Source organism: Lampris incognitus, chromosome 3, assembly GCF_029633865.1.
Source record: "Lampris incognitus isolate fLamInc1 chromosome 3, fLamInc1.hap2, whole genome shotgun sequence".
Lineage (NCBI taxonomy): Eukaryota > Metazoa > Chordata > Actinopteri > Lampriformes > Lampridae > Lampris > Lampris incognitus.
In genome coordinates, this window is record NC_079213.1 from 9329121 (window position 1) to 9397885 (window position 68765).

Here is a 68765-nt window from a genome sequence, read left to right on the forward strand (position 1 = left end):
ATGCCACGAAAGAGCACCACAGATGCGATGTTTGTTTGAGAATGTTGATTGAGAAGTATAGAGAAGGCCAGAAAGAGTTGCATTGTGTCTTTGTAGATTTAGAGAAAGCTTATGACAGAGTGCCGAGAGAGGAGGTTTGGTATTGTATGAGGAAGTCAGGAGTTGCAGAGAAGTATGTAGGAGTGGTGCAGGATACGTATGAGGGAAGTGTGACAATGGTGAGGTGTGCGGTTGGAATGACAGATGGGTTCAAGGTGGAGGTGGGATTACATCAAGGATCGGCTCTTAGCCCTTTCTTGTTTGCAATGGTGATGGACAGGTTGACGGACAAGATCAGGCAGGAGGTTCCATGGACGATGATGTTCGCGGATGACATGTGATCTGTAGCGAGAGTAGGGTGCAGGTTGAGGAGAGCCTGGAGAGGTGGAGGTATGCACTGGAGAGAAGAGGAATGAAAGTCAGTAGGAGCAAGACGGAATACCTATGCGTGAATGAGAGAGAGGACAGTGGAATGGTCAGGATGCAAGGAGTGGAGGTGACAAAGGCATTTGAGTTTAAACACTTGGGGTCAACTGTCCAAAGTAACGGGGAGTACAGTAGAGAGGTGAAAAAGAGAGTGCAGGCAGGTTAGAGTGGGTGGAGAAGTGTGTCAGGAGTGATTTGCGACAGAAGGGTATCAGCAAGAGTTAAAGGGAAAGTTTACAAGATGGTTGTGAGACCAGCTATGTTATATGGTTTGGAGACAGTGGCACTGACGAAAAGACAGGAGGCGGAGCTGGAGGTGGCAGAGTTGAAGATGCTAAGATTTTCACTGGGAGTAACGAAGAAGGACAGGATTAGGAACGATTATATTAGAGGGACCGCTCAGGTTGGACGGTTTGGAGACAAAGCAAGAGAGGCAAGATTGAGATGGCTTGGACATGTGTGGAGGAGAGATGCTGAGTATATTGGGAGAAGGATGCTGAATATGGAGCTGCCAGGGAAGAGGAGAAGAGGAAGGCCAAAGAGGAGGTTTATGGATGTGGTGAGGGAAGACATGCAGGTGGCTGGTGTGACAGAGGAAGACGCAGAAGACAGGAAGAAATGGAAACGGATGATCCGCTGTGGCGACCCCTAACGGGAGCAGCCGAAAGTAGTAGTAGTAGTTAGTTCTTTATCGGGTTACAAAATTAATTGGACCAAATCAGCGTTATTGCCCCTGAACGAGGCCATGCGTTCGGCTGTACTTCCCCCGCTTGTTCCGATTGTAAGCCACTTCAAATATTTAGGGATTGACATCTTTCCGTCTCTGACAGTCACAACAAAATCTAACTTCGACTTGACCTTTAAGAAGGTCTCTGAGGTCATGATTAGATGGGCTTCAATGCCCAATTCCATTCATGCTAGGGTTTCCATCGTCAAGATGAATATATTGCCGCGGGTTAATTTTGTTAGCTCTATGCTCCCTCTTCTGCCCCCTCCTCGGTACTGGGATAAACTCCATTCAGCGATTACCAAATTCGTCTGGAAGACCAAGCCTCCTCGTCTCAAACGCACGACCATGAATCGTAACAGATCAGATGGTGGCGTTGCGCTCCCTAACTTAAAGTTTTACTGTTGGGCCTACACCTTGCGTTCACTTACGACCTGGCTCGATCCTGGTGCAGAGGTCGCGTGGAAATCTTTGGAAGAAAACTTGGTTCACCCCATACGACTAGCAGATTTACTGTTTTCTAATATTTCTACTGCCCAGTGTAGGAAACGATTTGGCCCCATCATATCACACCTGGTTGCGGTCTGGAGATCTGTGGAGTCGGCATGTAAGATCACCGCTAAGTGGAACGTTTGCTCGCCTATATTTTACAACCAAGGTCTCCTAGTTGATCGTCGTCCTATCCCGCATAATAGCTGGTCCAGTAGGGGTGTATACTCTCTTGGTAATCTGTGTGATGACCGTGGTCTGCGTTCTTTTGAGGATCTCAGGAATCAATATGATTTACCGGCCTGGTCTTTTTTTTCTATCTTCAGTTGAGGGCTTCCATGAAGGCTCACGGGGTGCCGTGGCTCTTTTCTCTCCCAGTGCATCCACTTTATAGAATAATTAGTGAAAAGGTTAGTACTAGGGGTTTAGTTTCTGTGTTGTATGGCTTTATCCTGGAAAGAACATACAAACCCCTTGCGCTGGACACAATTTGGAGAACAGATGTGCCCGATCATGATACTGAGTTCTGTTGGGAGACGGTGTGGTCTAGTATTCTCTTAGCGTCTAGGAATCCAGATCATCAGCAGATACACTATAATTTTATACATCGGACATATCGCACCCCACGACAGAGGTTTTGTATGAAACTTGCTGATAGCCCAAACTGTACATTTTGTTCGCTGAATGTGGTTGGAACCTTCTTTCATATGGTCTGGGAATGTCCAAGGGTGAAAGGGTTTTGGGAAATGGTTGCTGATAAATTGTCCCAATTTTTGTCGAATACTGTACCCGCTGAGCCTGCGGTATTACTTCTAAATGACTTCTCTGCACTACATGTACCACTAATCAAGCAGCGCATATTGCTTGCGGGACTCACAGCAGCCAAGAAGATGGTTGCTATGCATTGGAAAGCTCCAGATGATTTGTCATCTCGTCATTGGTCCCTCTTATATCTGGACATTGTACGTATATTTGGAGCTCTCGACAGCAAGGATCCATGGAGCAAGGGCTGGAACTATAGACATGTGGAATTCTGTGGCCGCTGAGTTGAAGAACTGTATTGACTGAACACTGACCGAGTACTGTATGCTGTTTCTATTTTGCAATTTTTTCTGTAGAATTTTTTTTCTTTTCCCTTTTTTTTCTCGTTTGTGGGTGGGTTTTTGTTTGCATTATTGTTCATTTGTGTGTCTTGTTTAAAAAATGATAAAATAAAAAATATTTAATCACAAAAAATAACAAATCATCTAGATAAAGCATTAAAGAAAAACTAACAATGGATATAGCTCCTGGGGAACATCTTACCTCACACAGAATGACTGTGAGGCCTGTCTGTCAGCAGTAAACCAACCGAAATGCATCAGATTTATATATAAAAACACTCCATATAAACTCAGCAGTCAGATAGAAGTCCCAATCATCCCATGTCCTCTCCAACCAAACATCTCACCCGACTCTTGACTAGAAATGAGTAAAAGACTCGAGAAGTTACCTACACTAATTTGAGTGGTTATAGCACAAGAAAAACCCAGTGTTGACAATGAGAAAAACTTGTGCGAATGCTCAAAATCCATCTAAAAAACACAACATAGTCACTAATAGCATTAAACAATGGTTAAAATGATGAAACAATAAATGAGAGATATATTCCTTACACAAACGTGTAGATTGGTTACAAATTAACTAACTAAGCATTAACACAAGGAAAGAAAAATAAACCAATAACTCCAAATAAAGGAAAGGATCTTGGGGAACTACTCTATTACGTGAAGTGACATTTGCTAAACATTTTCATCATCATCAGAATCATATGGTGGAACCCAGGGATCAGGAACATTTTGACCTTGTACAGCATTAAGTACAGTCTTAATACAATATTTATGGATCATACCAATCATACAAGTAGTGATGAAAACAATGACCAAAAACAGAAGAATACACACAATCAGTTTGTGAATGACACCCCCACAGATACCAAGGTGCCAAACACCCTTTACCCCTTGTTCAGTATCATGTTCCAATTCAGATACTTTGGCATCGTTGTTAGTAATATATGCACAGCATTCAGTGAAGATCACTTTACATACACCACCCTGTGAGGCTAACAGAAGACCCAACACCATCCTATTTCCAGTTGCTACGCGTCCAACATCTTCTAAGCGTCTCGCTGTGGCCGTGATGGCAGCTGTAGAGATGAAATCTCTATCACGTGTATCTCTCCTGTACAAAAAGACATGGAAGTCATATTTACGTCTGGCAATTTGGCTATGGTGGGTGTGAAAGGTGTTGAATGAGGATGTAACGGGGGGTTACCATATTGTTATCTTGCAGAGAATCAAATACCCATATTTGGGTTATTATTGGGTTATTATTGCAAAACAACACATCATTCCCCCGAGACTAAATCCAATTCTCTTAAAAGGATGCTAGGGCCTGCTTTCAGGTACTGGCCTCATCGTTATAAAGTACCTCGATGGTGCCCTATTGTTATCAGGCTCCATTATATAAAGAATGCCCTTAGAGGCAGGTAGCAAGGTGATATGTATAATGAAACTCCTACCTTTGCTGTGAAGATTATGTTAAATGGTATGGACATTAAGGGGGGGATCCTAATAATAGATATATTAGGAACGTACTTATTAATTATACATGTCATGCATTTTTTTTTTGTGTTCTCAATTTAAAACATCGACTGGAATGTAGTACGTACCTTTAATGATAAGTTTTGTGTCACCCACAAAGTTAAAGATGTATATTTCAAAATAATTCATCTTGTTTATCCAACCAATCAGACACTTAAAAAATACAAACGCGACATTGATGTAAAATGTGTGTTTTTTGGAGCTCCTCATACACGTGCACATTTTTCCTTTGGATTTTACCTTCATGGCTGTTATATGTACATTGACTGCACATTCAAGACATCGTGGACAACAGACTACCATATAATACAATGCACCAGCAGTTTAAATACGGATTTCAATAAACTGTTATCAATATATTTAAACCAATTCATGAGATGTTGCTATTCTGTAGCAGTTTATTAATGCATTCAATATAAGATAAATATTTGGAGCCACTTTTCCATCTCACACAGGACGCTGAGCTGAAAGAGGCGACAGATCGCCACCAAGAGTGTGTTTGCCCACATGAAGAAAGCGTGATTTTAAAATGAAATTCTCTGGAAATGACGACTTTTTTGATCGTCCATGGTTGTCAAACAATTCAAGCAACTGGTAAACGACTGTTGATCTGAATCCAATTCTTTTAAAAGGTTTTAGAAACCGAATATTGGAGCGTGTTGCAGTCACTGGCAGTGTATAGATGAGGTTTCCCATGTCTCGAAACGGAAGGCAAACGTCTGCTCCACTCTAACTGGGTTTATTATGAGGTGCCAAGGGTCTCCTTCATGATCGATATTGTTTATAAGTGATTGTTTGACTTGAGAAGGTGATTTTTGGTCTTTTATCGGAGAGAGAAAACACAAGTGTGGCAGCGCTCCGGCAGCGCAGACGCCAGACTGGGGCAGTTGAGTCTCTCTGGTTCTCACAGTGTGTTTATATCCCTGCCTGCGCTCCTTCCCCTCTATCAGCCTACTGGCTCTGTTGAGTTCGCGTCTCCGAACAGTAGAAGAAGAAGAAGACTAAAGACTAAATGGCAGAAGTCGCTCCCGCACCGGCAGCCGCCGCCGCCGCTCCGGCGAAAGCGGCAAAGAAGAGAGCCCCCCGCCCCAAGAAGAGTGGCCCCAGCGTCGCGGAGCTCATCGTCAAGGCCGTGTCGGCGTCCAAGGAGAGAAGCGGCGTGTCTTTGGCAGCGCTGAAGAAGACTCTGGCTGCCGGCGGCTACGACGTGGAGAAGAACAAGGCCCGCGTCAAAGTGGCCGTCAAGAGCCTGGTAACCAAGGGCGCTCTGGTGCAGGTCAAAGGAACCGGCGCCTCGGGCTCCTTCAAAATCAATAAGAAAGCGGAAGACGCCAAGAAACCCGCCAAGAAAGCGGTAAAAGCAAAGAAAGCTGTGGCCAAGAAACCCGCAGCCGCCAAGAAGGCGGCAGCTAAGAAACCCGCAGCCGCCAAGAAGTCCCCGAAGAAGGCCAAGAAACCTGCGGCGGCCAAGAAGCCCAAGAGCCCTAAGAAGGCCGCCAAAAGCCCCAAGAAGGCGGTCAAAAAGCCCGCCACCCCCAAGAAGACCGCAGCTAAGAAGGCTGCTAAGCCCAAGGCGGTCAAGCCGAAGGCGGCCAAGCCAAAGAAGGCGGCCGCCAAGAAGAAGTAGATGGACACGTCGTCTTGAAACACCTCCAAAGGCTCTTTTAAGAGCCAACCACAATCACAATGAAAGAGCATTTCGCAACAACCCAACCTCACCTATAAACGTCTTGATGCATGCTCTACAATACATCATCCAGCTAAGAACATTACACAAACTTAAACCGATTTATCTCGGATACAATGTTTATCGACAGTTTACCTACAAGCGATAATATGACAAATGGATTGTTACGACTTCATCGTTCGTCACACACTTTATTACTCTGAAATGACACAAAACACCTCAGTTCTCCAGTGGTTGGTTAGACCAGACACAGCATTTGACTAGAAGACAGCTTTGTTTTTTTTTTTTGGGGGGGGGGCATGACAGTATAGTCACAAGTTTGTTAATTCTATATCCTATAGCTGTAGTTGATTTAGTGACGTCATTGTTGGTGTTGTAACTGCTGCAGACTGACCTGCCCTGTTTAAAATACATAATGACATTTTTACAGTAAGTTTTAAAGTAACAAAACCATTAAGCTGTACAACGATATTTTCAGAGGAATGATGTCACTTGTTTCTTTTGTTTGTTTGTTTTTTCTATTATTTATTTATTTTCTTTCTTTTTGTATGAGTTGTTTTCTCGTTTTCATAATCCCTAGTAGATTTGTTTTGTAATTATGTATTCAGTCATTTCTCACTACAATTTTGTGGAATACATGTCTGCTATATTTGTACCATTTCAATATTTTGCAATAAAGTTTATTAAAAAAAAGACTGGCATGCCATAATGCAACAGGCAGTGACAGATTGACAAATAAGCAATCAATAATAGATCAAGAATCTGCTAATGATTGGCTATTGTAAATGGCTTGGGTTAAAAGCGCCCATTAAATGAGAATATAAAAACAGTTTAACACAATTTTTCATAAAATCGTTCCTTAAACGTTGAAAAATAGAAGATTATTGAACCGGTATAGCCGTTACTTATGGATGAGTCACCCGCCTGTTTTTTTATACATAAAAAATAGCTCCTGCTTGCTGAACGTGATACCTTTTTTCTTTTTCTCATAACCACCTTAAATTTTTTGTTTACTTTAAAACAATATCTACTACTAGTATATATATATATATGGTTTTTTTTTTTTACTAAAAAATTAGTTGTATTAGCTCAGCTCTATGAGGCCTACAGGCCATAAATAGCAAATAGAAGTTCAAAACTTGTAATGTTCACAAGAACTTAAGTTTATATTGATCTAAAAAAACATTAGGTGATAATATATGTGTTATTATGGATTTATAATCAGCTATAATGGAGCGGTCATTTTGGAACAGGAACACAAAATTAATATGAAAGGCGCAACAGGAAGCCTACTCTAGTCCAAGGAGTCACGCGACACGGCGCATGCGCAGTCAGCTGACTGTATTTGACCAATCTTACACGAGGACCAGCACAGTAAAACTTGCATCAATTGTGTAGAAATACAGCGCCTGAGCAAAGCCGCCACCATCACTCTTGTAGAATTACGAGTATAGCGTCATGCCTGAACCCGCCAAGTCAGCGCCCAAAAAGGGCTCCAAGAAAGCCGTGACCAAAGCCGCCGGCAAGGGAGGTAAGAAGCGAAGAAAGACCAGGAAGGAGAGCTACGCCATCTACGTGTACAAGGTCCTGAAGCAGGTGCACCCCGATACCGGCATCTCCTCCAAGGCCATGGGCATCATGAACTCTTTCGTTAACGACATCTTCGAGCGCATCGCCGGTGAGGCTTCTCGCCTGGCGCATTACAACAAGCGCTCCACCATCACCTCAAGGGAGATCCAGACCGCCGTCCGCCTGCTGCTCCCCGGGGAGCTGGCCAAGCACGCCGTGTCTGAGGGCACCAAGGCCGTCACCAAGTACACCAGCTCCAAGTAGTCTGCCCATTGGCCCAAACAAACGGCTCTTTTAAGAGCCACGCACAACCTCATCAGAAAGCTGTTCTGTTACCAGTGGTACTTTATCATGTGCTGTGACGTCCAACACCGGAACAGTTTAATTCTCACACAGCTATAGAAATAAAAGTTGGCTGGGCTTGATTTGTTAGCTGTTCGTGGATACAAGGGAAATTGGGTAGTCCGATCCCTCTAGTGATCTATGAAGCCTCCACATTCTCATTTCCCTCATGCATGCATCAAAGGGAAATCCGATCAGTTACGAATTCGAGTCTGGTCTTTTTTAGAGTCGCATCTAAAAATACTTACATTTTTTGCAAGTTTATTGGGTGATGGTTTAATTACTCAATGTGTATTTATTTTTTGATAATTGTAAGTAAACCTTTGAAGTCTTCCAACAGATCTATGGACATGTGTACAAATGTTCCTCCATTGTCACCAGTCAACCTGAGCTTTGTTAAAGGATCAGTTTAAAGTTTTTTTTTACTCATATTTTTCTTCAAAATCTTTAAAACCTTGTTTTCTTACCAGTCTTATTAAATTTAGGGTAAATGTGTGTGCCTATTTGATTTTTCACTGCCAGTCATTGGCGAGACAATCGGTTATAATAAACATACTGATCAATCCATATTCTAAACGATAACCTACATATTCATATAATCTACTAGATAATCTATATTTTAGCATTTTATTCATCGACCAATAATTTAATAATCTATACATATATTAATGTGAGATGGTTTTCATTTTTCATTTGCTTCTGTTTCAGACTTGGTTGGGTTATGAGAAGCTGACGTGAGGAGGCGCCCTTTAGTTTGAATGTTCCGCGGGTTTTTCAAAGCGACTCTGCTCCAATAAGGATCTGTCAGAGAGCACGTGTTCCTGGCCAAGACCAATCAGCGTGTGGCTGGACTCCGGCTCTGGCTATATAACCACGGCGTTTGCGGCGTGCCAGTAAGTCTTTAGTAAGGAGAAGTGAGACTTTGGTCTACTATGGCTAGAACAAAGCAGACCGCCCGTAAATCCACCGGTGGCAAAGCCCCCAGGAAGCAGCTCGCTACCAAGGCCGCCCGTAAAAGCGCCCCGGCTACCGGCGGTGTGAAGAAGCCTCACCGCTACAGGCCCGGTACCGTCGCTCTCCGAGAGATCCGTCGCTACCAGAAATCCACGGAGCTGCTGATACGTAAGCTGCCCTTCCAGCGGCTGGTGAGGGAAATTGCTCAGGATTTCAAAACTGACCTGCGCTTCCAGAGCTCCGCTGTCATGGCTCTTCAGGAGTCCAGCGAGGCTTACCTGGTCGGTCTGTTCGAGGACACCAACCTGTGCGCCATACACGCCAAGAGGGTCACCATCATGCCCAAGGACATTCAGTTGGCTCGCCGCATCCGCGGAGAGCGTGCTTAAGCCCCGTCACCTGACAACCCACAACGGCTCTTTTAAGAGCCACACACATGTCACTGAAGAGCGTTTGTTCACAACCTTGGGGGGCGCTGACTTCAACTTAAGACAATTGTTCTATATAAATGTTGCAGCTACTTTCTGTGTTTTCTAACCATTTAAGCCTGGATAATGTAAATGTGTCATCACATTTAAGATACAAACCACAGATGGGCAGAGGTGTAAAAACCAGGTGCTTCATCAACAGGGACGTACATGAAGAGACGTAACATCATACGAGACCATTGTCTCAACCTCCTCCATGAAATGGTGTCCCTCACCTCATCCACAAACTCCAGTGTTCTGAATGTGATGTTCATTACTGCCTACCAACCGTTTAAGAATAGATGCCAGATACTTAGAGATGTTATGGGTCACTGAGTTAATCATACTAACAATAGACCCCAATGGCACATCCTGTTTATTTATCTTAGGTAAACCATCAGGAACACTCACTTTGTCATTTCACTTCATGCACTTGTGTACATGAAATGAAACGAAATGCCCTTTTCCCCAGCCCACAGCAGTACAACACAAACACAAAAACACATCCAAAAACTACCAGAACACACTTATCCAAGCCAATAAAACTAAATAATAAACTAAATAGTTGTCGCTTCCCCTGGGTATAATCTATGGTACACATTTCTGTCAGTAGCATTGCCCTGTTCTAACACCTTCAGACGATCTTATCACTTTTTTTCTTGCAACCACTGCCTGGATCTCGTTTCAGGGGCTCATGAGTATTTATGTCTCCAAGTAACGTCATAAAAGTCTCTCAATAAATGTTGTGTCCAGATGAACTGAGTCGCCTTACTAACAGCTCACAATCACTTTCCATGCCTAACATTACTAATGTCTTCCAAAACAAAAGCGGTGGTGGTGTGAGCAAATAGTCATAGGCCAAGCAGAATTCAGCTTTGGACGTGACTTTCACTAATTTATCTGGATCAAATACTACCCTACTTTTGATATAAGCACTCTGGTTGAAATCGTTGCTGGGTTTTGAAAGAGGTGGTAGGAGGAAAATGTCTGATTTTACTTCTTTGGCCTGATGCGCTGACTTTGCCATCTCCATATCAGCAGCCTGCTGTGTTTCGGTCTTCTGTGGGTGAAGCGGATTATTTGCCACTTGGTAAAGAAGAAGAAAGTGTTTTTTATTATTATTATTTTTACAAGAACGTAGGGAGGGAAAGAAGGAAATGTTAAGGAAAGGAAGCATTTATTTAAAGAGCAATTCTACAATAAGTTTTTATTTCAGTTTAATGAATGTATCTGTCGATGTAATTTGAAATACAATGGGGCCGTTCACATCGTCACCAGCGTCTTGATTTCCTGAAGGGGGAGGGGCTACACCGGACCAACCCACGAGGCTCTCCGCCTCTATCACGTCCGCAGATGAGGTTTAAGTATACGGACCCTTACAGCGACGTGTTTAGTTTGTCGTATTCATCGGTGAGCAGTCCAGTGTAAAGATGAGTGGCCGTGGTAAAGGAGGTAAAGGTCTGGGTAAAGGAGGCGCCAAGCGCCACCGCAAAGTCCTTCGTGATAACATCCAGGGCATCACCAAGCCCGCCATCCGCCGCCTGGCTCGCCGCGGCGGAGTGAAGCGTATTTCGGGTCTGATCTACGAGGAGACCCGCGGTGTCCTGAAGGTGTTTTTGGAGAACGTGATTCGTGATGCCGTCACCTACACCGAACACGCCAAGAGAAAGACCGTCACCGCCATGGACGTGGTGTACGCCTTGAAGAGACAGGGACGCACCCTGTACGGCTTCGGCGGTTAAACTGAGAAACCAAACCCACACAAAGGCTCTTTTAAGAGCCGCCCACGTTCTCGAGAGACTTCCTTACGATTGTAAATGTAATATTTATGTTTGTGATATATCAATTTTAAGGCGGCACCGTGGTTATGGCAATATGCCACAACTGGCTATATAAACATGGAAGCGTTATTTGTATTTTACTTTTTAAAGGTGATATTTTTCTCAAACCAATAAGCTTTTTGACTGAAAACAGTTGAATTCTGCTTTGACTGACTGATCATACTATTGATTTTGTTTTGGAAGACGTTAGTGATGTTAGGCATGGAAAGTGACGGTAAGTTAAGGCTGAATCAGTTCATCTGGACACATTCGAGAGAAATTTACTACTTAAAGATTATTGGGATCATCAAACCTTCCATTTTAAAAAAATCTCAATAAATCCTTTTAATCACCTGTCATGTACATCTTGAATGTGATGACATCTTTACGTTATTCGGACACTTGAAAGTAGTTATTTTTTTCGATAAGTGGTTGCAACATTTAAATAGAATAGCTTGAGAGAAGTTGGTTCAAGTCAGCGTTTTTCCCAGATTCTCTTCTAGTTGAATGAGAACAATCACCAGTTTGTGATCTGCTGTGAAATGGTAGCAACATGGCATGGAAACAGGAGCACTGCTTTCTATCAGATTAGTGTGGCTCTTAAAAGAGCCTTTGTTGTGTTGGGCTGAAGGCTGTATGTGGATCTACTTCTTGGCGGGCTTGTCGGTCTTCTTGGGCAGCAGGACCGCCTGGATGTTGGGCAGCACGCCGCCCTGAGCGATGGTCACTCCGCCCAGCAGCTTGTTGAGCTCCTCGTCGTTGCGGACGGCCAGCTGCAGGTGACGGGGGATGATGCGGGTCTTCTTGTTGTCCCGGGCCGCGTTTCCAGCCAGCTCCAGAATCTCAGCGGTCAGATACTCCAACACAGCCGCCAGATAGACCGGGGCTCCGGCACCGACACGCTCGGCATAGTTGCCCTTGCGGAGGAGTCTGTGAACACGGCCCACAGGAAACTGGAGCCCGGCACGGGAGGATCGGGTCTTGGCCTTGGCCCTCGCCTTTCCACCGGTCTTTCCTCTGCCGCTCATGTTTGATTCTCTTCGTTCAGTTAAACGCTGAAAGCTAAAGTCGCGACCAGTCAGCAGGCGGTATTTATACACGGAGCTACGCGAAGATAAAACACGGTCCAATCAGAGAAGAGTATTTAACTGATGAAATTGGCGCGAGGTCTTCGCCAATGAGCTATAGAGAATCTGTTAAACGAGCGCTTAACGTTTAGACCAATCAGAGCTGGTGGTGTTAAAACGTCACTCTAACAGATTCGGCCTCTCGACCGTCTTGGTATTTGTGCTTATATTATAAAATGTTCTCTTAATATACACTGTAAATTTACTCTGGCAAAAGTGCTTTGTTTTTGTTTAACATTATCATCATTATTGTTAATACTACAGTTCATTTTCTTTATTTACTTTTGTAATGACCATGTAAAGGTGTAAGGTTGTTTATAGTTGACTGGTCTGATGATATATATATATATACACACACACACAACGTTCCTGTATCGTTTGTATTCTTGCTAACAAAAATAAAAATATCTTGGTATTTGTGGCATCTTTATAATATGCATGTTCTGTCTTCACAGCCTCGTTCAGATCAACACAGAAGCTGTGCACTTCTTCGAGACTGGCACCATGGATGCACACCAGTCGGTGGGCTGTGTCACCCTCTGGATGATGGCATTTCTCTCCATCTTCGGGAGCTCCTCCTTTACCTTTTTCAGCATAGGGAGAGAGGTGGGCGCCGTGCTGTGTGTGCAGCATATGGCTGAGCATTGTCTTTCAGCTGTATACTCACAGGTTGTCTTTAATGTCCCATGCTCACCACATGCCTGTAGGCGTCTTCTGTTGCGCACCGTTTCATCCATTGGGAGAAGAATGCTGAATATGAAGCTGCCAGTGAAGAGGAAGGCCAAAATGGCTTATGGATGTGATGAAAGAGGACATGCAGGTGGAAGAAGAATGCAGAGGACAGGAAGAGATGGAAACGGATGATCCGCTATGGCGACCCCTAACGGGAAGCAGCCGAAAGTGCTACTTAACGTCACACCACACGATAAAGTATCACCGATAACATAACAGCTCTCTGGTGAGGTTGTGTGTGGCTCTTAAAAGAGCCGTTTGTTTGGGCCAATGGGCAGATTACTTGGAGCTGGTGTACTTGGTGACGGCCTTGGTGCCCTCAGACACGGCGTGCTTGGCCAGCTCCCCGGGGAGCAGCAGGCGGACGGCGGTCTGGATCTCCCTTGAGGTGATGGTGGAGCGCTTGTTGTAATGCGCCAGGCGAGAAGCCTCACCGGCGATGCGCTCGAAGATGTCGTTGACGAAAGAGTTCATGATGCCCATGGCCTTGGAGGAGATGCCGGTATCGGGGTGCACCTGCTTCAGGACCTTGTACACGTAGATGGCGTAGCTCTCCTTCCTGGTCTTTCTTCGCTTCTTTCCTCCCTTGCCGGCGGCTTTGGTCACGGCTTTCTTGGAGCCCTTTTTGGGCGCTGACTTGGCGGGTTCAGGCATGACGCTACACTCGTAATTCTACAAGAGTAATAATGGTGGCGGCTATGCTCAGACGCTGTATTTGTACACAATTGATGCAAGTTTTACTGTGCTGGTCCTCGTGTAAGATTGGTCAAATACTGTCAGCTGACTGCGCATGCTCCGTGTCGCGTGACTCCTTGGACTAGAGTAGTCTTCCTGTTGTTCCTTGCACATTAATTTTGTGTTCCCGGTCCAAAATGACCGCTCCATTATAGCGGATTACAAATCCATAATAACACATACATTATCACCTAATTTCTTTTAGATCAATATAAACTTAAGTTCTTGTGAGCATTACAAGTTTTGAACTTCTATTTGCTATTTATGGCCTGTAGGCCTCATTGACCTGAGCTAATACAACTAATGTTTTAGTAAAAAAAAAAACAGCGTATGGATTATTTCAACTATAACAAATAATTGTGTTTTTTCTTGCTTCCAGTCTGGATTTACCTCAATCTATCCACATCACAAACACGTTGTAGACCAACACATCCAAGATGTTGAAGAACATCACCATGGGCCAACGTCATCCTCTCACAAGAGTAAGTGCCAGTAACCTGCAAAAGTGCAACAACCAGTAAATAAAATGAGTACATACAAGTGATACTTAATGTCTGCATAGTAACGTGAAAATTTGCATCAAAGCATTGTTCCGGGGAGTTCTCTGGGCGAAAACAACGCGAGCCAGCGGGACAAAAGCGCGTGCTGAGAGCCACCATCTCTTTACAAATGCTGCTGCTCTGAGAGTGTCATGCTTAGTGGCTAGTCGTGTTGCTAAGGCTACTTAGTGGCTAGTCGTGTTGCTAAGGCTACTTAGTGGCTAGTCGTGTTGCTAAGGCTACTTAGTGGCTAGTCGTGTTGCTAAGGCTACTTAGTGGCTATTCGTGTTGCTAAGGCTACTTAGTGGCTAGTCGTGTTGCTAAGGCTACTTAGTGGCTAGTCGTGTTGCTAAGGCTACTTAGTGGCTATTCGTGTTGCTAAGGCTACTTAGTGGCTAGTCGTGTTGCTAAGGCTACTTAGTGGCTAGTAGTGTTGCTAAGGCTACTTAGTGGCTAGTCGTGTTGCTAAGGCTAAGAAGACTTTCACTGTCGGCGAAGAATTGATTCTGCCTGCTGCCAAGGACACGTGCCATGAACAGTTGGGGGAAGCTGCAGCTAACAAGGTGGCAAATGTTCCTCTTTCAGCTGCCACAGTTTCAAGGAGAATTGATGAAATTGGTGAGTTGCAATGTTGTTATATGTATGTTATGTTAATGCGAGGAAAATATATGCTGTGTGTTTAATATCCAAACGTTACTTAAAATGTTATGATACTGGACTTCCGGTAAGATGGCGACTTGAATAGCAGCACAACTTTCTGCCTCTCGCAAGTTGGCTAAAATAAATCCCCTAAAACACTAAACTCGACGCAAAAAAAGGAGAAATGAGAAGAGGAGGTAATTCGAATAAAGGTAGCCGTACACTCCAAAAGGGTAGCGCACCAGATACACAGGGAGCGAAGAAACAGTCGGAGCAAGGTAATAGCAAACACGAGGTTGAAGAAGCTACAATGGCGGCGGACACAGCTGAGACATTGCGTGCTGGATTAGCAGCCATCGCTAAAGAGATAAAAGAATTCAAACAAGAGCTACGAGGTGACTTTGCCAGACTCAAAGATGAGGTGAAAAGGGAAGTGAAGGAAGAGATTGCTTGCTTCCGAGAAGAAATGACACAGAAGTTTGCAGAGAGCAACGGCGAAATACAGGCGCAGAAAGCGCACATGAGTGAAGCCCAGAAGCGCATAGCCGAGCTAGAGGAATGGCAGGCGGACTCGACAGAACTGCTGATGGACATGTCGACCCAAACGCGCCAGATGCAAGAAAAAATAATGGACCTGGAAGGGAGGTCAAGGAGGATCAATATTTGAATCTTTGGTGTGCCAGAGGAAACGGAGGGAGGCTCCATTACCCAGTACGTGGAACAACTCTTGAATACTCAACTTGACTTAGAAGAAGGGACCAATCTCCAGATACAAAGAGCTCACAGAGACCTCGCTCAGAAACCCCCTCCGACAGCTCCCCCCAGGTCAATAGTGGTGAACTTTCAACAGTTTGATATAAAAGAAATGATTCTCAAGAAAGCATGGGAAAAGAATAAGATAGAGATAGGGGACAAACGTATTTACTTGATCACGATTACGCAGCTGAAGTGGTCCGGAAAAGAAAATCATATTTGGGCATTAAGAAAGTGCTCAAGGGTAAAGGAATTCGTTTCCAGACACCCCTCGCCAAAATAAGGATCCACTGGAACAACGGAACGAAGACCTACGACAATGCCAGGGAAGCTGCGATGGACATGAAGACGAGAGGCTGCGACATCGAGATACCAGACGATGACACGGCAACCACGGCCACAGAGCAGGTGGAGGCGACTGGGATGCGAGCAGGGTGGCAACGAGTCCAAGGCGCGAAAGGAGGACGTGAAGCTGCACAACGAGCGAAAGAGAAGCTCCGGGCCTATCGGAGAAAGTAGGATTGGTATCGTTCTGACTGAGTTGAGCTCCATTACAAAAGGCTTTTTCATCACATGCCACTGAGAGAGGTAGGCTATACGGTTGCCAAACGTTGGACATGCCTAGACAAGGCTGTAGGCTTATCCCATGTGATGGGCAAAATGTCAAGTCTAGAGTGGGGCCCTTTCTGAAAAGGATTTCCCCTTCACCTACCAACGGGGACTCGGGGTGGTTAGGTCCCTTTAGTTGGAAGTTATTTTTGTTGTTGATTAACGTGTTTTATATTTGTAGTTTTTTTGTTTGGAGCTCTGTGGGAATATATGGAAAAAGTGTATCAAGATGTCTAGATGGTTCACACTACTAAAATAATGTCGCTGAATGTTAACGGTCTAAATATGTTAAAGAAAAGGGAAAAGGTTATGATTAAGCTAAAAAAGGAGGATGTACAAATCATATTCCTACAAGAGACCCATTTAACACAGATAGAGCATGGGAAACTTAAGAAATATGGGTACATACATTCATATTATAGCTCCTACAAGGAAGGGCGCAGGAGAGGTGTTGCAATTTTAATATCAAACAAAACTCAATTCGATTATGATAGGGAGATGGGAGACAAGGAGGGGAGATATATTATAGTGAAGGGGAGGTTAGAGAACAAACCAGTGACATTGGTAAATATATACGCCCCTGCTGAAAGTGATAAAATATTTTTTAAATCTTTGTTTGATGAGATAGCAAACGAGTCAGAGGGGGGGTCTTAATTTGTGGGGGAGATTTGAATGTCGTTTTGAATCACAAAATGGATACGACCAGTATCAAAAGTACTAAAACACAGGTCACTCGATTTGTAAATATATCACTGGAAGAGATGGGGATGGATGATGTGTGGAGACAATTGCACCCTCAGGAAAAAGACTATACACATTACTCAGCTGTACATAAAGTTCATTCAAGGATAGACTATTTCCTTGTGAGCAAAGACGATATTTACAGAGTAAAGGAGTGTAGGATTGGAGGGGCGGATATCTCAGATCACAATCCAGTATATTTAGAAATTAATTTGAATTGTAGAAAGCGAAATCCGGTTTGGCGGTTTAATGTGGGTCTACTGAACAGTGAGCAGAGTAAGATTATGTTAAAGACGGATATTCGGACATATCTAGAAGACAACAGCAATGGGGAAGTAGACCCAACAATATTTTGGGATGCCATGAAGGCGGTCATCAGGGGAAAGTTAATAGCGCATTCAGCATTGATCAAAAAGGCAAGATCAATTATATCCAGAAAGAATACGGACAGGTTAAGAGAAATGGAGAGGGAATACCAGACTGCGGGAAATCCTGTGGTGTTGGAGCAAATCAAATCGGCTAAGTCAGACATTAATAAAGAACTGTTAGATGAAGTTGAGAAAAAAAGCTTGTTTCTCAAACAAATATATTATGAAACAGGCCCGCGCGCAACTAAACTGTTGGCAAAACGTATTCGCAAACAGCAAGCAGTTGGCCATATACATAAGATCAGAGACCCCCATTCAATGAGTTAACGAATATACCAGAAAGCATAGAGGACATATTTTTGGGATATTATAAAGAGCTATATTCACAACCCACACCTGCACCCGAAGCGGAAATTAATACCTTTTTGAATTCATTAGATTTACCCTCAATTGGACGGCTCCAAAATGACAAATTAACAGCTGACATCAAGATGGAAGAGGTGATAGATGCAATAAATTCTTTGAAAAACAATAGAAGCCCGGGCAGCGATGGATACCCTGCAGAATGGTACAAAGTGTTTAGGGAAGAGCTGGCACCGATACTTCGGAGATCCTTCAATTGGACACTTCACAATAATAAGATACCACCATCATGGTCAGAGGCAATAATCACAGTCATTCCAAAACCGGGAAAGGATAAAGAATATTGTGGGAACTACAGACCTATTTCACTATTAAATGTAGATTATAAAATATATACGACAATTATCTCCAAAAGGTTAAACTCATTCATAGGTGATTTGATAGATGAAGCTCAAACAGGATTCATGAGAGAAAGACAAACGCATGATAATATCAGAAGGACATTGCATATTGTAGATCAAGCGAGTAAGAGAAAACAAGCTACACTATTAGTAAGTTTAGATGCAGAAAAAACATTCGATCGGGTGTCTTGGAATTTTTTGTATGCAGTATTGGAACGACTAGGGTTCAGCAATAAGTCAATACAGTGCATTAAAACATTATATCAACAACCTAATGCTCGGATTAAAATAAACGGGAGTTTAACGAACAAGTTCAGTTTGCAGAGGTCGACAAGACAAGGATGCTGTTTGTCTCCGACACTGTTCGCGTTATTCATTGAGCCTTTAGCGGAGGCCATTCGCCAAAATGAAGGAATTAATGGAGTGACAGTGAATGGCACTGTCCACAAGGTGGGGCTATTTGCTGATGATGTCATAGCCTATCTTGAGCAACCACATACATCACTCCCTCAACTAATGAAGCTACTAGAACTATATGGTCATTTATCTGGATATAAAATTAACATCTCAAAACCACAGGTGCTAGTTCTCAATTATACTCCAACCACATAATTCAAGGGAAAATTTGACTTTAATTGGAATCTAAACAAAATCAAATATTTGGGAATTTACATTACCAAGGAATTGTCTAAATTACATAAAGCAAATTACGGCAAGATCAACGATGTGATGCAAAAGGATATTGATAGATGGTCCACTCTGCCACTTGACTTCAGCTCAAGAATTGAGACAGTTAGAATGAATATTCTACCAAGGCTTCTTTACCTATTCCAATCGTTGCCTGTAGAGGTGACTCAAGCTCAATTTGATAGGTGGGATAGGACAATATCTAGATTTATTTGGGGAGGGAAGAAGCCCAGAGTAAGGTATGAAACTCTCCAACTCTCAAAGGAAAAGGGAGGTATGGGTTTACCAAATCTAAAAGAATATTTCAAAGCTGCCCAGCTGAGATATGCTGTTGACTGGTGTAGGCAAGATTACATGGCCAAGTGGAAAGTCATGGAAAGGGTATATGGTGGGTACCCTATCCAGAATATTTTAGGGGATAAAGAAGTATACAAGAAAACAAAAACCCACATTGATTCAGTCACATTATTTACACTGGAGTTATGGTTTAAATTGATTAAAATCAACAAATTACAAGATGAGATACAGTTATTGAGATGGGTAGCATATGATAGAGACTTTACTCCAGCGAGGCATGACACAGTTTTTAAACTGTGGGTTAACTGGGGAATCACAGCATGGTGCACTCTAGAGGAAAAAGAGGAGATGGAGAGTTTTCAGGGTATGAAAGACAAGTTTGATTTGGAGAATCATGACTTCTTTAGATATTTACAATTAAGGGATTATTACAACAAACATATCAGGGGAGGACCCTCCATGGAGGTGAACAGTGTGATTCAAATTATAATCAACGCATATAAAGGGAGAAAATCTAGGACTATATCTGTACTATATCAAGCTCTCACAACTAATAAACACTCAACTACATATATAAAAGAAAAATGGGAATTAGAATTTGGCACAGAAATTACAGAGGAGGACTGGCAGAATATGTGGAAAGTTCATCAATCCTCCACTAGTTCGCGGATATGGAGGAAATTCTCCTGGAAAAATCTGATACGTTTTTTTATTACACCAAGAATCAAAAATAGATACTCCAGCACCACCAAACTGTCATGATGGAGGAAATGTGGAACAGAGGATGTAGACCACTCGCATATATTTTGGAAATGTAATAAGCTAGCGATGTTTTGGGAGATGGTTCATGATGTAATACAAAAGGTACTTGGATATGACTTCCCTAAGTGCTATATGACCCTCTATCTCTGTAATTTTAAAAACGACGATATAGGGCCAAGTGATAGATGTTTGGTTAAGATACTGCTGATTGCGGCTAAGAAGGCAATCACAAGAAAATGGTGCCAGGTGGACGCCCCCACACAAGGACAATGGATGGAAATAGTGGAGGACATTCATACGATGGAAAAACTGACTCATCGATTGAGACTTACAGTACCTCGGATGGAAGACCAGTGGAAGAAATGGACATGGTTTAAGGAGCAAACACGCGACAACATAATTCATGACAACACTTAAGACTGGAAGGTTAGACCCACAGGAAGCTCTTGTAGCTCATTTTGTTGTGTGTTTTTTTGTTTGTTTGTTTTGAGTTGCCCTGTTGGGCTTGTGTGCAAGTAAATGTAGATAATTCAATGTTTACTTCTGAATACGGATGCCATGTTTGTATTGACCTAAAAACTTCAATAAAAACTAAAATGATAAAAAAAATGTTATGATACTACTGACTTATAAGCCTAACCTATATCCCCGTAGTTATTAACGCACCCCCGTCTCTCCCCCGGTCCGCCAGAACATTGTCAATATCGAACTGGTCCGCGGTGCAAAAAAGGTTGGTGACCCCTGATTTGCAGGGATGGCTCTCTGCTGGTGAGGTGGGTCTTTCTTTTTGTGGTGACATCCTTTCTGGCACTTCCTGCCTGGCTGATTTTGACCGTTGTGACTGGCACCTCTGCAGTGTTGGGCAGCAGTGGGCGGTTGGGCTGTTCTACCCTTGCAAAAGATGGCAGTGGGTGAGTTTTGCATTTAATTTCACTAGCTGTTCTGTTTGGTCTGCCACTCATCGGCCTGGGTAGTTTGAAGCTCCCAACCGAAGCTGCCGCCACCTGAGGAATCTGGGAGAGTCAAGTCAAGTCAAGTCAATTTCATTTATATAGCCCAACATGACAAGTTACAAATTTGCCTCAGTGGGCTTTACAGCAACACAACATCCTGTCCTTAGACCCCCGTATCGGATAAGGAACAACTCCCTAAAAAGAAGCCCTTTAACAGGGAGAAAAAATAGGAAGAAACCTCAGGGAGAGCAACAGAGGAGGGAGCTCTCTCCCAAGATGGACAATGTGCAATGGATGTTGTGTTTACACAATTTACAGAATACAACACTGAAAGAGGATAACAGAATTAAGATGGAATTATAAAATGTATGAAGAATATGATGCACAGGATGCCAAGCAGTGTCCAGACGCCACTGGAACAGCCCAGGACACAAGCCACGCGACCAGCATCACCGTCCAAAAAAAAGAAGAAGAGAGAGCTGTAAACTGATGACCTGATGCCCATTAGTTGGGGGGGGTGGGCTCAAAACGACATAGCTCACCTTCTCTGCCCTGCTGGCCTTTTGCTGAACTTGGGCTTTTTTGGTGGCCTCCAACCGGGGCAGACGTGCAGGACACAGTTTCCTTCGGCTGAGCAGGTCGGCTTCCATGCCAACAACAGAGTTTCTGGCCACTGTGTGAGAAAATCAAGTCAATAAAAACAAATCTTGAAAATGCTTTGAGAAGAACCACAAAACAAGAGACCTGGGTCAGGAACTTATTATATATGCAATGTTTAATGATAATCAGACACCTCAATTGCCTACAACAATCAAAATGCATTTGTAAATAAAGTTTCTTGTTCCACAAAGACATGGCCACTATTTGGAATAGAATAATGGGAATAGTGGATATCACAAGTTCCTTGTTGACAAAGTGATGATTTGCTTACAGACCAGATCTTTATTTATTGATTGCTATATTGATGTTGAACTTCAGGCAATGCTTTCTTTTTTTCCACAAATAATATATAAAGTTTTAGAAACATGCTTTTCTTTTCAGATGTCTCCTCTTACCATCTGTTGTTGTGACTTGTCTTTTGAGGCCGAACTGAGATCCACTGCTCTCCTTATGCTGCAAGATCCAAGGATGCTGCATGGCCTTGTCCGGCGTCATCCTTTGGCTCGGGTCCCATCTAGTGGATAACACATTTAGAAAAAAATCGCAAGTTATCTTAAACTGATAATTAGATAAGTTTTGCAGTCTTAACACCTTTAGAAACAAACTACAGACACTCAGAACTGTGGACATTGAATTTCTTGATGTCCATTTGTACTACAAAGTTATTAAAGGCCTGATGTTAACTGCTGTCAGGTGAATGGAAACCACTTAGGATGTAATAATCCAAACACTTTCAGAAGAAGGGCTTACAAAAGTGCAGGGAGGATACTAATGATAAGTTAACCCACAATCTGAAAATAATACACGGTTTGCACACAGACTTTTCAATTTCTATCGACAGTGTTTGTGAGGGAGCTGACGTACACCAAGCAGCGCTTAATGAAGTCCAGGAGATGTGGTTCCTTGGTCCTCAACATGCTGGCTAGATCTTTTCTTCTGGGCTGCTGCATTTCCTTTTCACTCTTCTGTTTATGAATCAGCACGCCCTTGGAGTCTGATACACATGTAACAATGTCAACACACTGACAATTGGATGGCAGGAAATCCTTCCACTTTTATCACAATGTAGGTCAAGGAATCAAATTGCTCACCGAAGAACTTCTTCTTATTTGGTGCCGATGCAAGAAGACCTTGGGGTGGTGTACCCAGCGCCTGAAAATACACATAAAACCAATAGTGACTGATACATCAAAACCAATACAATTGTCATACGTATACATATGTACAATTCACACATACGGCACTCATCCCTCTCTTGCTATGTGTGGTTAGGTGTAAGTGCATGCAATGTGAATGTTGTTTCACCTGCTTCATCTATCCTATCTAACACAAACACAAAACACGATCACATTTTATTTTGGAGAATGAATTTAAATGAACTTGAATCTCAACTCATTAAATGGTCAAGGAACCAGTTAGTGTTATAGTATATATAGTCCACTCTTCTTGTTACCTCTATCATGAGGGACAGATGTTCTGCATTGTCCCAACACCGGAAAAGCTCTTGTCCAGTGCAGAGTTCAAATATAATGCAGCCTAGACTCCACATGTCAACAGCAACACTACAGACATGGCCCAGGATCGCCTCCGGAGCGCGATAGGGCCGAGTCTGGATGTAGGACTTGGCTGTGAGAGAGAAAAGAGTAGAGAGAGAGAGAGATGTCAGATGGAAGGAGTATTGTTTTGTGTTGTAATTCCATAGTAAGTCTCCTTCGGGACTGTTAATCTCATTTAATGTGTATTTTGTGTACTGTATACGTACATGCCTTGTGTAGTGCATGTCCATGTAACTGCCATAAGGAACCAGTGCTTGCAGCTGCCCCTATAGAGTGCTGTGTCTGTTCCCCACCGTGTTTCGTATTAAACTTTACAACATGATTTACACAAGACCATAAAAACAAACGGACACATACCTCTAGCCTCTTTTTCATAGCGGCTTATGCCAAAGTCAATCACTTTGAGTCTGTGTGGCTTTCTGCTTGACAGAACAATGTTCTCCTGAAAGAGAAACATACACGCATATGAGCTGGACCATTTTGTTTTATGTCTGCAAGTCGTTCAACTTTTATTTTTTCTCAAATGTTTTCGATGACATATTTCCGTACGCAAGGATTGTTAAAATTGTTCGTAATGCACCTGATTTGCATTTTAATCAACTTTTTTGAACGTTTGCTTAAAACTTGGGACAGAGACGTGGTTGCACAAGTGTCGGTGCCGTGCTAAAACAAATCCTACTCTGTTAACTAGCACCACCCGGGCTGTGTTAAACCAAAGAGTGGTGCTCCCGGTGTAGACATGTAACGATGAGCCGTACCGGTTTGAGATCACAGTGCATGAGCTTCTCTTTCTTCAGCAGCGAGAGACACTTCAGGAGGGAGGTGGCGTACTTCCTCACCTCTGCTGTGCTGAGGCTCTCGTCAGCATTGGCCTTCCTGTACAGGGTTTCTCTGGGGAAAAACAAGTCAGATTGGAAACAGGTTTAAATACCATCAATTATCCCAAGGGAGATTCAGTTATGTGGGGCAGTTCCGGTAAACAGTGGGCAGTATGTCTCACATATGGCAGTGAGCAACGTTTGTCACACTTAAATGACGTGTGGCTGGGTAGTCGCCAAGCTGCACACTCATTAGAAATTAAACAATCTTTTTTTAAGCTCACCCCAGCAGTTCAAAGGTGATACACAAATGTTTCCGGAAGTGGAAGTGATCCTTCTTACGGACGATATTGTAGACGTTCATTTCATCCTTCTTTCGGAGGGCTTCTAGGATCTTGACCTCTCTCTTCCCAAACTGATAATAGCTGGACGGCAAAGGACCACCGGGAACAACATGAGATCTCTGGTCATGAAGGTGACTGCTACACTATGTTTATCATAACATCTTAATTGTGCCTCATTAGTTTGAACTTGGTACCGGTCCAAATCAGAATTGGATCATTATACTAGCATTCATTAGAACAACCAAAGGGAAAAATAGGGTAAAGTAAAAATATTATGTAAATAGATGAAATAATAAGTTAGAACGTACTAACGTTCGCTAATGCACATGCGCTATGTGTAGAAATACAACAGTAGAACCATTTGTTATCAGAACACAAGTTCAGGGATATGTTAGATAAACTAACTATGGGACACCGCAGCATGTCTGGACCTATTAATCTCCATATGGATATTGATGAGAATATTTATAATGTATATGGTGTCTGTGCATGAATATATATGCTGTTGTGCATGCACAGTCCCACAGATGCATTAGCTTTTCCCCATACGAGGTCTGCTGAGGGCATCATGTGTTATCCAGGATTCTGCATACATGTACAAATGCATTTGATAAACGTGTCTTAAAATTTGCATTTTCAATATCAGTTGTATAAGCATGTGAAAGAGTTGTAGATTTTTTTTTTTTTTTACCATTTTTTGCTTCTCAGCAGCTTCATAGCCACAAACTCCCGTTTCTTAACGTCCCAGCATTTCAGGACCTGCCCATAGGTACCTTGACCCAAAACCTCCAGCACCTCATAACGGTAGGCAATGTGGTCATGGAGGACCTGTGGACAAAAGGTTGGTTCATTGACTGATCGCTAAAACCAAAGGAAAAAGACAAACATGCAACAAGGAAAGAGATTTTAATTATTGATCTAGACAACAAGTTGCCATTATGCCTGCCAGTGGTATGGGAAGAGTAGACAAACTTTCTGTACCAGCCACCAGCTAAATTAGGTATTTTTTTGATTAGACCAACTGGGATGAAGGATGGTCAAATAACATACAAAACTAGCATACTTTCTGTTGGCAGGGATTCAGTGCCTTGCTCAGGGACCCTTCAACAGGAATATTGCTCACTGTCATGGAGGCCCCAACCCTTTCCATTCGAAGGATGACCTCTGTGCTCCCCATGACACCCTGTTGTCTAAGATTTACCCACTTTCTACATCACACAGCTGAACAGTTACCTGCAGATAGTACGTCTGGGGGTCATCATAGCCGTTGTTGTGTGGGGAGCTCTTTGAGCCATTGATCTTAGGGGAATGTAGACCGAGGTACCAGATCTCTGAGTAATTCAATATCTCCTCTCGCTCGAACTCTGTCAAGCGATGACCAAAGGCCTCCAACACTTCTGCGAGGACGGAAAGGAAAACTGAAAGAGACACTCTCTTCTCGGTGTATTACACACTGAGGAAGGGAAGGTCAAAGCTACAGTGTCCCTGACAATACAAGTAACATACGTTTCTCTTAAGAAATGTGACACATCAAAAACCCTTAATAATCATGTAATGTCTGTAATAGAAAAGAGGCAGTCTGTTCAAATGCAGTTATTCGTTTTAAGTTGCCTCTGAAGTTGTTTTATTGTATTCTTTCCTTCCACCTTCTCTACACACGTTAACACTATGAAAGAAACCTCATCCTCCTAACTCTTATCCCAACAACTTCTTGTTTTGTGTTGCCCCCCCCCCCCCCCCCCGAGAATCCAGAAATCTTTTGGACCAGCAGTGGGATGTGTGACCCCCACATAGACTGAGCCTCTATAGCAGGTGCACACGTGTGCGTGTGTGTGTGTGTGTGAGTGTGTGTGTGTGTGTGTGTGTGTGTGTGTGTGTGTGTGTGTGTGTGAGTGTGTGTGTGAGTGAGTGTGTGTGTGTGAGATCTCTAGCAACATGGCTTACTAGCTTCCTCCGACCTTTCTGGTGAAATGTGTGCTACAAAGACCCTGAATTGGAAATGAGAATTTACCTCCAGGGGACATGGGCAACCTGAGTCCCATAAAGGAGCGATGTTTCTGCTTTCGCTGTTTGCCCAAGCTTGGCTTGAAGTCTGTCTTCTCCTCTTTTGGGCAAGGGGCCTTCGACTTGCTGTGCTGCTGCTTCAACTCGCTGTGCTTCTGCTTCGACTTGCTGTGCTGCTGCTACTCCCAAAATATTGAGACATTTACAGATAACATAATCACAATCATCATGATGTTGATGTGCTACTGCTGCTACAACTACCACAACAGACAGGAAGACAGACAAAACGTCAGGTGAACTGAAAATCAATGACACTGACCACAGGCTTTGCACTGGGACGCTTTTTCAACTGGCACTTGTCTATTTTTGGCAAGACAGGCCTCGACTGTGATCGACTGGTGGCCTGTCCAGGGTGTCTCCCGATCTGCCGCCCGATGACTGCTAGAATAGGCTCCGGCATCCGGCGACCCTGAGTTGGATAAGCAGTTTGGATAATGGATGGAAGCCTGGACTGCTGATGGTCTGAGGAACGCTGCAGAGTGTCTGAGTCCAGTACGGGGACAAAGTGTGGACGCTTTTCCTTCTGTGTATAAAAAAAAGAGAGATAGAGCCTATTTGATAGTGTTTGCATGTATGTGTGTGTTTGTGTGTGCACATGTGTGTTTCTGTTTGTGTTTTAAAGAGAAATATATCCTGTGATCAACTCCAAAGGGTGGGATTCTTAACATGTCTGTTTGATTGTAACGATGACCTGGTTTGAACCCAGGTCAAGGTTTAAATCTAAATTATGCTCCATATAAGCATCATTATGTTGCCCAAAGGGATTTTGTTAAGGTCCCCAATTGGATGAAAGAGGAAGAAAGGTGGAGTGAATGAGTTTGTTTTTATGCACCCGGGGCACCCTGTAACACTTTTGAGAGTTGTAATGAAATGTGCATTACAAATGAAAGGTATTAGCATTATCATGAGAAAGAGTGTGGATGAGAGAAAGTGCACAAGGCAAGTGTGAAAAGGAGAGAATTAGTGTGAGAGAGTGACGGATGGAGAAAAGGAGTGAGAATGCATACCAACCTTTTGTTGTGACCGCCCGTTCTTCTCGTAGAGAAGTTTCTCCTCCTTCTTCCTCCACCTTCTTTGGGAGGAAGCGGGAAGGTTGGCTTCACATTTAAAGGATCACGTTTCTAAATTGCCTCAACATTTAATAATAATAATAATAATAATAAATTAAACTTATATAGCGCTTTTCTAACACTCAGAGTGGCTTTACAATAAACGGGGTGAGACAAGACAACAGATAAACATAGCACAAACATACAGGGGTGGATGGGAAGGGGGGCTACGAGAGGGAGTAAGCGGCAGCCACACAGCAGTACTCTTCCACTTAAAGAGAGATACTAAAGGGCAAGAAAAGGGCTTTACTCCCGTAGCATATTCCTCTCCGAGGGAACCACTAGGCAGATTTAAACACTTACTTCTTCTCCTCTTCTCTGTTCATGTCGCCAAAGTAAAGGTTTGCTGTGAACTGCAAAATCCCACGTGCGACTTTGAGAGAAAAACTAAAAAGAAAGTCTCTCGATCGATATTTATCAGGGTTTTTTTTTCAAACAAGGCTCAAACAATGCTCTGTAGTTAGTATTTGTGCGTTTGCAATGAAGGTGAAAGTCGGTATGAAGACCAAATTCCGATGAACTATATATATAGTTGCCGCGGGTTCTAGAACGTTGCCGTCTGTCGAATTCCAAAAAAAAAATGGAACGCTGCTGTCTGTCTACGGCAGCACACAGCAATACACATACAGCCCTAAGCAGCCACCTGCATTCCCCTTTCCCTTAAGGGTCATCCAACGTTGTATGGCTAGCACAAGTTAGCTAATTTAGCGAGCACAAGTTCGCTAACTTAGCTAGCCAGCTAGCCCGCAAGTCCAGTAATTAGGTTACGTTTCTTTGTTGTTTTGCATTGCTGAGGGTAAGTTGTGTTGAAAAATGCTGCCGCGCTACTTCATTGTTTTCCTTGCAAATGAGCTGTTTATGTTGTAACATTTAATACATTTTGATTACTGTTAATACTATGGAATTACCATTAATACTATTACGTTACCTAGATGTTGTGTTGTTTTGACCGTTACTATACATTTTGTAGACATTTTTCATTTAACTTTCCGGCGCCATTTTGATATTACGTCAGGCAGCCCTGTACCACGTGATCAACGTAGCGCCGCAGATTTTAGCGCCCTTTTCTTAGTGTAAATTCTGTTATTTTGCTGTTTAGGAGTCGATGTGCAGAGGGGACCAGGAGGCGACTCATGGGTGCTGTGTTTGTCTTCTGCAGGTATGTGTTTTCCTTGTTAAATGTTATAATTTTCGCTGTCTCTGTTTAGCAACCCATGCACATTTTACTTTGCCCACCGGGTGGCACTGTTTTTCATTTTGTATATTTTTCATGGCTCAATTTTAAGTTTTGGAGAGGAACGAGTTAAAACGTTGTTGTGATAATGTGAGAATGAAATCTAACAGGGCCGTTTTGCATTTCTGAGGGAGTCGATGTGCAGAGGGGACTGGAAAGCAACTCGTGTGTTGTGTTTGTCTGCTACAGAAGCAAATAAATGCTGGAAACCCTTGCATAGTCACTTTCATGCCCTACCCACATCCATTACATATGTACATGTATGTGTATGGATATATATGTATATGTATGTAGAATTTAGTTTGATTAGCTGCGTTACTAGTGTAACCCATGTATTTTTCCCCTACATAGAAAGGTTAATGTAGTGTATTTGAATAAGAAGTGCATTACTCAGTGTGACTGCTAGGAGGCACTGTAACTTTGCTGTTGTGTTACTGTGTTTGTATTGAGACCACAGAATAAAAAACGTCGTTGACTGACTAGACATGGCTTCCACCCCATCATATATTACATGGTGTCAGAATAAAACTTGAAGAAACCCAAGAAAGGAAGAAAATGGAGCAGATGAAACCTCCGACCTCATTAAGTCTAGAAGGAAATCTAGCGGAAAATTGGAGAGTCTGGATCCAGAGATTCGAACTGTTCCTTGTCGCCAGCGGAATTAACGAAAAGTCAGATGCAATGAAAAGAGCCACGTTCCTACATGTGGCTGGAAACGAAGCAATTAAGGTATATAACACGCTTGACTTCGATGAAGACGTAGATGGCAATGATATATTGAAAGAGCTATTCCGCCAACATTGTGAGCCAAGGAAAAACGTGATGTTGAGATATGACCCCAGTGTATTTGTATGACTATGTGTTACTGTGTACTATTAGTTTGTTTACGACTTTGTCCACAAGTGGGCGGTGTTGCGCTTGCATGCGCGGATTGATTACGTCACTGAGACGCTGTTCATTTCCTTCTTCTCCCCAAACTACCGAATAAACGGAGGCTGCATTTTTCCCTCCAGCAGAAGTTTGGTAGTCAGTACGAGTCTTTATAACGGTTTAATAATCCACTTCATCTGCGCAGAGATAGACATTAAGTATTAGTCTAGTCTTCTAACAGGTTATGGGCCCAGATAACGTTGGATTATTTAGTAGCTTGATAAAAGAAGTACACAAAGTGTGATAACCTCGGATGGCGGGATGCGCGCAGGTTAGCACGGAGTAGCAAGTTAGCAAGTGTGAAGCTAGTTAGCATCGAGAGAGGCTATCGGGAAGCTAACGGAACGCTAAGCTAAGCTAACGCTACCTAGGGAGATGGAGCGAAAGAAGAGCAGGTGGCCCACATTCAACGGACAGGCCGATGAGTATGAACTGTGGGAAGAGCGAATGCTCTGTTGCATGCATGGTGTGGGGCTGAAAACCACCATTCTTACCGAGCCCGTGGGACCTTTGACAGTGGAAGAGCAGGCCCTAGACGAGGAGCGGAACGCGGACGCCTACTGCGCATTGGCGCCTTTATTGGACAACACAAGCTTGGGACTGATCTTCAGAGAAACGAAGAACAACGGTAGAGAGAGTCTACGGGTGTTGCGGGAACATTACATTGGTAAGGGCAGACCCCGGATTGTCACTCTGTATGTAACATTGACTGGGCTAAAGAAAGCTGATAATGAGACGATCACCGAATACATTATCCGAGCTGAACAAATCATTACGGCTCTCAAAGGGGCGGGAGAAGCACCGAGTGAGGGACTAATGATGGCCATGGTGATGAGGGGGTTACCCGAGAAATATAAGCCATTCACTCTAATGGTGACACATGGCGACAGTGAGTTGACATTGGGACAATTTAAGGCCAAATTGAGAAACTTTGAGGCGGCAGAAGATGTAGCTAATGCTACAGCATCGGACGAGACGTCCGAGAGGGTGATGAAGGCCCACGCAGCGCCTAAGAAAAAGCCAGTGAAACGCTGTGAGGGAGAAGATGATCAAACGGTGTGCTGGCGATGCGGTGACAAAGGCCATCGGAAATCGGACTGTTCACGCAGCGTGTGGTGCAGCTTCTGCCGGGTCAAGGGTCACACGGAGAAAGTGTGCAAGAAGAAGGACCACGCTGATGGAGCCAGGTGTGCACGCGAGCAAGGTGGCGGCGGCGGTGGTGGTCACGGAGCAGGTCGAGGTCAGGGACTGGGGAATGCTGCGGAAGAAGAGGACTACATCTTCAGGGTGCAGGCTGGAGAGACCAGCTCAGCAGGACCAGGACGACGGCAACAGTTCAAACCAGGATTGATTGTGGACTGTGGGACTTCTTCCCACATAGTCAATGATAAGAAGAAATTCAAGAGCTTTGACAGCTCGTTCGAGCCAGAGAAACACTGCATGGAGCTGGCGGACGGTAAGCGCACCTTTGGTGTGGTGCAGGGCAGGGGAGATGCTACGGTATGTCTGCTCGACAGTGAGGGGCGACGGTGTAGAGTGACACTGCGGAACGCACTATATATTCCATCGTAGCCCCAAGAGCTCTTCTCTGTGAAGTCTGCGACAGCACACGGAGCCAGTGTGTTCTTCGAAGAGGGCAGAGATGCCCTGATGTCACCGGATGGTACCAGGTTTGACATTTTTGTACAGGGGAAAATGTACTATTTGCAAACTGAATGTGTTGTTGAAAAGTGCCATGTGAGCCATGATATAGAAACTTGGCATGAGATAATGGGCCACTGCAACTATGACGATATCATAAAGCTACAGGATATCACTGATGGTATGCATATAAAGGGTAAAGTGTGTAAACCTGACAAAGAGTGTGCAGTATGCATAGAAGGGAAGTTTACAAAACAGGAACAGGAAATCTACAGACAAAGCCAAGACACCACTGGAGTTGGTAAACACTGATTTAGCCGGTCCTGTGGCAAACGAGTCCATTAATGGTTTCAGGTACATGCAATCATTTACAGATGTGTGCACAGGGGCTGTGTGTGTTTATTTCTTAAAAACAAAGAGTGACACAGTGCAAGCGACCGAGAAATTTCTGGCAGATGTAGCTCCCTATGGGACAGTGAAATGCATAAGGTCAGATAATGGAACTGAGTTTACAGGCAAGGAGTTTCAAACCCTGTTGAGACGGAACAAAATAAGACATGAGACGTCCTGCCCATACTCTCCCCATCAAAATGGCGTTGCAGAGAGAGAAGGACGCACACTATTCGAGAAGGCAAGGTGTATGCTAATAGATAGTGGTCTACCAAAGAGCCTCTGGCATTATGCTGTACAGGAGGCAGCCCACACCAGAAACAGATGCTTCAACAAGCACACAGGCACTACGCCATACACGGCAATGACAGGAAAAAAGTGCAACATGGCTAAAATGCAAAAGCTCGGGACAGAATGCTATGCTTACCAGCTGGACAAGGGAAAGTTAGATTCTAGATGTGAGAGGGGGCGTTTTGTAGGACACGACAAGAACAGCCCGGCCTACCTAGTCTACTACCCTGACCAAGAGAAAGTACAGAAACACAGTCTAGTTAAATTTGTACACAAGGCAACCAGTGAAAATGACACTCAGACACCAGGTCTGCACCCAGAAGACTGGGTAAGAGAGAGAAAGTCTGTTGAGACAGCTGCAACTCAGCCTAGAGTACAGAAAAATGTACAGACTGACGGTACACAGTCAGCACCCGAGGATGATGACGAGGAGCACCCAAGGGTGACGTCACAAGCCTCAGCCAGTGGGAGGTACCCCCAAAGGGAACGCAACCCTCCGAGATACCTGAATGACTATAGTCAGGGCGACAGTGATGACAGCTCACTCACTACTATAGAGTATGCATACAGGGCAGTGTGCGGTGTCCCTCTGACCTTTAAAGAGGCCATGGAATCGCCAGATTCAGAAAAGTGGTCCAGGGCAATGGACGAGGAAATGGAGTCTCTAAGAGACAACAAAACATTCACCCTTACGAAATTGCCAGAGGGCAAGAAAACAGTGGGAGGAAGGTGGGTGTATTCGATAAAGACAGATATAGACGGACACGACAAGTACAAGGCTAGATGTGTAGCAAAGGGATATAGCCAGAGAGCTGGTGTGGATTATGGGGAGACATTTTCGCCAACAGCCAACCTAACAAGTGTTCGAGTGCTTCTACAGAATGCGGCTCAATATGACTTGATGTTACACCAGATGGATGTAATGAGGAAGTCCGCATCCAAGGTAAAACTGAAGACATTTGCTTAGGCAATGTTTGGTGTGTGAAATGTGAGTGGTATGGGTTATACCAAGTTTGTTTTTTTTTTTTTTTTTTTTTTTGTTCTATGAATATGAAAAGGTATACAGTAAGCTCATGATTCATAAGTGGGAGTGTTGAGATATGACCCCAGTGTATTTGTATGACTATGTGTTACTCTGTACAGTGAAGGGAACAGAGGTGATGAGGAGGTGATGGGAAAGTATGGAGTCAAGAAGAGAAATGTGGAAGGACAGATGGTGGTCGATTTTGCGAAAAGGATGGAAATGGCTGTGGTGAATACATATTTCAAGAAGAGGGAGGAACACAGGGTGACGTACAAGAGTGGAGGGAAGTGCACACAGGTGGACTATATCTTATGTAGAAGGCACCATCTAAAAGGGATTGGAGACTGCAAGGTGGTGACAGGGGAGAGCGTAGCCAGGCAGCATCGGATGGTGGTCTGTAGGATGACTTTGGAGACCAAGAAGAGGAAGCGAGTGAAGACACAGCCGAAGATCAAATGGTGGAAGTTGAAGAAGGAAGACTGTTGTGTGGAGTTCAGGCAGGAGTTAAGACAGGCACTGGGTGGTAGTGAAGAGTTGCCAGATGGCTGGAAAACCACTGCAGAAATAGTGAGGGAGACAGCTAGGAAGGTACTTGGTGTGTCATCAGGACAGAGGAAGGAAGACAAGGAGACTTGGTGGTGAGATGAGGAAGTACAGCAAATTATACAGAGGAAAAGGTTGGCAAAGAAGAAGTGGGATAGTCAGAGAGATGAAGAAAGTAGACAGGAGTACAAGGAGATGCAGCGTAAAGCAAAGAGAGAGGTGGCAAAGGCAAAGGAAAAGGCGTATGGTGAGTTGTATGACAGATTAGACACTAAGGAAGGAGAAAAGGACTTGTACCGATTGGCTAGACAGAGGGACCAAGCTGCAAAGGATGTGCAGCAAGTTAGGGCGATCAAGGATAGAGATGGAAATGTGTTGACAAGCGAGGAGAGTGTGCTAAGAAGGTGGAAGGAATACTTTGAGGGGCTGATGAATGAAGAAAATGAGAGAGAGAGAAGGTTGGATGATGTAGGGATAGTGAATCAGGAAGTTCAGCGGATTAGCAAGGAGGAAGTGAGGGCAGCTATGAAGAGGATGAAGAATGGAAAGGCAGTTGGTCCTGATGACATACCTGTGGAGGCATGGAGATGTTTAGGAGAGATGGCAGTGGAGTTTCTAACTAGATTGTTTAACACAATCCTGGAAAGTGAGAGGATGCCTGAGGAGTGGAGAAGAAGCATACTGGTACCGATTTTCAAGAACAAGGGCGATGTGCAGAACTGTAACAACTACAGAGGTATAAAGTTGATCAGCCACAGCATGAAGATTTGGGAAAGAGTAATAGAAGCTAGGTTAAGAGGAGAGGTGACGATCAGCGAGCAGCAGTATGGTTTCATGTCACGAAAGAGCACCACAGATGCGATGTTTGCTTTGAGAATGTTGATTGAGAAGTATAGAGAAGGCCAGAAAGAGTTGCATTGTGTCTTTGTAGATTTAGAGAAAGCTTATGACAGAGTACCGAGAGAGGAGGTGTGGTATTGTATGAGGAAGTCAGGAGTTGCAGAGAAGTATGTAGGAGTGGTGCAGGATACGTATGAGGGAAGTGTGACAATGGTGAGGTGTGCGGTTGGAATGACGGATGGGTTCAAGGTGGAGGTGGGATTACATCAAGGATCGGCTCTTAGCCCTTTCTTGTTTGCAATGGTGATGGACAGGTTGACGGACAAGATCAGGCAGGAGTCTCCATGGACGATGATGTTCGCGGATGACATTGTGATCTGTAGTGAGAGTAGGGTGCAGGTTGAGGAGAGCCTGGAGAGGTGGAGGCATGCACTAGAGAGAAGAGGAATGAAAGTCAGTAGGAGCAAGACGGAATACCTATGCGTGAATGAGAGAGAGGACAGTGGAATGGTCAGGATGCAAGGAGTGGAGGTGACAAAGACATCTGAGTTTAAATACTTGGGGTCAACTGTCCAAAGTAACGGGGAGTGCAGTAGAGAGGTGAAAAAGAGAGTGCAGGCAGGTTGGAGTGGGTGGAGAAGTGTGTCAGGAGTGATTTGCGACAGAAGGGTACCAGCAAGAGTTAAAGGGAAAGTTTACAAGATGGTTGTGAGACCAGCTATGTTATATGGTTTGGAGACAGTGGCACTGACGAAAAGACAGGAGGCGGAGCTGGAGGTGGCAGAGTTGAAGATGCTAAGATTTTCACTGGGAGTAACGAAGAAGGACAGGATTAGGAACGATTATATTAGAGGGACCGCTCAGGTTGGACGGTTTGGAGACAAAGCAAGAGAGGCAAGATTGAGATGGCTTGGACATGTGTGGAGGAGAGATGCTGAGTATATTGGGAGAAGGATGCTGAATATGGAGCTGCCAGGGAAGAGGAGAAGAGGAAGGCCAAAGAGGAGGTTTATGGATGTGGTGAGGGAAGACCTGCAGGTGGCTGGTGTGACAGAGGAAGACGCAGAAGACAGGAAGAAATGGAAACGGATGATCCGCTGTGGCGACCCCTAACGGGAGCAGCCGAAAGTAGTAGATGTGTTACTCTGTACTATTGTTTTGTTTACGACTTTGTCCACAAGTGGGCGGTGTTGCGCTTGCATGCGCGGATTGATTACGTCACTGAGACACTGTTCATTTCCTTCTTCTCCCCAAACTACCGAATAAACGGAGGCTGCATTTTTCCCTCCAGCAGAAGTTTGGTAGTCAGTACGATTCTTTATAACGGTTTAATAATCCACTTCATCTGCGCAGAGATAGACATAAAGTATTAGTCTAGTCTTCTAACACATGGTGTCAGAATAAAACTTGAAGAAACCAAAGAAAGGAAGAAAATGGAGCAGATGAAACCTCCGACCTCATTAAGTCTAGAAGGAAATCTAGCGGAAAATTGGAGAGTCTGGATCCAGAGATTCGAACTGTTCCTTGTCGCCAGCGGAAATAACGAAAAGTCAGATGCAATGAAAAGAGCCACGTTCCTACATGTGGCTGGAAACGAAGCAATTAAGGTATATAACACGCTTGACTTCGATGAAGACGTAGATGACTATGATATATTGAAAGAGCTATTCCGCCAACATTGTGAGTCAAGGAAAAACGTGACATATTTGAGGCACCTGTTCTTCACTCGAAATCAAGGAAAATCAGAATCTGTTGATGCATATGTGACTGATTTAAATAATAAAGCGAAATATTGTGAGTTTGAGTACCTTACCGACTCACTGACACGAGATAGAATCGTGTGTGGACTCACGGATGACCAAGTGAGAGGACGACTACTGAGAGAACCGGACCTCACGCTAAACAAAGCAATAGACATTTGCAGAGCCAGTGAGTTGCGTCGGAGTCGGCTAAAAAGTCTACACGAGGAGGTTGAAATTCCTGTTAATAAAGTCACCAAGAAAAAACAACGTGACAAACAGAAAGACAGTGGTGCCACAGCACAGAGGGTAAAGATGGGAAATCAAGGAAACTGCACAAGATGCGGCTACAGGCATGAGCCAAATAAGTGTCCTGCCTATGGACAAGTGTGCAAAGCCTGCCAAGGGAAAAATCATTATGCAAAAATGTGCAACTCACGCAAGCACACAAACAACCATAAGGTGCAGCATATAAACAAGGCAGAGGAAGATGATCAAGAATTCTTTATTGGCTCAATCCAAGCAGTAAAACAAGACCACTCAGTCTCACAAATCAATGCGGTGGATGCAAAGAAAGAAAAATGGCATGAAGATCTGATTGTCAACAAGAAAGTTTTGAAAGTCAGGCTGGATACTGGAGCTGATTGCAACGTCATTTCCATGAAAGACCTCAGAAAACTGAGATTGGATAAAAAGGTGAGCGAATCTCACTCCAAGCTTGTTGCTTATGCAGGCCACCACATTCCAGCTAAAGGCAAAATCATGTTGACATGTCAGTACAAAGATAAAAAGTATGATGTGGAGTTTGAGGTTATAAAGAGCAATGCACCTGCAATTCTAGGAGGAGAGGCATGTGAAGAAATGGGGCTTGTCAAAAGACTGCATGCGCTTAAAACAGAGAGTGACATTCTAAGTGAATATTAGGATTTATTCACTGGATTAGGTTGCATACCGGGAGTATACCACATTGTGACAAATCCAGATGTCACTCCAGTAGTTCATGCTCCCAGGAAAGTGCCTGTTGCCCTAAAAGACAAAATTGAAATAGAGCTGAAAAGAATGGAAAACTTGGGTGTGATAACCAAACAGACAGAGCCTACAGATTGGGTGAATAGTATGGTGACTATAACAAAACTTAACAAGGTTCGGATCTGCATCGACCCAAAGGACCTGAATACAGCCATCAAAAGAGAACATTATCCGCTGCGCACAATAGAAGAAGTGGTAGCTGAAATGCCAAATGCCAGATTCTTTTCAGTTCTAGATGCTAACCACGGATTTTGGCAAATCCAACTGGACGAAGAAAGCTCAAACCTGTGTACATTCAACACACCATTTGGGAGATACAGGTTTAAAATACTTCCATTTGGTATATCGTCAGCACCTGAAGTGTTCCAGAGGTGCATAGCCAGACATCTAGAAGGGCTAGAGGGTGTAGTCAATGTAATAGATGTCATCCTGGTCTGGGGAGAGAGCATAGAGCAGCATGATCGTCGTTTGAGACAACTGCTGGACCGCCTGAGAAGCATCAATCTGAAACTGAACAAAAGTAAGTGTAAGATAAGGATGACAGAAATCAGTTACATTGGTCATGTGCTCAGTGAGAAAGGACTCAAGCCTGATCCTGAAAAGGTCAGAGCCATACAAAACATGCCTGCACCAGAGGACAAAGCCGCCCTCCAGAGGTTCACAGGGTTACTGCAATACCCCTCTAAATTCATCCCCAACCTCTCAGACTTGAGTGCTCCTCTGAGGAAGTTGGAAAGAAATGTGGAATGGCATTGGGGATCAGAGCAACAACAGAGTTTTGAAAAACTAAAAACTCTCGTCAGCCAAGCACCAGTACTCAAGTACTATGATGTCAGCCAGCCAGTTACCTTATCTTTTGATGCAAGCTCTGAGGGTCTGGGAGCAGTGCTACTTCAAGATGGACAGCCAGTAGCATATGGCTCCAGGGCATTAACTGACTGTCAAAAACGATATGCACAGATCGAAAAAGAATTGCTTGCAATCGTGTTCGGCTGTGAAAAATTCCATCAGTATCTATATGGAAGACATGTCCATGTAGAAGGTGATCACAAGCCACTGGAAGTAATATTCAAAAAATCACTCCTCAGCACGCCAGCCAGACTACAAAGAATGCTCATGAGACTACAAAAGTACAGTCTTGAGGTCAAGTACAAGCTAAGCAAGGAGATGCATATTGTTGATGCTCTAAGCAGAGTATTTCTAAAGAGCACCATGAGAAACTCCTTGATGAAGAGCTGGAAGTCAACTTTGTAAATCACCAACTCCCAGTATCAGAGGAAAAGTTGCAGGAGTTCAAAGAAGCAACAAAAGAGGATGCTGAGTTGATACTGGTTGCAAATGCAATTTAGAGAGGATGGCCAGATAAACAGAGACAGCTTCCAGACAAAATCAAACAGTATTGGACATTTAGGGAAGAGCTGTCATATGTAGACGGACTCATATTCAAGAACTCAAGGTTAGTAGTACCACACACATTGAGAAGTGAAATGCTCAGGAAAATCCACGAGTCACACATGAGCATGGTTAAGTGCAAGGAGCGAGCCCGTGATGTACTGTACTGGCCGGGCATGGCCAAACAGATAGAAGAAGTCGTGGATCGGTGTGCTGTATGTAACACACACAAGAACAATAATCCCAGAGAGCCACTTATGTCACATCCAGTGCCTGAGAGAGCATGGGCAAAGATAGGTGTGGATTTGTTTCACTTCAATGATGCAGAGTACTTACTGTGTGTGGATTACTTTTCAAAGTTTCCTGAGATCATCAAACTGAATGGAACCACAAGCAAACACGTCATCATTGGGTTGAAGTCTATATTTGCAAGGCATGGTGTGCCAGATGAGTTATTCTTCGACAATGGCAGACAGCTAGTGAGCCAAGAGATGGTGGACGTCAGTGCTGAGTGGGCTTTCAAACACTACACATCAAGTCCCAACTTCCCGCAGTCAAATGGGCAAGTTGAGAGGGCAGTTCAGACAATAAAAAACCTGCTGAGAAAAGCACAGGACAGCGCTGGTGACCCGTACCTAGCACTGGTTGAATACAGGAGCACGCCACTGAGTGGGGTTGGCCTCTCAACTGCTCAGATGCTCATGGGAAGAAGGCTCAAATCAAAGCTACCTGTGACAAAGACATTGTTGCAGCCAGCTGTCTATAAAAATGCCAGGAGCAACCTCGTGTATAGACAACAAAGACAGAAACAATACTTTGACCACGGAACCAGGACACTGTCTGACCTCCAAGATGGTGAAAATGTGAGGATTAGACAAGGCAACAAGTGGGAACCAGCCACTGTGGTACAGAAACACATACAGCCGAGATCATACATGCTTAAAACAAGAGAGACTTCATTCCCAGGGACACCTGATGACATCACACCAGAGCACTCATATCATGTGGAGCAAGACACTCTGCCAAGTGCTGATCCACCCAGCCCTACTCCAGACTGTTCCACTGTACCGCATAGTCCAAGAGTAGTGACTGACAATACTGTATCCACAAACAGTCCTGTGAGAACAACACGCTGTGCAAGGCGTTATCTGGACTGAGTAGAGAAGAAAAAAAAAACTTGAGAAAAGGAGATGTAGTGTATTTGAATAAGAAGTGCATTACTCAGTGTGACTGCTAGGAGGCACTGTAACTTTGCTGTTGTGTTACTGTGTTTGTATTGAGACCACAGAATAAAAAACGTCGTTGACTGACTAGACATGGCTTCCACCACATATATTACAGTTAATATCCTCTTGTATTATTTCCCATGATTTTACTTATTTACTTGTAATACCTCCTATCGCCAATAGAGCGACCACTTATGTAGGTCACCTTTCCGATGTTGCATCAGTCTGGAGTTGATCAGCAAAGCAGATTTCTGTAGAGGACTTCATTCCAGACATCGACAAAGATTTAAGATAAATATAACCCTTTAACTTCGAGTTTGTTCCATAAAACCTGTTGTATTAACACAGGAGAAGTGTTCGACTGTGAGCAGTCCACCCTTTATTGTTTTCTTTCTGAGTTTAATCGAGCGAAAGCTCCGGTGAGTTACATTTGTTCCTCATGTCACGAGTCACGCTAGCTAAAATATTGGGTGCTTCATGTATTGCTAGCTCATCAAACGGCAGCGCCGTTACTGTTTTCTTTTACTGATTTCGCGATATATATTTAATATTCATGATAGTAAAGTTCATATTTCATATAGATATTTAAAAACCAATCGGAGACCAAGTTATATATTTGATATGAGTCTCTTGAATGATGTTTAGCTCACGATGCTGATAGCTAAGCTGTAGCTACGTAACGTTAGTGAACGAGTCATTTGATTCATTTGAGCATTCGGTTCATGTGTGTTCATGTGAGGTAACGTGAGTTGATGCTGAATTGATTTATAATTGATACAGAAGTTATACTGTACAGTCGAGGTTTAGATAAGACTCCTAACTGAACCCCTGCTATATGCAGGGTTTTTTTTTGTGGAATTGAAAAGTGTTGAACGGCGAGCCAGGACCCCCGAGCCCGAGCGCCCTTGCTCGAGTCTGCATGCTCTCTTCAGACAGCAAGTTCTCAACTGTGCACGCTGCAAGCGCCAGGAGCAGTACCATCATTCGCGCCAGGCTGCAACAACGTGCAGGATCCAGCTAAGCAAACTTGAGCTCTTTTCCAAAATCACACTACCCGGGTAGATGGGACATTTATTGACTTTTATTTTATTTTCAAGGTTGCAACCAATTTAGTCATATGAATTATAATGTGTACTGTATATATGTTTGATATGGTTGACCTTATTGAGAAGGGATTTGAATATTGATCATATTGATAATAAAAGACCGGCATTTAATACTTTTTTTTCTAAGACCTCGTCAGTGTGCCTTTTATACTCATAGAGTCAACCTAGAGTCTTAAACCCTTTACTAGACTGTTTAACCGCTTGAGTCCTGATAAGAATTACTTGGTTAGATATCTTGGCCCAAATAGAACTTGTTACACTAGTTAATGAAATCAGCTGGTTTAGTAACATGGTTGAAGCAAATGCACGGTTTGACATTTTCTTTCTGGACCTGTTTTTTATACCTCTGATTAACAGACTGACAAATGTTTAACTTGTTCAGTAAATGCGTTGTCCTCTGGTTTATTTTAAGACTTTCAAGCACAGTAGTAAGTAACGATCAAGCATGGACATAATGTTGTCGGTGGTGGGAGGTGGACAGCTGCTCGGGGAGCAGGCTCGGAGGCTGCGGGGCAGCAGGCTTTGGAGGCTGCGGGTCACCCGCTAGGGGACTTCGTAGGCAGCCTTTCGGGGAGCAGGCTTCGGAGGCGGCGGGGAAGCCATTTGGGGTCTTCGTAGGCAGCGGGACAGCCGCTGAAGGAGCAGGAGGGGCGGTGGGGCAGCTGCCTGGGGAGCAGGCTTCGGAGGCGGTGGGGCAACTGCTCGGTTAGCAGAATTGTAGAGGGCCAGGCAGCGGCTCGTGGAGCAGGCTTTGGAGGCAGGGCGGCCGATAGCCTGGGAACAGACCACATGTCGGCAAAGACGGCCAACATGCCGACCATTCTCGAACTCGTGGGCACTGGGCAGCTGAGGCTCTGGGACACTGGTTAGCTGAGGTTCTGGACACCTGAGGCTCGGGGATTCTCGGTACCTAATTTATGTATTTGTTTACATAATTATGGTGTTCGTGTAGCTTGGGTCCCTGGCTGTACTGGCGGCGCCTGGACACTGCTTGGTATCCTGTGCATAATATTCTTCATAAATGTTATAAGTCCAATATAATTCTGTTCATCATCTTTCAATGTTGTATTCTATAAATTGTGCAATCACAACATCCATTGCACATTGTCCGTCTTGGGAGAGAGATCCCTCCTCTGTTGCTTTCCCTGAGGTTTCTTCCTATTTGTTGTCCCTGTTAAAGGTTTCTTTTTAGGGAGTTTTTCCTTATCTGATGAGAGGGTTTAAGGACAGGATGGTGTGTTGCTGTAAAGCACACTGAGGCAAATTTGTAATTTGTGATATTGGGCTATACAAATCAAATGATTTGACTTGACTCAGGGATGCTGGGCAGCTAACATTCGGGGGCATTGGGCAGCCGAGACTTGGGGGCATTGGGCAGCTGAGGCTCGGGGGTGCTGGACAACTGAGGCTCGGGGGGCACTGGGCAACTGAGGATAAAAGGCACTGGGCAACTGAGCATCAAAGGCACTGGGCAACTGACACCTGAGGGCGCTGGCCGGCTTAGGCTCTGGGGCGCGGGGCGGCTTAGGCTCTGGGGCGCTGGGCGGCTTAGGCTCTCAGATGCTGGGCAACTGAGGCTTTGGGGCGCTGGGCAGCTAAGGCTCTGGGGTACTGGGCAGCTTAGGCTCTGTCGTGCAGGGCTCGGTAGGAACCAGATTCAGTTGGACTTTCCACCTGAAGAAAGCCACTTCTTGGGCTAAGTCAGGGTCCTGTTTCCAGAATACAGTAAGAAGCTTAAAGAAGCCTGGCTCTGCATTGAGGAAAGTGTTCCTCGATACACCAAAATCCTCCCATGTATACAGCAGGCTGAACAGGTCTTCTGGGTCCAGATTTGGTCAGTTGGTTCTGTCACAGCAAGAGCAGGAGAGGACCCAAATGCAGACAGCAAGGTCAGGCTGGGCTGAACAAAGCTTTGATAACACAAACACTTACAAAGAGCAGGAACAGAAGGCAGGTACAGATAGGGGGAAAGCTCACATAATGACGTGGTGAACTGCCGACCAAGAGTCTTTGTGAATATCTCAGGGAGTGTCTTTGTGTGTGAGACGAACCGACAAAGAGTCCGAGAAACCTCAGGGCATATTTACCTAGGGGGGCCCAATCAGAGAGATTTGGCACAGGTGCGCAGGAACCAGACAGCCAATCGAAGAAAGGGGAGGGAGATTGGGCACAGGTGTACAGTGATCAGCGAGCCCCAATGACCCAGATCACACACCCATGACATTCTGCCTTTTAACTTGCTATTTTGAAGTAACTATCTTAACTAACTGTAATCTTTTGAAAGATGTTATGCAAATAAAGTGTTTTCATTATCATTATTATTATTATTATTATTATTATTATTACAGCCACAACCTGAACCTAGAAACAGGGATCTCTACTCCAATTGACAGAGGTACAAAACCCCTCAACGAGCACTAACAGCATTAACACGGGACACAATTTTAATATATATTCAATGAACAGACACATCCAAGCCCAGATGCTTGAATGCACGCCGATCAATACAGTACAGTCTCTCTTATAGGGCAGTTGTCTATCCTTCCCCTCCTTATCTTGTGTCTTCCAGCTCTCATCCCGCCAAGGCCATTTCTCAAATTAGTGTTTACAGACTTGCTACACTCAGTGAGTCTCCCATACATTCTTCTGCTATCAACCAACAGTTAACAATAGGCCTTTATTTGTGCACCTGAAGAAGACGCCTTACAATACTACCTTTGTTCTATGACACATGGACTTTATGCATCTATCTAAGCAATGTAGGGTCATTCATGGTGAAAGTTTAAAAGTAAGCAAACATCAAATTTGAATTGCCCTCACACCCCCACCCCCCCTTTTGATTACTTTTAATCAATAACAAATCATCTAGGCTTCCGGTTTGGCTAGCGAGCGAAATGCCACGTTTGCTGTGAGCTCCGGAGGCCCATGACTTTATTTCATATTTCTATCGAGGACAATCCTGTATTCTTGACATTCGTATTCAAGTTCACGTTATCGCAGTGTATTTTGACTTTTTGTTAGATTTTTTGGCCGAAGAATGTCGTCTGGGGATGACAATTCCGATGCTAGCAGGTCCAGCCAGGCACCTGCTAGCAACAAGTCGCTTCCCAGAAGGAAGACGGGCCGCTCGTCGAGAGAAGAGCAGAAACAGATTGAGCCACTGGTCAAAATGATGGAGGAGGTACAGAACATGGTCAGAGAATTCAGAGACACGTTTGACGAGAAGATCAAGAGGCACATTGACCCGATTCTAGCCAAGTTTGTTCAGATGGACAAGTGCCTCTCTGAGAAGACGCGTGCACTGGAATCCGCCATTACGAAATGCGAGGAGTCTGTCGAGTTGAACCGAGAGGACGTGTTCGAGCTCCAGAACAAGGGTGATACCAGAGATGGAAAAATCGGTAAATTGGAACTTCAGGTGGAATATCTGACCGAACGCTGTGCTGATCTTGAATCGAGGTCTAGGAGGAATAACCTGAGAATCATTGGCCTGCCGGAGAGTTCTGAGTCGCCGCCGCAGCACGAGTTTGCTGCGAGGTTCCTGAAAGACATGCTGAACCTGACCACTCTGCCCAGAGTTGAGAGAGCTCATCGTGTGGGACGCGTGCGGAGCGGGGAGGAAGGGAACCGTCCCGCGGCCAGGCATTACCTGCTCTGCCTGCAGACCTTCAGGGAGAAGGAGGCTATTCTGGAGAAGGCGCGGAAGATGGGTGTTCTTAAATACAAGGACACACGGATCCACATCTTTCCGGATCTTTCTACCGTCCACGCGCAGAAACGGGCCAAGTTCGATGAGGTTCGGAGGAGGCTGCGACAGGACCACCCCTCCTTCAGATACCACTACAACTTCAGCGCCGGCCTGGTCCTGCTCCCCAAACCCGGAGAGTGTCACGTCTTTGCCGACCCCAAGAAAGCCATGCGGTTTCTGGACGCCCTGGGTCCAGCCTGATCTTGGCGGCTAATATCCGCTGCTAGCTGCCACTGACCTTCATTTGTGGACCTGGACTGACGTCTGATGCCGTTCACTAATGTGTAATTTTGCTGGGGTAGGTGCCCTGTTCTTGAGTTGAAGTCTGTGTGCTACCTGTAGTCGGCTAGACGGCTATATTTTTTCGTTTCTATGTTAGCCTATCTGGTCGCTTTTTTTTTTTACACAATAATCTGATCTAGGCCTAGCCTACATTATTGGACGCCAGTTTGGATAAGATTTATGCGCCATTTTAAGGCCGTCTTCAATGTCCTGAAGAAGTTGCCAGTTTAATAATATATATTATACATATTATTATAGCCTACCTGGCTGTTTATTTATCTAGCCTAAGGTGTAGGGAGGTGAGGCTTTCTGTAATTCATTTCATAATACATTTATCATTAAGCTAATTTTGTTGAGTAGGCTTATGTGTTTTTGTTTTCCCCCTCCCGACTCAGCCATATATTAGGCTGTAATTCAATATTGGTCGCACTCTCTCTGGCTGTAGGCCTACTTCTGAATGTTATTATTTCCTGTGTCCTACCATGGAAGTGTGGTTTGTGTGATAGGCCAAACACTCATTACTGAGTAAGGTTAGGTTAGTGGCCTATTAGCCTAGTGTAACGACCCTCACTTGTGCAGGTGTTCGTGATAGAGATTCAGACCAGGGGTTCCTAACAGTGGCTTTTATTGCCTGCATTCACAAATAAAACAACAATCCATGAGATTTCTGCTGCAACGCGACTGCATACAAGTCTCCAGCGGAGATGGTCTAGCTCTCTCGTGCATGAGCTAGCAAACAATGTTTCTCCTGGCTAACCTCATGCGTTGCATAGCATACTAAACTTACATGGAAATCAAAATGCACAACTCATTAATCTTCGTGTAAACAAAAGTACAAAACAAACCAAACAAAAGGACAGACAGCACTGGCATAGCGCACTGAGTGATTGTATAGTTTTAACATAGAAATTCTTGACTCTTGCAATATTCATAACCAAGTTCTTGCACATTTACATTATACATAAACCACGTACCTGCATTCACAAATAAAACAACAATCCTTGAGATTTCTGCTGCAACGCGACTGCATACAAGTCTAAAATAGCATAAAAACCCCAATAAGAACAATGCTCTCCATAACGCACAGCGCAGCGTGGTTGCCGCCAAAATTATACTTTAACTCGGTTAAAACACTTACAAATCACTTTCTATCGTTACTTTTCGAGAGCATTAGTTAGTACAACTTATATACATTTATATCCAACCCATAGTTTGCAAAGAAAAACATGTTCATTTATTAAAATATCAAATTATTCACGGAGCGCTCCCAAAGCCTGCTTACCTCCAGCGGAGATGGTCTAGCTCTAAGGTACGGGTAGCGCAAATGCCCAAAATGTGTCAAAGCGAAAGTAAATAGACAAACAGTCGCGCAGCCTCATATTTAACCTTAGTGAATGCGGTACAACATCTGGGGTTTACACAAACCATCAAAAAGCATTGGATTACAATAACATGTTAAAATACAAATTTTGGGAGAATTCACTTTATCTGAGTGAGGTCATTTTCAACTCTGTTACACCAGGCCTATCAATACTTTCGTAATAGGCCTACACTTTTCTCCGCCTCCGCCTGGGCTCTAGGCCTATAGCCTATGGTTTTACTTTTAAGGTCGATTGTTTTTGGGCTACTGTTCGTTGTGGCCTAATTATCTACCTATACTGTTTAGGCCTATCTTTTATGTTGTTTTTATAGTGTGGGGAGGTGAGGTTTTTTGCAATTATTATTTTTTATTTCATAATACAGTATGTTTTTTTTTCTCCCCTCCTGACTCAGGCCTAGCCATATATGAGGCTATAATTCAATATTGGTCGCACTTCCGCTGGCTGTAGGCCTACGTCTTAATTTTATTGTCGATGGTTGTTTTTGGGCTACTGTTCGTTGTGGCCTAATTATATACATATGCTGTTTAGGCCTATCTTTTATGTTGTTTTTATAGTGTGGGGAGGTGAGGCTTTTTGCAATTATTATTTTTATTTCATAATACAGTATGTGTTTTTTTTCTGCCCTCCCGACTCAGGCCTAGCCATTAGGCTATAATTCAATATTGGTCGCACTCCCTCTGGCTGTAGGCCTACTTCTAATGTTATTGTCAATGGTTGTTTCTGGGCTACTGTTCGTAGTGGCCTAATTATCTTCATATACTGCTTATCTTTCATGTTGTTTCTTGAATATAATTCTGGTCGAATTTGCTGGATAGAAGCATTGCTTTGCATACCAGTCACAGCCTAGAGAAATGCAGGAACATCTCTATGCCTGTGTGCGCAATGGGGTTAATGTTATGTGGGTGGGTTTAGTTGGGGTTTTTTTGTTACTGTTTTCATTGATGCATCTTTCACTTGGACGAATGCCAGGTCAGTGGTCTGTCTAGTCAGCCGTTTTTACACTCTCAGCCCATGGCGATTCTGACGTTTATTAGCCTTAATGCCAATGGTCTGAATCACCATAGCAAGCGTGTTGCACTGATGGAGGTGGTTCGTAAGAGGGGGGCAGACATCATCCTTTTACAAGAAACCCACAGATCATCCTCTGATGTGAACGGACTAGCTAATAAATATTTCAAGGTTGTGGCATCATCGTGTGCAAACAGTAGAACGAGAGGGGTAGCGATACTCTGCCGCCGCAGATTAAATATGGTTGTGCATGAGTGTTTCTCTGACGAGTCGGGTAGGATAACTTTGGTTAAGGTTTTTCTTGAAGGGCGGTGTATTGCTCTTGTATCTGCGTATGCTCCTAATGGCTGTGTCAAAGACTTGTTCAATCTACTTACTGTCACTATGTTAAAATATTCCGATTGTGCTTTCGTTTTGGGGGCCGATTTTAATGCGGTCATGAATAATGTGCTGGACAGGTCAGGGAGTAGTGCATCGCATGACCAAAAGGCGGCCTCTGATATACTCGTAAGGTGGGCTGATGAGGTGGGTGTGATGGACCTTTGGAGAAGGTTTAATCCATCTGCTAAGGACTTTTCATTTTATTCAGCAAGGCATAAGTCCTTCTCGAGAATCGATTATATTTTTGTTTCGCAGGGCTTATTCCAAAATATTGATAATGTTATACTTGTCCCCATGACCCTTGTCGATCACAAAGCAGTGTTAGCTAAGGCCTCTATCCGCCCTTCTTTAAACAAGGCCCCTTGCTGGCGCTTCAACACCTCCCTCCCGAATAATGAGTAATTTAAGACACAGTTTGTGGCTGCTATGAAAGACTTTTTAGTTATTAATGTCGGATCAGTTGGTGACCCAAGGATTCTTTGGAATGCGATTAAGTGTTTTATTTTGAATAATACTACAGTATATACTTCGACTCTAAGTAAGGCGAGGGCTAGGAAGCTTTGTGATCTTGAAAATAGGTTAATCGCTCTGGACAGTCAGTTAAAAGGCCAAATACAGTGACAGCACAGCCTTACAGCGCATTTTAGTTAAAAAAGAAATAAATTATCTCCTTAAACGAAGAGCTGAATTCCAAATACACCGCACAAGGCAGTTTTATTATTTTAATGGGGCAAGGCCGAGTCATCTGCTTGCCATGCGTTTGAAATCTAATGAACATTTTGTTGATATTTCTACTGTCAAGGATGCTGATGGCATAGTCAGATCTGATCCTGTGCAGGTGAACAAGGTATTCCAGTCATTTTATGTAGACCTGTACGCCTCTGAGGTTACTCCAGATGCAGCCAAGCATAAAGATTTTCTAGACAATCTCATACTACCTCGTCTCACAGAAGGGGAATCTGCCTCACTGAACTCTCCTGTCACTCTGGATGAGTTGAAGGAGGTGGTTAAGGCTATGCGCAGAGGCAAATCGCCTGGGTATGATGGCATCCCCCCCGAATTCTATTTAACTTTTTGGGAAGTTCTGGGTCCACACCTTCTCAACATGATATTGTTTTCTATTGATGAAGGGTCTCCTGCAAGGGATGTGAATATTGCTATTATTTCATTATTATTGAAGAAAGGCAAAGATCCCACTGAATGTGGCAATTATAGACCTCTTTCTCTGCTCAATGCTGATGTTAAGATTTACGCTAAAACTTTAGCAGGCCGCCTCCAAAGTTATATGCTTAAATTAGTACATTGCGACCAGACTGGGTTTATCAGAACAAGGCTGGCCTCTGACAATGTCAGACGTTTGCTCCACATTATTGACAAAGCTTCTAGCATTAGAACGCCTGCTGCTGTGCTGTCACTTGATGCTCTTAAAGCTTTTGACCGCATTGAGTGGTCTTTTCTCTGGTCTGTGCTGGCTGCCATGGGTATCGGTGATCCCTTTATTAATATGATCAGGGTGATGTATGCTAACCCTACTGCTAGAGTTCTAACCAGGAAGACTTCTTCACCCTTATTTGATATAGCCAGGGGCTCCAGGCAAGGTTGTCCCCTTAGCCCCCTGCTGTTTGCGCTCTCACTGGAACCCCTAGCACAGACTATTAGGCAGTCTGATCTCGTTGTTCCCCTCGTGCTCAATGGTACCTCTCACCTTATTTCGTTATACGCGGGCGATTGTCTCCTGTATGTAGCCGATGCCCCCAAATCAATTCCTCCTCTCCTGGATATTTTTAACCAATTTAGTTCTTTATCAGTATGGCTTCATGCCACGAAAGAGCACCACAGATGCGATGTTTGTTTGAGAATGTTGATTGAGAAGTATAGAGAAGGCCAGAAAGAGTTGCATTGTGTCTTTGTAGATTTAGAGAAAGCTTATGACAGAGTGCCGAGAGAGGAGGTTTGGTATTGTATGAGGAAGTCAGGAGTTGCAGAGAAGTATGTAGGAGTGGTGCAGGATACGTATGAGGGAAGTGTGACAATGGTGAGGTGTGCGGTTGGAATGACAGATGGGTTCAAGGTGGAGGTGGGATTACATCAAGGATCGGCTCTTAGCCCTTTCTTGTTTGCAATGGTGATGGACAGGTTGACGGACAAGATCAGGCAGGAGTCTCCGTGGACGATGATGTTCGCGGATGACATTGTGATCTGTAGCGAGAGTAGGGTGCAGGTTGAGGAGAGCCTGGAGAGGTGGAGGTATGCACTGGAGAGAAGAGGAATGAAAGTCAGTAGGAGCAAGACGGAATACCTATGCGTGAATGAGAGAGAGGACAGTGGAATGGTCAGGATGCAAGGAGTGGAGGTGACAAAGGCATTTGAGTTTAAATACTTGGGGTCAACTGTCCAAAGTAACGGGGAGTGCAGTAGAGAGGTGAAAAAGAGAGTGCAGGCAGGTTGGAGTGGGTGGAGAAGTGTGTCAGGAGTGATTTGCGACAGAAGGGTATCAGCAAGAGTTAAAGGGAAAGTTTACAAGATGGTTGTGAGACCAGCTATGTTATATGGTTTGGAGACAGTGGCACTGACGAAAAGACAGGAGGCGGAGCTGGAGGTGGCAGAGTTGAAGATGCTAAGATTTTCACTGGGAGTAACGAAGAAGGACAGGATTAGGAACGATTATATTAGAGGGACCGCTCAGGTTGGACGGTTTGGAGACAAAGCAAGAGAGGCAAGATTGAGATGGCTTGGACATGTGTGGAGGAGAGATGCTGAGTATATTGGGAGAAGGATGCTGAATATGGAGCTGCCAGGGAAGAGGAGAAGAGGAAGGCCAAAGAGGAGGTTTATGGATGTGGTGAGGGAAGACATGCAGGTGGCTGGTGTGACAGAGGAAGACGCAGAAGACAGGAAGAAATGGAAACGGATGATCCGCTGTGGCGACCCCTAACGGGAGCAGCCGAAAGTAGTAGTAGTAGTTAGTTCTTTATCGGGTTACAGAATTAATTGGACCAAATCAGCGTTATTGCCCCTGAACGAGGCCATGCGTTCGGCCGTACTTCCCCCGCTTGTTCCGACTGTAAGCCACTTCAAATATTTAGGGATTGACATCTTTCCGTCTCTGACAGTCACAACAAAATCTAACTTCGACTTTACCTTTAAGAAGGTCTCTGAGGTCATGATTAGATGGGCTTCAATGCCCAATTCCATTCATGCTAGGGTTTCCATTGTCAAGATGAATATATTGCCGCGGGTTAATTTTGTTAGCTCTATGCTCCCTCTTCCGCCCCCTCCTCGGTACTGGGATAAACTCCATTCAGCGATTACCAAATTCGTCTGGAAGACCAAGCCTCCTCGCCTCAAACGCACGACCATGAATCATAACAGATCAGATGGTGGCGTTGCGCTCCCTAACTTAAAGTTTTACTGTTGGGCCTACACCTTGCGTTCACTTACGACCTGGCTCGATCCTGGTGCAGAGGTCGCGTGGAAATCTTTGGAAGAAAACTTGGTTCACCCCATACGACTAGCAGATTTACTGTTTTCTAATATTTCTACTGCCCAGTGTAGGAAACGATTTGGCCCCATCATATCACACCTGGTTGCGGTCTGGAGATCTGTGGAGTCGGCATGTAAGATCACCGCTAAGTGGAACGTTTGCTCGCCTATATTTTATAACCAAGGTCTCCTAGTTGATCGTCGTCCTATCCCGCATAATAGCTGGTCCAGTAGGGGTGTATACTCTCTTGATAATCTGTGTGATGACCGTGGTCTGCGTTCTTTTGAGGATCTCAGGAATCAATATGATTTACCGGCCTGGTCTTTTTTTTTCTATCTTCAGTTGAGGGCTTCCATGAAGGCTCACGGGGTGCCGGGGCTCTCTTCTCTCCCAGTGCATCCACTTTATAGAATAATTAGTGAAAAGGTTAGTACTAGGGGTTTAGTTTCTGTGCTGTATGGCTTTATCCAGGAAAGAACATACAAACCCCTTGCGCTGGACACAATTTGGAGAACAGATGTGCCCGATCTGGATACTGAGTTCTGTTGGGAGACGGTGTGGTCTAGTTGTTATGTATGCACACATCGACAGTGCTGCATTTGATTTGGTGCTGTTCTATTGTGCTGGGATCGATTGGTGATGCCTGCGGGCTCTGGGTTGTTTGATCGGGTCTGCCTTTGATGCTGTGTCAGTCTAAATAAAGAATGCCACGGAGAGGTTGTGTCGAGCGACAGCGCTGTGTCCTGACGTGATTTCTAAATACAATATTGGCGACGAGGATGGCTGATATCTCCCTCCCACCACCTGCCCCCTTCCTGGCATTACCTGGCGAGCCTCCGGTACCATGGACTCGCTGGCTACATAGTTTTGAAAATTACATCATCGCCTCAGGGCTCGACGACGTGAGCCAGGCTAGGAAGACGGCTCTGTTGCTACACTGCTTGGGAGCAGAGGGTCATCGTGTGCTCGGGTCTCTGGGGAACGTCACAAGCTTTGCCGAAGCTGTGGGACTTATGAGCACCCATTTCGCTGCTCCACAGAGTGCCCTCCTTCGGCGATTTATATTCCGTCAGCGACACCAACTGCCTGGTGAGTCTGTGCGGCAGTACGTAGCTATTTTGCGAGGGCTAGCTAGCTCATGCAAGTTTGGCGCGCTTCAGGACGAGATGGTTCGCGACCAGCTAATCGAACACACCAACAACGCAAAGGTGCGTGAGACCGTCCTGCTGGAAAAAGACGATCTGCTGCTGTCCAGAGCAATTACCATCGCACTACAGGTTGAGGGAGCAGCTGAGTGTGCTGCTATGCTAAATACACAGCAAGTGGCCACCTCCAGTCAAGCTGCCAACGACTCCTCCCTCTACTCACGGCTGCCCCTCGGGACGCAACCCAACCAGAGCGAGGCGGGCGCCGACTCCACTGGGGACGTCTTGCAACTGCAACGACGGCGTTCTCGGCCCCGCCCTCAACAGTCCTGTGGTAACTGTGGGTCTCGGTCTCATGTTTCAAGGGCTCGGAACTGCCCTGCCCGTGGCCAGACATGCCGTAGCTGCGGTAAGCACAATCACTTTGCCAACGTCTGTCGATCTTCCCCGGCTGGGTCAGAGGGCCACACCCCCCAGTCTTCAACCGCCGTCATTCACAAGGTGAGCTCTGGGCCAGTGTCATTCAAATCATGCACAGTCAACATTAATGATGTGTGCATCCCCCTGCTGTTGGACACCGGTGCAAGTGTATCTCTCCTGAATGTTGATACCTACAGTCAATTTTTCGGTTCACTGCCACTGTCCGCACCCTCAGCTGTCCTCTGTGGGTATGGTGACTCCAAAATCGATCTGGTTGGCTCTCTCCAAGTGATTGTCCGCTATGGAACCAAGCTGGTGCCCAATGCAGTTTTTCATGTGGCACGCCGTGGGGCCAACCTGATGGGCCTGGACCTGTTCTCCGCTCTGGGGTTCTCCCTCTTAGACACAAGGGGGGCAGCAATCCTGACTGTCGCCACACCTTGGCAGCAGAAGTGGCCATCGCTGTTTATGGGGCTGGGCTGCCTCTCCGCCTTCACCCATCAACCTCTCCTCAACCCTGCTGTGAAATCTGTCATCCAACCTCTGCGCCGCATCCCGTTGGCTCTCCGTGATGGGGTCTCCGCCGAGCTGCAACAACTGCTGGAAGCTGGCATCATTGAACCGGTGGACGCGTCACCTTGGGTCTCAAACCTCGTGGTGGCTAAGAAGAAGTCGGGGGGCCTGCGTGTCTGCGTCGATCTACGTGCAGTAAATAAGGCAAGGGTCCCTGATAAGTATCCACTGCCCACCTCAGAAGAACTCACTGCTCAGTTCTATGGCTCTGAGGTGTTCTCCAAGCTCGACCTCAGACAGGGGTACTTACAGGTGCCCCTCCACCCCAGCAGCCGAAACCTCACAGCCTTTGTGACACATGCAGGAGTGTTTCGCTACACCAGGATGCCTTTCGGTCTCAGCTCCGCCCCTAGCTGCTTCCAGAAAATCATGGTCTCCGTGCTGGCTGGCATACTGGGCGTGGCCATTTATCTGGACGATATAGTGGTACACGGGCCCACCAGTGAAATCCACGACAAGCGCCTTAACATGGTCTTCGCAGCCCTGTCCAAGCACAAGCTAACTCTCAATGCTGAGAAATGTGTCCTCTCTGTGCCAGCCATCGACTTCGTGGGGTTCCGGCTGTCAGCGAGCGGTGTAACTCCACTACAATCCAACGTGGACACCATTCAGGCCATCCCTGAGCCCAGCTCGGCCGCCCAGGTCGCCTCCTTCCTGGGTATGACAAGTTACTACCTGAGGTTTCTTCCCCAGTACTCTGCTCCCCTGCGCCAGCTGCTGCGTAAGGACGAGCCATGGGTGTGGTCAAAGGCATGCAGTGACGCTGTGCGTGATCTCAAGACTCAACTGACTTCACCACCAGTGTTGGCTCACTTCGACATCTCCAGCTCCACCTTTGTGACCTGTGACGCATCAGCCACAGCGATAGGGGCCGTGCTGTCTCAAACCCAGAACGGTGTGGAGAAGCCCATTGCCTTCGCCTCCCGTGCCCTCAACCTGACCGAGCAGCGGTACTCCGTGGGTGAGCGTGAGGCGTTAGCCTGTATCTGGGCTTGTGAAAGGTGGCACCTCTACCTCTATGGCCGCTCCTTCACCCTCAGGACAGATCACCAGGCCCTGACAGCGCTGCTGTCCACATCTGGGACAGGCCACAAACCCCTGAGGCTGCACCGCTGGTCTGACTGCCTCCGCCAGTACAACTTCAGCCTGCAGTTCACCCCAGGCAGAGACAATGTTGTCGCCGACCTGCTCTCTCGCTCTGTCTCCACCCCAGCTCCACAGACGGACACTGACTGCGTGGAAAAGGACATTGTCCAAATGCTACACACACCCCTCCAGGCCATTGTCTCTCTGCAGGAGCTGAAGGCAGCCTCCGAACAGGACCCTGTCCTCTCCCAGCTCCGCACCTACATCCAGAACGGCTGGCCTCACAAGGTCCCAGAGGAGCTGGCTGCGTTCGCCCGAGTCAGACAGGAGCTCTCCTGCTGGAACGACACCTGCGTGGCACGTGGGTTTTGCACAGTGGTCCCAGCTGCTCTCCGTGCACGTGTTTTGAATACGGCGCATGAAGGCCACCTGGGCATTGTGAAACTGAAACAGCGCTGCCGAGACCTGGTGTGGTGGCCGGGGATAGACAGAGATATTGAGGCTCTGGTGAAGGACTGTTCTGCCTGCCTTGTGAGTGGCAAGGCTGGCCACCAGGCTCCCCCACCCCTGCAACCTCTCGCCTGGCCCTCTCAGCCCTGGGAACACCTGCAGTTGGACATTTGTGGTGAGATCCATGGAGTTCCCCACCACCAACGCTTCATGGTGGTCGCCTACGATCTACACTCAAAATGGCCTGAACTCACCACTTCCGGCACTGTGACCTCACAGATCATCATCGACTTCCTGGACTCTCTTTTCTCTCGCTGGGGCCTCCCAAAGGCCATCACCACTGACAACGGCCCTCAGCTGGTCTCTGCTGAGTTCACTGCTTATCTTGAAAGCAAGGGCATCCGTCATATACGCACTGCGTACTACCACCCCCAGGCCAATGGCGGCGTTGAACGTTTTCACCAGTCACTGAAGAACGGCCTCAGAGCACACATGGCCCAAGGGTGCTCTTTCACGCAGGCCATCCGTCACACTCTGCTGCACTATCGGGCCACACAGCACTCGACCACAGGCGTCTCCCCAGCCTCTCTCATGCTAGGCCGGGAACTGTGCATGCCCCTTGACAGGCTCCGCCCCTCCACACCTCAGGCACCTCCCTCTGGGGTCAGAGCCTCAGTCACTCGTCAGCAGACGCGGATGAAGCAACGGTTTGACCAGTCAAAACGAACCAGGGTGCCAGACATCAATGTGTCAGACTGGGTCAGGGTCCGCAGGCCCCACAGGGACAATAAAATGGCTTCATACTGGTCCTCTCCTCTCCAAGTCACCCGTCAGCTGGGCCCAGCCACTTACCTCCTCAGCGATGGCACTCGGTGGCACTCCAGTCGTCTACGGAAGGTGTCAGCTCCGCCACACACAGCTGGTGACACAACCATAGCCATTCCCTCAGCATGGCGAGACGCCCCGGGGCTTCATGCAGCTCCTACATGGGCCCCAGACATTTCTGGGCCTCAGCTTCCCCTGCCATCTCCCTCCCCACCTCGGCCTGCCCAGCCTCAGGCCGCCCCGCGACCTGTTCGCACACGTTTACGCCCTGGCCACCTAGAGGACTTTGTCTCCACCTTTCATGTTTGAAATCCTGCCGGGGGGGGGGGGATGTTATGTATCCACACATCGACAGTGCTGCATTTGATTTGGTGCTGTTCTATTGTGCTGGGATCGATTGGTGATGCCTGCGGGCTCTGGGTTGTTTGATCGGGTCTGCCTTTGATGCTGTGTCAGTCTAAATAAAGAATGCCACGGAGAGGTTGTGTCGAGCGACAGCGCTGTGTCCTGACGTGATTTCTAAATACAATACTAGTATTCTCTTAGCGTCTAGGAATCCAGATCATCAGCAGATACACTATAATTTTATACATTGGACATATCACACACCCACGACAGAGGTTTTGTATGAAACTTGCTGATAGCCCAAACTGTACATTTTGTTCGCTGAATGTGGTTGGAACCTTCTTTCATATGGTCTGGGAATGTCCAAGGGTGAAAGGGTTTTGGGAAATGGTTGCTGATAAATTGTCCCAATTTTTGTCGAATACTGTACCCGCTGAGCCTGCGGTATTACTTCTAAATGACTTCTCTGCACTACATGTACCACTAATCAAGCAGCGCATATTGCTTGCGGGACTCACAGCAGCCAAGAAGATGGTTGCTATGCATTGGAAAGCTCCAGATGATTTGTCATCTCGTCATTGGTCCCTCTTATATCTGGACATTGTACGTATATTTGGAGCTCTCGACGGCAAGGATCCATGGAGCAAGGGCTGGAACTATAGACATGTGGAATTCTGTGGCCGCTGAGTTGAAGAACTTTATTGACTGAACACTGACCGAGTACTGTATGCTGTTTCTTTTTTGCAATTTTTTCTGTAGAATTTTTTTTTCTTTTCCCTTTTATTTCTCGTTTGTGGGTGGGTTTTTGTTTGCATTATTGTTCATTTGTGTGTCTTGTTTAAAAAAATGATAAAATAAAAAATATTTAATCACAAAAAACAACAAATCATCTAGATAAAGCATTATAGAAAAACTAACAATGGATATAGCTCCTGGGGAACATCTTACCTCACACAGAATGACTGTGAGGCCTGTCTGTCAGCAGTAAACCAACCGAAATGCATCAGATTTATATAAAAAAACACTCCATATAAACTCAGCAGTCAGATAGAAGTCCCAATCATCCCATGTCCTCTCCAACCAAACATCTCACCCGACTCTTGACTAGAAATGAGTAAAAGACTCGAGAAGTTACCTACACTAATTTGAGTGGTTATAGCACAAGAAAAACCCAGTGTTGACCATGGGAAAAACTTATGCGAATGCTCAAAATCCATCTAAAAAACACAACATAGTCACTAATAACATTAAACAATGGTTAAAATGATGAAACAATAAATGAGAGATATATTCCTTACACACACGTGTAGATTGGTTACAAATTAACTAACTAAGCATTAACACAAGGAAAGAAAAATAAACCAATAACTCCAAATAAAGGAAAGGATCTTGGGGAACTACTCTATGACGTGAAGTGACATTTGCTAAACATTTTCATCATCATCATAATCATATGGTGGAACCCAGGGATCAGGAACATTTTGACCTTGTACAGCATTAAGTACAGTCTTAATACAATATTTATGGATCATACCAATCATACAAGTAATGATGAAAACAATGACCAAAAACAGAAGAATACACACAATCAGTTTGTGAATGACACCCCCACAGATACCAAGGGGCCAAACACCCTTTACCCCTTGTTCAGTATCATGTTTCAATTCAGATACTTTGGCATCGTTGTTAGTAATATATGCACAGCATTCAGTGAAGATCACTTTACATACACCACCCTGTGAGGCTAACAGAAGACCCAACGCCATCCTATTTCCAGTTGCTACGCGTCCAACATCTTCTAAGCGTCTCGCTGTGGCCGTGATGGCAGCTGTAGAGATGAAATCTCTATCACGTGTATCTCTCCTGTACAAAAAGACATGGAAGTCATATTTACGTCTGGCAATTTGGCTATGGTGGGTGTGAAAGGTGTTGAATGAGGATGTAACGGGGGGTTACCATATTGTTATCTTGCAGAGAATCAAATACCCATATTTGGGTTATTATTGGGTTATTATTGCAAAACAACACATCATTCCCCCGAGACTAAATCCAATTCTCTTAAAAGGATGCTAGGGCCTGCTTTCAGGTACTGGCCTCATCGTTATAAAGTACCTCGATGGTGCCCTATTGTTATCAGGCTCCATTATATAAAGAATGCCCTTAGAGGCAGGTAGCAAGGTGATATGTATAATGAAACTCCTACCTTTGCTGTGAAGATTATGTTAAATGGTATGGACATTAAGGGGGGGGATCCTAATAATAGATATATTAGGAAGGTACTTATTAATTATACAACTCCTCATGCAATTTTTTTTTGTGTTCTCAATTTAAAACATCGACTGGAATGTAGTACGTACCTTTAATGATAAGTTTTGTGTCACCCACAAAGTTAAAGATGTATATTTCAAAATAATTCATCTTGTTTATCCAACCAATCAGACACTTAAAAAATACAAACGCGACATTGATGTAAAATGTGTGTTTTTTGGAGCTCCTCATACACGTGCACATGTTTCCTTTGGATTTTACCTTCATGGCTGTTATATGTACGTTGACTGCACATTCAAGACATCGTGGACAACAGACTGCCATATAATACAATGTACCAGCAGTTTAAATACGGATTTCAATAAACTGTTATCAATACATTCAAACCAATTTATTGAGATGTTGCTATTCTGTAGTAGTTTATTAATGCATTCAATATAAGATAAATATTTCCAGCCACTTTTCCATCTCACACAGGACGCTGAGCTGAAAGAGGCGACAGATCGCCACCAAGAGTGTGTTTGCCCACATGAAGAAAGCATGATTTTAAAAGGAAATTCTCTGGAAATTACGACTTTTTTGATCATCCATGGTTGTCAAACAATTCCAGCAACTGGTAAACGACTGTTGATTTGAATCCAATTCTTTTAAAAGGTTTTAGAAACCGAATATTGGAGCGTGTTGCAGTCACTGGAAGTGTATAGATGAGGTTTCCCATGTCTCGAAACGGAAGGCAAACGTCTGCTCCACTCTAACTGGGTTTATTATGAGGTGCCAAGGGTCTCCTTCATGATCGATATTGTTTATAAGTGATTGTTTGACTTGAGAAGGTGATTTTTGGTGTTTTATCGGAGAGAGAAAACACAAGTGTGGCAGCGCTCCGGCAGCGCAGACGCCAGACTGGGGCAGTTGAGTCTCTCTGGTTCTCACAGTGTGTTTATATCCCTGCCTGCGCTCCTTCCCCTCTATCAGCCTACTGGCTCTGTTGAGTTCGCGTCTCCGAACAGTAGAAGAAGAAGAAGACTAAAGACTAAATGGCAGAAGTCGCTCCCGCACCGGCAGCCGCCGCCGCTCCGGCGAAAGCGGCCAAGAAGAAAGCGCCCCGCCCCAAGAAGAGTGGCCCCAGCGTCGCGGAGCTCATCGTCAAAGCCGTGTCGGCGTCCAAGGAGAGAAGCGGCGTGTCTTTGGCAGCGCTGAAGAAGACTCTGGCTGCCGGCGGCTACGACGTGGAGAAGAACAAGGCCCGCGTGAAAGTGGCCGTCAAGAGCCTGGTAACCAAGGGCGCTCTGGTGCAGGTTAAAGGAACCGGCGCCTCGGGCTCCTTCAAAATCAGTAAGAAAGCGGAAGACGCCAAGAAACCCGCCAAGAAAGCGGTAAAAGCAAAGAAAACCGTGGCCAAGAAACCCGCAGCCGCCAAGAAGGCGGCAGCTAAGAAACCCGCAGCCGCCAAGAAGTCCCCGAAGAAGGCCAAGAAACCTGCGGCAGCCAAGAAGCCCAAGAGCCCTAAGAAGGCCGCCAAAAGCCCCAAGAAGGCGGTCAAAAAGCCCGCCACCCCCAAGAAGTCCGCAGCTAAGAAGGCTGCTAAGCCCAAGACGGCCAAGCCGAAGGCGGCCAAGCCAAAGAAGGCGGCCGCCAAGAAGAAGTAGATGGACACGTCGTCTTGAAACACCTCCAAAGGCTCTTTTAAGAGCCAACCACAATCAATGAAAGAGCATTTCGCAACAACACAACCTCACCTATAAACGTCTTGATGCATGCTCTACAATACATCATCCAGCTAAGAACATTACACAAACTTAAACCGATTCATCTTGGAGGCAATGTTTATCGACAGTTTACCTAGAAACGATAATATGAGTGAAATGGATTGTTACGACTTCATCGTTCGTCACACACTTTATTACTCTGAAATGACACAAAACACCTCAGTTCTCCAGCGGTTGGTTAGACCAGACACAGTATTTGACTAGAAGACAGCTTTGTTTTTTTTTTTGGGGGGGGGGGCATGACAGTATAGCCACAAGTTTATGTTAATTCTCTATATCCTATAGCTGTAGTTGATTTAGTGACGTCATTGTTGGTGTTGTAACTGCCGCAGTCTGACATGCCCTGTTTAAAATACATAATGACAGTTTTACAGTAAGTTTTAAAGTAACAAAACCATTAAGCTGTACAAGGATATTTTCAGAGGAATGATGTCACTTGTTTCTTTTGTTTGTTTGTTTTTTCTCATTTATTTTCTTTCTTTTTTGTATGAGTTGTTTTCTCGTTTTATAATCCCTAGTAGATTTATTTTGTAATTATGTATTCAGTCATTTCTCACTACAATTTTGTGGAATACATGTCTGCTATATTTGTACATTTCAATATTTTGCAATAACGTTTATTAAAAAAAAGACTGGCACGCCATAATGCAAAAGGCAGTGACAGATTGACAAATAAGCAATCAATAGATCAACAATCTGCTAATGATTGGCTATTGTAAATGGCTTGGGTTAAAAGCGCCCATTAAATGAGAATATAAAAACAGTTTAACACAATTATTCATAAAATCGTTCTTTACACGTTGAAAAATAGAAGATTATTGAACCCGTATAGCCGTTACTTATGGATGAGTCACACGCCTGTTTTTTTATATATAAAAAATAGCTCCTGCTTGCTGAACGTTATACTTTTTTTCTTTTTCTCATAACCACCTTAAATTTTTTTGTTTACTTTAAAACAATATCTACTACTAGTATATATATACATATATACATATATACATATATACATACATATATATATATATATATATATATATATATATATATATATATTTTTTTTTTTACTAAAACATTAGTTGTATTAGCTCAGGTCAATGAGGCCTACAGGCCATAAATAGCAAATAGAAGTTCAAAACTTGTAATGCTCACAAGAACTTAAGTTTATATTGATCTAAAAAAAATTAGGTGATAATATATGTATTATTATGGATTTGTAATCCGCTATAATGGAGCGGTCATTTTGGACCGGGAACACAAAATTAATGTGCAAGGAACAACAGGAAGACTACTCTAGTCCAAGGAGTCACGCGACACGGAGCATGCGCAGTCAGCTGACAGTATTTGACCAATCTTACACGAGGACCAGCACAGTAAAACTTGCATCAATTGTGTACAAATACAGCGTCTGAGCATAGCCGCCACCATTATTACTCTTGTAGAATTACAAGTGTAGCGTCATGCCTGAACCCGCCAAGTCAGCGCCCAAAAAGGGCTCCAAGAAAGCCGTGACCAAAGCCGCCGGCAAGGGAGGAAAGAAGCGAAGAAAGACCAGGAAGGAGAGCTACGCCATCTACGTGTACAAGGTCCTGAAGCAGGTGCACCCCGATACCGGCATCTCGTCCAAGGCCATGGGCATCATGAACTCTTTCGTTAACGACATCTTCGAGCGCATCGCCGGTGAGGCTTCTCGCCTGGCGCATTACAACAAGCGCTCCACCATCACCTCAAGGGAGATCCAGACCGCCGTCCGCCTGCTGCTCCCCGGGGAGCTGGCCAAGCACGCCGTGTCTGAGGGCACCAAGGCCGTCACCAAGTACACCAGCTCCAAGTAATCTGCCCATTGGCCCAAACAAACGGCTCTTTTAAGAGCCACGCACAACCTCACCAGAGAGCTGTTCTGCTATCAGTGATACTTTATCATGTGCTGTGACGTCCAACACCAGGACAGTTTAATTCTCACACAGCTATAGAAATAAAAGTTGGCTGGGCTTGATTTGTTAGCTGTTCGTGGATACAAGGGAAATTGGGTAGTCCGATCCCTCTAGTGATCTATGAAGCCTCCACATTCTCATTTCCCTCGTGCATGCATCAAAGGGAAATCCGATCAGTTACGAATTCGAGTCTGGTCTTTTTTAGAGTCGCATCTAAAAATACTTACATTTTTTGCAAGTTTATTGGGTGATGGTTTAATTACTCAATGTGTATTTATCTTTTGATAATTGTAAGTAAACCTTTGAAGTCTTCCAACAGATCTATGGACATGTGTACAAATGTTCCTCCGTTGTCACCAGTCAACCTGAGCTTTGTTAAAGGATCAGTTTAGTTTTTTTTTACTCATTTTTCTTCAAAATCTTTAAAACCTTGTTTTCTTACCAGTCTTATTAAATTTAGGGTAAATGTGTGTGCCTATGATTTTTCACTGCCAGTCATTGGCGAGACAATCGGTTATAATAAACATACTGATCAATCCATATTCTAAACTATAACCTACATATTCATATAATCTACTAGATAATCTATATTTTAGCATTTTATTCATCGACCAATAATTTAATAATCTATACATATATTAATGTGAGATGGTTTTCATTTGCTTCTGTTTCAGACTTGGTTGGGTTATGAGAAGCTGACGTGAGGAGGCGCCCTTTAGTTTGAATGTTCCGCGGGTTTTTCAAAGCGACTCTGCTCCAATAAGGATCTGTCAGAGAGCACGTGTTCCTGGCCAAGACCAATCAGCGTGTGGCTGGACTCCGGCTCTGGCTATATAACCACGGCGTTTGCAGCGTGCCAGTAAGTCTTTAGTAAGAAGAAGTGAGACTTTGGTCTACTATGGCTAGAACAAAGCAGACCGCCCGTAAATCCACCGGTGGCAAAGCCCCCAGGAAGCAGCTCGCTACCAAGGCCGCCCGTAAAAGCGCCCCGGCTACCGGCGGTGTGAAGAAGCCTCACCGCTACAGGCCCGGTACCGTCGCTCTCCGAGAGATCCGTCGCTACCAGAAATCCACGGAGCTGCTGATACGTAAGCTGCCCTTCCAGCGGCTGGTGAGGGAAATTGCTCAGGATTTCAAAACTGACCTGCGCTTCCAGAGCTCCGCTGTCATGGCTCTTCAGGAGTCCAGCGAGGCTTACCTGGTCGGTCTGTTCGAGGACACCAACCTGTGCGCCATACACGCCAAGAGGGTCACCATCATGCCCAAGGACATTCAGTTGGCTCGCCGCATCCGCGGAGAGCGTGCTTAAGCCCCGTCACCTGACAACCCGCAACGGCTCTTTTAAGAGCCACACACATGTCACTGAAGAGCGTTTGTTCACAACCTTGGGGGGGCGCTGACTTCAACTTAAGTCAATTGTTCTATATAAATGTTGCAGCTACTTTCTGTGTTTTCTAACCATTTAAGCCTGGATAATGTAAATGTGTCATCACATTTAAGATACAAACCACAGATGGGCAGAGGTGTAAAAACCAGGTGCTTCATCAACAGGGACGTACATGAAGAGACGTAACATCATACGAGACCATTGTCTCAACCGCCTCCATGAAATGATGTCCCTCACCTCATCCACAAACTCCAGTGTTCTGAATGTGATGTTCATTACTGCCTACCAACCGTTTAAGAATAGATGCCAGATACTTAGAGATGTTATGGGTCACTGAGTTAATCATACTAACAATAGACCCCAATGGCACATCCTGTTTATTTATCTTAGGTAAACCATCAGGAACACTCACTTTGTCATTTCACTTCATGCACTTGTGTACATGAAATGAAACGAAATGCCCTTTTCCCCAGCCCACAGCAGTACAACACAAACACAAAAACACATCCAAAAACTACCAGAACACACTTATCCAAGCCAATAAAACTAAATAATAAACTAAATAGTTGTCGCTTCCCCTGGGTATAATCTATGGTACACATTTCTGTCAGTAGCATTGCCCTGTTCTAACACCTTCAGACGATCTTATCACTTTTTTTCTTGCAACCACTGCCTGGATGTCGTTTCAGGGGCTCATGAGTATTTCTGTCTCCAAGTAACGTCATAAAAGTCTCTCAATAAATGTTGTGTCCAGATGAACTGAGTCGCCTTACTAACAGCTCACAATCACTTTCCATGCCTAACATTACTAATGTCTTCCAAAACAAAAGCGGTGGTGGTGTGAGCAAATAGTCATAGGCCAAGCAGAATTCAGCTTTGGACGTGACTTTCACTAATTTATCTGGATCAAATACTACCCTACTTTTGATATAAGCACTCTGGTTGAAATCGTTGCTGGGTTTTGAAAGAGGTGGTAGGAGGAAAATGTCTGATTTCACTTCTTTGGCCTGATGCGCTGACTTTGCCATCTCCACATCAGCAGCCTGCTGTGTTTCGGTCTTCTGTGGGTGAAGCGGATTATTTGCCACTTGGTAAAGAAGAAGAAAGTGTTTTTTATTATTATTATTATTACAAGAACGTATGGAGGGAAAGAAGGAAATGTTAAGGAAAGGAAGCATTTATTTAAAGAGCAATTCTACAATAAGTTTTTATTTCAGTTTAATGAATGTATCTGTCGATGTAATTTGAAATACAATGGGGCCGTTCACATCGTCACCAGCGTCTTGATTTCCTGAAGGGGGAGGGGCTACACCGGACCAACCCACGAGGCTCTCCGCCTCTATCACGTCCGCAGATGAGGTTTAAGTATACGGACCCTTACAGCGACGTGCTTAGTTTGTCGTATTCATCGGTGAGCAGTCCAGTGTAAAGATGAGTGGCCGTGGTAAAGGAGGTAAAGGTCTGGGTAAAGGAGGCGCCAAGCGCCACCGCAAAGTCCTTCGTGATAACATCCAGGGAATCACCAAGCCCGCCATCCGCCGCCTGGCTCGCCGCGGCGGAGTGAAGCGTATCTCGGGTCTGATCTACGAGGAGACCCGCGGTGTCCTGAAGGTGTTTTTGGAGAACGTGATTCGTGATGCCGTCACCTACACCGAACACGCCAAGAGAAAGACCGTCACCGCCATGGACGTGGTGTACGCCTTGAAGAGACAGGGACGCACCCTGTACGGCTTCGGCGGTTAAACTGAGAAACCAAACCCACACAAAGGCTCTTTTAAGAGCCGCCCACCTCCTCAAGAGAGACTTCCTTACGATTGTAAATGTAATATTTATGTTTGTGATAGATCAATTTTAAGGCGGCACCGTGGTTATGGCAATATGCCACAACTGGCTATATAAACATGGAAGCGTTATTTGTATTTTACTTTTTAAAGGTGATATTTTTCTCAAACCAATAAGCTTTTTGACTGAAAACAGTTGAATTCTGCTTTGACTGACTGATCATACTGCTTTGACTGATCATACTATTGATTTTGTTTTGGAAGACGTTAGTGATGTTAGGCATGGAAAGTGACGGTAAGTTAAGGCTGAATCAGTTCATCTGGACACATTCGAGAGAAATTTACTAAAAGATTATTGGGATCATCAAACCTTCCATTTTAAAAAATTCTCAATAAATCCTTTTAATCACCTGTCATTTACATCTTAAATGTGATGACATCTTTACGTTATTCGGACACTTGAAAGTAGTTAAATATATTTTTCGATAAGTGGTTGCAACATTTAAATAGAATAGCTTGAGAGAAGTTGGTTGAAGTCAGCGTTTTTCCCAGATTCCCTTGCAGTTGAATAAGAGAACAGTCGCCAGTTTGTGATCTGCTGTGAAGTGGTAGCAACATGGCATGGAAACAGGAGCACTGCTTTCTATCAGATTAGTGTGGCTCTTAAAAGAGCCTTTGTTGTGTTGGGCTGAAGGCTGTATGTGGATCTACTTCTTGGCGGGCTTGTCGGTCTTCTTGGGCAGCAGGACCGCCTGGATGTTGGGCAGCACGCCGCCCTGAGCGATGGTCACTCCGCCCAGCAGCTTGTTGAGCTCCTCGTCGTTGCGGACGGCCAGCTGGAGGTGACGGGGGATGATGCGGGTCTTCTTGTTGTCCCGGGCCGCGTTTCCAGCCAGCTCCAGAATCTCAGCGGTCAGATACTCCAACACAGCCGCCAGGTAGACCGGGGCTCCGGCACCGACACGCTCGGCATAGTTGCCCTTGCGGAGGAGTCTGTGAACACGACCCACGGGAAACTGGAGCCCGGCACGGGAGGATCGGGTCTTGGCCTTGGCCCTCGCCTTTCCACCGGTCTTTCCTCTGCCGCTCATGTTTGATTCTCTTCGTTCAGTTAAATGCTGAGAGCTAAAGTCGCGTCCGGTCAGCAGGCGGTATTTATACACGGAGCTACGCGAAAATAAAACACGGTCCGATCAGAGAAGAGTATTCAGCTGATGAAATTGGCGCGAGGTCTTCGCCAATGAGCTATAGAGAATCTGTTAAACGAGCGCTTAACGTTTAGACCAATCAGAGCTGGTGGTGTTAAAACGTCACTCTAACAGATTCGGCCTCTCGACCGTCTTGGTATTTGTGCTTATATTATAAAATGTTCTCTTAATATACACTGTAAATTTACTCTGGCAAAAGTGCTTTGTTTTTGTTTAACATTATCATCATTATTGTTAATACTACAGTTCATTTTCTTTATTTACTTTTGTAATGACCATGTAAAGGTGTAAGGTTGTTTATAGTTGACTGTATATATATATATATACACACACACACACACAACGTTCCTGTATCGTTTGTATTCTTGCTAACAAAAATAAAAATATCTTGGTATTTGTGGCATCTTTATAATATGCATGTTCTGTCTTCACAGCCTCGTTCAGATCAACACAGAAGCTGTGCACTTCTTCGAGACTGGCACCATGGATGCACACCAGTCGGTGGGCTGTGTCACCCTCTGGATGATGGCATTTCTCTCCATCTTCGGGAGCTCCTCCTTTACCTTTTTCAGCATAGGGAGAGAGGTGGGCGCCGTGCTGTGTGTGCAGCATATGGCTGAGCATTGTCTTTCAGCTGTATACTCACAGGTTGTCTTTAATGTCCCATGCTCACCACATGCCTGTAGGCGTCTTCTGTTGCGCACCGTTTCATCCATTGGGAGAAGGATGCTGAATATGAAGCTGCCAGTGAAGAGGAAGGCCAAAATGGCTTATGGATGTGATGAAAGAGGACATGCAGGTGGAAGAAGAATGCAGAGGACAGGAAGAGATGGAAACTGATGATCCGCTATGGCGACCCGTAACGGGAAGCAGCCGAAAGTGCTACTTAACGTCACACCACACGATAAAGTACCACTGATAACAGAACAGCTCTCTGGTGAGGTTGTGTGTGGCTCTTAAAAGAGCCGTTTGTTTGGGCCAATGGGCAGATCACTTGGAGCTGGTGTACTTGGTGACGGCCTTGGTGCCCTCAGACACGGCGTGCTTGGCCAGCTCCCCGGGGAGCAGCAGGCGGACGGCGGTCTGGATCTCCCTTGAGGTGATGGTGGAGCGCTTGTTGTAATGCGCCAGGCGAGAAGCCTCACCGGCGATGCGCTCGAAGATGTCGTTAACGAAAGAGTTCATGATGCCCATGGCCTTGGAGGAGATGCCGGTATCGGGGTGCACCTGCTTCAGGACCTTGTACACGTAGATGGCGTAGCTCTCCTTCCTGGTCTTTCTTCGCTTCTTTCCTCCCTTGCCGGCGGCTTTGGTCACGGCTTTCTTGGAGCCCTTTTTGGGCGCTGACTTGGCGGGTTCAGGCATGACGCTACACTCGTAATTCTACAAGAGTAATGATGGCGGTTTCGCTCAGATACTGTATTTCTACACAATTGATGCAAATTTTACTGTGCTGGTCCTCGTGTAAGATTGGTCAAATACTGTCAGCTGACTGCGCATGCTCCGTGTCGCGTGACTCCTTGGACTAGAGCAGGGGTCAGGAACCTCTTTGACTGGGAGAACCATAAAAGCCAAATATTTCTAAATATATTTCATTGAGAGCCATATAGTATTTTTAACGTATAATAAATTAAATATGTCTTACTTTTAATGCGACTTCTGGTGCTGCATGGTTTTGCTGATGGCCTTGTAGTCTGGTTCATACGTGGTGAGGTTGAGCTTCATGCAGGCGTTGAGGCTTCCATCAGTTAAACGTGAGCGTAGGTTGGTCTTAATGTTCCTCATATGCGAGAATGACTGCTCAAATGCATATGTAGAGCCAAACATGGTCAATACGGCAATACTCACACGCTGCATTGTGTGGTATGTCACAGGAAGCTCGTTCCAAGTTTTAAGAATCAGCTGGTCTTCAGGTTGAAGATTTTTCATTTCTGTCCACTTGTGTTCCCTCGCCAGCTCTGCTCGCTGTCGCGCAAGACTTTCCAACTCTCCATTGAGTGACTTGAACTTACTAATCCACATGTCTGATGCCTTCAGGTCAGCAACTTCCAGCTCAAAGTCTCCGATAGAGACCCCGGGGATGCATGTCAGGTCGATTTTGTCCACTGCACACTCATGTGGATGAGTGATGAACTTGAAAAGCCCAGTGCGCGCACGAAATTCTCCAAAACGTGCTTTGAATGACTGCAGGAGATTGGACGTAAAGCCAGCTAGCTGCTGGAGATCCAGATGTTGAGTGGAGTCACTTGCTAAGCATGCATCTCTAAATTGTTGCAGTCTTTCAAAGTGCAGAAGACGACCTGTTTCAATGTTCCTGAGAAAGACTTTCAGCTTGCTTTCAAATGCAAACACTGCTTGTTGAAGGGATGAGATTGTATTTCCAGTACCTTGCATTTTCACATTGAGCTGGTTCAGATGGCCAGTTATGTCCACGAGATAGTGAAACTGCAGGAGCCAGTCAGTGTTGTCTGGCTCAGGATGCTTGACGCCT

At 44.9% G+C, this 68765-nt stretch overlaps 13 protein-coding genes across 14 annotated transcripts; 8 read left to right on the plus strand and 5 right to left on the minus strand.

Moving 5' to 3' along the window:
- The first annotated feature begins 5318 nt into the window (after positions 1 to 5318).
- On the plus strand, positions 5319 to 5950 carry LOC130110043 (histone H1-like). Its single transcript, XM_056277021.1, has one exon. The coding sequence runs from the start codon at positions 5336 to 5338 to the stop codon at positions 5948 to 5950; it is 615 nt and encodes a 204-aa protein (XP_056132996.1). The 5' UTR covers positions 5319 to 5335.
- A 1515-nt stretch (positions 5951 to 7465) lies between these two features.
- LOC130110090 (histone H2B 1/2-like) lies at positions 7466 to 7843 on the plus strand. Its single transcript, XM_056277070.1, has one exon. It carries the CDS (start codon positions 7469 to 7471, stop codon positions 7841 to 7843), a length of 375 nt encoding a protein of 124 aa, XP_056133045.1. The 5' UTR covers positions 7466 to 7468.
- Positions 7844 to 8841: 998 nt separating this feature from the next.
- Positions 8842 to 9264, plus strand: LOC130110054 (histone H3-like). The gene has a single exon (XM_056277033.1). The coding sequence runs from the start codon at positions 8854 to 8856 to the stop codon at positions 9262 to 9264; it is 411 nt and encodes a 136-aa protein (XP_056133008.1). The 5' UTR covers positions 8842 to 8853.
- Positions 9265 to 10656: 1392 nt separating this feature from the next.
- LOC130110085 (histone H4) lies at positions 10657 to 11469 on the plus strand. The gene has a single exon (XM_056277065.1). The coding sequence runs from the start codon at positions 10773 to 10775 to the stop codon at positions 11082 to 11084; it is 312 nt and encodes a 103-aa protein (XP_056133040.1). The 5' UTR covers positions 10657 to 10772; the 3' UTR covers positions 11085 to 11469.
- Positions 11470 to 11750: 281 nt separating this feature from the next.
- On the minus strand, positions 11751 to 12444 carry LOC130110066 (histone H2A-like). The gene has a single exon (XM_056277045.1). It carries the CDS (start codon positions 12188 to 12190, stop codon positions 11807 to 11809), a length of 384 nt encoding a protein of 127 aa, XP_056133020.1. The 5' UTR covers positions 12191 to 12444; the 3' UTR covers positions 11751 to 11806.
- Positions 12445 to 13253: 809 nt separating this feature from the next.
- On the minus strand, positions 13254 to 13686 carry LOC130110074 (histone H2B 1/2-like). The gene has a single exon (XM_056277054.1). It carries the CDS (start codon positions 13673 to 13675, stop codon positions 13301 to 13303), a length of 375 nt encoding a protein of 124 aa, XP_056133029.1. The 5' UTR covers positions 13676 to 13686; the 3' UTR covers positions 13254 to 13300.
- Positions 13687 to 20848: 7162 nt separating this feature from the next.
- LOC130109130 (dual specificity tyrosine-phosphorylation-regulated kinase 4-like) lies at positions 20849 to 27745 on the minus strand. Its single transcript, XM_056275873.1, has 13 exons — positions 27723 to 27745; positions 27322 to 27379; positions 26258 to 26429; positions 25480 to 25643; positions 24938 to 25074; positions 24187 to 24327; positions 23843 to 23975; positions 23442 to 23526; positions 22982 to 23154; positions 22620 to 22680; positions 22393 to 22522; positions 21924 to 22042; positions 20849 to 20919 (listed from the first exon to the last, which is right to left on the minus strand). The coding sequence occupies exons 1-13, from the start codon at positions 27743 to 27745 to the stop codon at positions 20849 to 20851; spliced, it is 1467 nt and encodes a 488-aa protein (XP_056131848.1).
- A 31446-nt stretch (positions 27746 to 59191) lies between these two features.
- LOC130110046 (histone H1-like) lies at positions 59192 to 59847 on the plus strand. The gene has a single exon (XM_056277023.1). The coding sequence runs from the start codon at positions 59236 to 59238 to the stop codon at positions 59845 to 59847; it is 612 nt and encodes a 203-aa protein (XP_056132998.1). The 5' UTR covers positions 59192 to 59235.
- Positions 59848 to 61420: 1573 nt separating this feature from the next.
- Positions 61421 to 61827, plus strand: LOC130110078 (histone H2B 1/2-like). The gene has a single exon (XM_056277057.1). The coding sequence runs from the start codon at positions 61425 to 61427 to the stop codon at positions 61797 to 61799; it is 375 nt and encodes a 124-aa protein (XP_056133032.1). The 5' UTR covers positions 61421 to 61424; the 3' UTR covers positions 61800 to 61827.
- Positions 61828 to 62784: 957 nt separating this feature from the next.
- On the plus strand, positions 62785 to 63229 carry LOC130110051 (histone H3-like). Its single transcript, XM_056277030.1, has one exon. The coding sequence runs from the start codon at positions 62797 to 62799 to the stop codon at positions 63205 to 63207; it is 411 nt and encodes a 136-aa protein (XP_056133005.1). The 5' UTR covers positions 62785 to 62796; the 3' UTR covers positions 63208 to 63229.
- A 1318-nt stretch (positions 63230 to 64547) lies between these two features.
- On the plus strand, positions 64548 to 65073 carry LOC130110081 (histone H4). Its single transcript, XM_056277061.1, has one exon. It carries the CDS (start codon positions 64717 to 64719, stop codon positions 65026 to 65028), a length of 312 nt encoding a protein of 103 aa, XP_056133036.1. The 5' UTR covers positions 64548 to 64716; the 3' UTR covers positions 65029 to 65073.
- A 644-nt stretch (positions 65074 to 65717) lies between these two features.
- Positions 65718 to 66157, minus strand: LOC130110056 (histone H2A-like). 2 transcript variants are annotated; one of them, XM_056277035.1, is made up of 2 exons: positions 66077 to 66157; positions 65718 to 65971 (listed from the first exon to the last, which is right to left on the minus strand). In XM_056277035.1, exons 1-2 carry the CDS (start codon positions 66155 to 66157, stop codon positions 65774 to 65776), a joined length of 279 nt encoding a protein of 92 aa, XP_056133010.1. In that variant the 3' UTR covers positions 65718 to 65773. The 2 variants fall into 2 exon arrangements, with proteins under 2 accessions (XP_056133010.1, XP_056133009.1); XM_056277034.1 differs by having other exon boundaries at positions 65718 to 66157.
- A 1107-nt stretch (positions 66158 to 67264) lies between these two features.
- Positions 67265 to 67650, minus strand: LOC130110070 (histone H2B 1/2-like). The gene has a single exon (XM_056277050.1). It carries the CDS (start codon positions 67637 to 67639, stop codon positions 67265 to 67267), a length of 375 nt encoding a protein of 124 aa, XP_056133025.1. The 5' UTR covers positions 67640 to 67650.
- Positions 67651 to 68765: the final 1115 nt, after the last annotated feature.

What these genes read in the sequence shown, in the direction of transcription:
- LOC130110043 (XM_056277021.1), top strand. Translation starts at nt 5,336, where the DNA reads ATGGCAGAAGTCGCTCCCGCACCGGCAGCCGCCGCCGCCGCTCCGGCG.
- LOC130110090 (XM_056277070.1), top strand. Translation starts at nt 7,469, where the DNA reads ATGCCTGAACCCGCCAAGTCAGCGCCCAAAAAGGGCTCCAAGAAAGCC.
- LOC130110054 (XM_056277033.1), top strand. Translation starts at nt 8,854, where the DNA reads ATGGCTAGAACAAAGCAGACCGCCCGTAAATCCACCGGTGGCAAAGCC.
- LOC130110085 (XM_056277065.1), top strand. Translation starts at nt 10,773, where the DNA reads ATGAGTGGCCGTGGTAAAGGAGGTAAAGGTCTGGGTAAAGGAGGCGCC.
- LOC130110066 (XM_056277045.1), bottom strand. Translation starts at nt 12,190, where the DNA reads ATGAGCGGCAGAGGAAAGACCGGTGGAAAGGCGAGGGCCAAGGCCAAG.
- LOC130110074 (XM_056277054.1), bottom strand. Translation starts at nt 13,675, where the DNA reads ATGCCTGAACCCGCCAAGTCAGCGCCCAAAAAGGGCTCCAAGAAAGCC.
- LOC130109130 (XM_056275873.1), bottom strand. Translation starts at nt 27,745, where the DNA reads ATGAACAGAGAAGAGGAGAAGAA. An exon ending in CCCAGACGTACTATCTGCAG is followed by an intron (nt 25,075 to 25,479) that starts GTAACTGTTCAG and finishes TTTTGTCCACAG; the next exon opens with GTCCTCCATGACCACATTGC. An exon ending in TTCATTAAGCGCTGCTTGGT is followed by an intron (nt 22,043 to 22,392) that starts GTACGTCAGCTC and finishes GTTATCCACTAG; the next exon opens with ATGGGACCCGAGCCAAAGGA.
- LOC130110046 (XM_056277023.1), top strand. Translation starts at nt 59,236, where the DNA reads ATGGCAGAAGTCGCTCCCGCACCGGCAGCCGCCGCCGCTCCGGCGAAA.
- LOC130110078 (XM_056277057.1), top strand. Translation starts at nt 61,425, where the DNA reads ATGCCTGAACCCGCCAAGTCAGCGCCCAAAAAGGGCTCCAAGAAAGCC.
- LOC130110051 (XM_056277030.1), top strand. Translation starts at nt 62,797, where the DNA reads ATGGCTAGAACAAAGCAGACCGCCCGTAAATCCACCGGTGGCAAAGCC.
- LOC130110081 (XM_056277061.1), top strand. Translation starts at nt 64,717, where the DNA reads ATGAGTGGCCGTGGTAAAGGAGGTAAAGGTCTGGGTAAAGGAGGCGCC.
- LOC130110056 (XM_056277034.1), bottom strand. Translation starts at nt 66,157, where the DNA reads ATGAGCGGCAGAGGAAAGACCGGTGGAAAGGCGAGGGCCAAGGCCAAG.
- LOC130110070 (XM_056277050.1), bottom strand. Translation starts at nt 67,639, where the DNA reads ATGCCTGAACCCGCCAAGTCAGCGCCCAAAAAGGGCTCCAAGAAAGCC.